Here is a 72,089-nt window from a genome sequence, read left to right as displayed (position 1 = left end):
TGCATGTGTTTCTGATTAATAAACAATGACATGCTGGTGGGTGGTGACATTCAAATAAAACCCAGGCTTAAAAAGAAACGTAGTCTGAAAAGTATTTGCACGTCATCTCATAGGGGAAACACATAGCATTGACACAGATATCCACAAAGTTCCCACTTTGGATTCCCACTTCAAGCCCAAATACTTCATACTTTGACTAAAACAATGACCTATCAACTTAAATTGTTGCCCAACATCAAGCTCTGGGTATGGTCTTTCATCTGGAACTTTGCTGTTGTGGTACTTTAAAAGCTGTTCGGACACTCAACAGTGGTGGGTGTTTGTTTACATCTAAAGGGAACACTGTCTGTTTACAGTTAGACAATAATGTAGGGGCAAGGGCTGATTTATGTAGACATCAGTGCTGTTAGGGTATGCATAATGCATTTCATTTCGAGGGAGAACAATAGGGGTGTCACGTTCTGCCCTTAGTTCCTTTTTTATGTCTTTATTTTAGTTGGTCAGGGCGTGAGTTGGGGTGGGCATTCTATGTTGTTTTTCTATGTTTTGTTCTGTTGTTATATTTCTATGTGTTTGGCCTAGTATGGTTCTCAATTAGAGGCAGGTGTCAGTCGTTGTCTCTGATTGGGAGCCATATTTAGGTACCCTGTTTTCTATTGTGTTTTGTGGGTGGTTGTTTCCTGTGTTAGTACCATACGGGACTGTTTCGGTTGTTTGTTTGTACTTTTGTTATTTTGTTCAGTGTTCTGTGGATTTATTAAATATCTCATTATGGACACTTACCACGCTGCACATTGGTCCGATCCTTGCTACTCCTCCTCAGACGAAGAGGAAATCCGTTACAAGGGGAGAGTGGGGTAAGTTGACCCACCCCTTGTTTCTAGGAAACCATACACAAAATGTATAATGTGACCAAATATTTAGGAAGATGTCATAATTTCATGGAGTCTGTGGAGGAAGAAACCAAATGGAAAAAGTTGTAAGTTAGGTAAAAAAAAAAAAAAAAGTAGGTTATCAGGATAAGGTAAGACCCAAGTGCAGACTGTGTGAAGTAACAATGTTTATTGTAACACCAGGGGCAGACAAACGACAGGTCAAGGCAGGCAGGGGTCGATTATCCAGAGTAGGAGCAAAGGTACAGGATGATAGGCAGGCACAGGCAGAGTTCAGTAATCCAGGGGTGGAGCAAAGGTACAGGACGGCAGTCAGGATCAGGGTCAGGCAAGGCAAGAATCAAAACCAGGAGGGTGAGAAAAGAGAAACTGGAAAAATAAGGAGCTGAGACACAAACCGCTGGTAGGCTTGAACAAACAAGATGAACTGGCACGGACAGACAGAAAACACAGGTATAAATACCCAGAGGATAAGTGGGGAAGATGGGCGCCACCTGGAGGGGGGTGGAGACAAGCACAAGGACAGGTGAAACAGATCAGGGTGTGACAAGGTAGATTTAAGATTGTTTAATACATCATTTGGGGTCTCTGTAATCTACAATATGAGGTCCTAAACCGAGCATTAAAGTGCATCTTTGTAGCTGTGTTGACTAATATAGTCAAAATGTTTGCCATGGGGTAAGTTGAGCCAATGGCCACACTTTATGATTACATTTGGTCAGTTTTATGCATAATATGCATAGTAGTTTTGCAATGTCTCATGCATATGAACTCAAGATAGTGCATTTTTATTGTTACAAAGTAGACTTAATCATGCCCAGTGTATACAAACGTAAAAGAAGCAGAGGTCAAGCCCCCCTTAATGTTCTTGAGAGAGCAGCCAAGGAAGTTAGAGAAATGAAGAAGTCCATTCGAGCAGCAGGAAGGGATGAAAAAATAGACAGAATGACACTGAAGAGGTACATTGACAAAAAGGAAAATGAACATGTACCTGTGTGAAAGAGAGGCTATAATAGAGTAGCAAGGCACATAAGGTCTTATATGATGACATGGAGTCTGAGCTTGCTAAATATACAGTTGAAGTCGGACGTTTACATACACTTGGAGTCATTAAAACTCGTTTTTCAACCACTCCACAAATTTCTTGTTAACAAACTATAGTGTTGACAAGTCAGTTAGGACATCTACTTTGTGCATGACACAAGTCATTTTTCCAAAAATTGTTTACAGACAGATTATTTCACTTATAATTCACTGTATCACAATTCCAGTGGGTCAGAAGTTTACATACACTAAGTTGACTGTGCCTTTAAACAGCTTGGAAAATTCCAGAACATGATGTCATGGCTTTAGAAGCCTCTGGTAGGCTAATTGACATCATTTGAGTCAATTGGAGGTGTACCTGTGGATGTATTTCAGGCCTACCTTCAAACTCAGTGCCTCTTCGCTTGACATCATGGGAAAATCCAAAGAAATCAGCCAAGACCTCTGAAAAACAATTGTAGACCTCAACAAGTCTGGTTCATCCTTGGGAGCAATTTCCAAACACCTGAAGGTATCATGTTCATCTGTGCAAACAATAGTATGCAAGTATAAATACCATGGGACCACGCAGCCGTCATACCGCTCAGGAAGGAGACGCGTTCTGTCTCCGATGAACGTACTTTCATGCGAAAAGTGCAAATCAATCCCAGAACAACAGCAAAGGACCTTGTGAAGATGCTGGAGGAAACGGGTACAAAAGTATCTATATCCATAGTATAACGAGTCCTATATCGACATAACCTGAAAGGCCACTCAGCAAGGACGAAGCCACTGCTCCAAAACCTCCATAAAAAAGCCAGACTACGGTTTGCAACTGCACATGGGGACAAAGATTCTATGTCAGGAATTGTGAAAAACTGAGTTTAAATGTATTTGGCTAAGGTGTATGTAAACATCTGACTTCAACTGTATCAAGATTTTTGCAGACTAGTTTCATGGGCTTAGTAGCCTCAAATGCAGAGAATTTGCTTATAAATTGGCACATTGAAACAGCATCCCTGGCTCAGACAACTGGTCAGGAAATGGAAGGATAAGTGATATTTAACAGAGATATCTATATCTGAATGTAGACATACATTTAAGATATACAATATACCACACCCCTATTCTATGAATTAAACTTTAACCAACCAGCACTATCACCCACTTACCTCAAGGCGTCTCAACTTACGCTGTACGCATATGTGGGAACTCCTTCAAGACTGTTGGAAAAGCATTCCAGGTGACTTCCTCATGAAGCTGGTTGAGAGAATGCCAAGAATGTGCAAAGCTGTCATCAAGCCAAAGGGTGGCTACTTTTGAAGAATCTCAAATCTATGTTTTTTTAAATTGTTTAACACTATTTTGGTTACTACATGAGTCCATACCATATGTGTTATTTCTGTCACGTTCCTGACCTTATTTCCTTTGTTCAGTCTTTGTTTAGTTGGTCAGGACGTGAGCTGGGTGGGCATTCTATGTTATGTGTTTCTATGTTTGGTTTAGGGTTGTCTAACTAGCCTGATATGGTTCTCAATCAGAGGCAGGTGTTTTACGTTGTCTCTGATTGGGAACCATATTTAGGTAGGCTGTGTTCACTGTTTGTTTGTGGGTGATTGTTCCTGTTCGTTGCGTTCTTTGTAGATTCACATGTTCAGGACTGTAGCGTTGTTGGTTTCGTTTTGTTTATTGTTTTGTTCGTCTAGAAAAGTATTCTAATAAATATGGATACATACCACGCTGCATATTGGTCTGATCCTTGCTCCTCCTCAGACGAGGAGGATTACGACGATTGTTACAATTTCATAGTTTGATGTCTTCACTATTATTCTACAATGTAGAAAATAGTAAAAATAAAGAAAAACCCTTGAATGAGTCGGTGTGTCCAAAACTTTGACTGGTACTGTAAGTGTGGAGACGGTGCATTACATTTCTGATGAAGCTTTAGTGTTCTTATAGATTCAAAGGACAGACAATGTATTCCATTGAGCCTTGTCTGATTAATCAAGTTGTAATACACAATGAATTGATATATACTGTCCAGCCTGAGACATTTGTGTGCAAAATTATGTAAATGTTCCTTACAAGCCAGAATGTTGAATAAAATTACATTTAAACTTGCTCTACCGTTTGTCTGTGTGATTTGTCCTTCTGCTGCTCGAAAACTTAGACCAAATTTCCACAGAGTAGTGTTATTAACCCGACTTTCACTATGCTGGTGTAACGATCGTCGTTGGTAGAAAGAGAGGAGGACCAAGGTGCAGCGTGGTAAGTATTCATTATGCCTTTTAATGAAAATGAATACTCGAACAAAACTAACGATAAACGAGAATGACACGAAACGAAACAGTCCTGTCTGGTGAATTACACAAAGACAGAAAATAAACACCCACGAAACACAGGTGGAAAAAGGCTACCTAAGTATGATTCTCAATCAGAGACAACTAACGACACCTGCCTCTGATTGAGAACCATACCAGGCCAAACGCAAAACACAACATAGAAAACGGAACATAGACAACCCACCCAACTCACGCCCTGACCATACTAAAACAAAGAAATAACAAAATAACTAGGGTCAGAACGTGACAGCTGGTCTGTATATCGTACTTCCGGTTTTTATTTTCAATGCTGATGCAATTTGCATGTGACATACACTTGCACAATATGGCCTAACCAAACCACAGACCAAAAGGCAAACACATCCAGCTGATTGCAAGGAAGCTTGTTTTGGTGGACTACGTTCGGTTACATTCGGCTGTTTTTTACATATTGTGCATCACATGCAATGAGTCAAGAAGAGATTTAAAAAATACATGCGACAGAAACTACAAGCGCCACAAAAAGTTGGGTAAACAACACTTTCCTGTGGATACCCTATCTCCACCTCCTAAAGCCAAAAGGACCAACATCATGTACAACCGGTAATGTAAGTAATGTCAAATATAATTGTATTGAACATTCTGGCTTATAGATACTATTGCGATACTTTTGTCATTACCAACATTTCCGTGGTTGGAACGTTAACTTGAAAAAACGACAAGCGAGCAAGAGTTTGAGAGTTGCAGGTGTAAAATGAAAGCAATCAATCCAGCGAGATTTAAGTGACAAGTAGATTTTTTTTACCCCTCAAGCACAGGAAATAGATGTCTGAAAAAGACAGATCCTCAGGTGGGCGGGGTATGCGCGTTGCTAATTGAAATGACGTGGAAACAACATTGATTCAACCAGGGTGTGCCCTGTGGGTCGAGCTGCATTCAGATTCTGAAATATCTTCAAGATATGTTTTGAGTTTCTGTGTTAGATATCATGTCTCTCTAAATTGTTGTTTGCATGCTTTTGTTCGGGTTTTTGTTGACCTGAGTTCTCATTGGATGTATCAGGCAATTCAATATCATCACTCAAATGCAATCAGAAAATGTCTATTGACCCCGTTAACAATCCGCAAGACATACACACTGTAAGGACCGACGCTGGAGAAGAGAAGCAGGTACGTGGAGTTGAACATTTAATGTAGAACAGACATCAAACAGGACAGGAACAGCGTCAGCACCGGGAAACATAACGGCATACGAACATTAATCCTGAAGCAGGGAACAGAGCTTGGGAATAGACAGATATAGGAGAGGTAATGACACAGGTGATTGAGTCCAGGTGAGTCCAATAATTGCTGATGCGCATGACGGGCGACGGAACCTGTGCGTAATGATGGTGGCAGGAGTGCGTAATGCTGGGGAGACTGGCTCCTTCGAGCGCCAGGGAGGGGGACCAGGAGCAGGCGTGACACACACAACAATAATCACTGATATCGATGCATTTCCTGAATGAAACCGACATGAAATGGATCCAATTACAATTTGAGGGGTTTTGCATGGAATGACTTAATGAAAGCCAGCTGCCATTTGGATGGGGGAAATACACAGCTTATGCCAATATTTCTGGACACATCAATCAATACACAACTGCTGACAGTGCAAATAAGCTTGGCACTGCTCCACTTGTGATACAATTGGTATTGATCATGAACTCAGGAGGGAAGACAAATTGCATTGCATTAAAGCCACCCTACTTTTCCTTCAATGAGCTTTGAGGTAATGGGAGCAGATGCACCCATCCACTTAGAGCGCCAAAGAACAGTTAAGCCAATCACTGTGCACATTCTGATGAAGAGGATTCTCCAGAGAAGGGACTTCGCCCAAAAAACACTTGGGCTTCACTGACCAAACGGGGTCTATCTGACTGAATTGCTAGTCGTGAGGCACACGACTAGCAATTAGGGGACACAACAGGCTAGGGTGAAGGGAGGCAGAGGAAGAGCGAATGACAGAGACAGCAGACAGCCCACAGAGCCTTAAAATAGTTCTGGGCCCAGCATGGCCCAGGGAAGGCTGTCAGGCTTTCCCTGTGTGAGGTTTCATTAGGTTTCATTATGCTGTCTCGGGGTTGCTGGCAGTGCCCATGCTCACAGGATTAAATTAAGTTTCCTGCCATAGTCATGAAAACACTAAGAATGTCCCCAGGCTTTTTGGTCACATTGTTTACTTGGAGAGTGCACAGATAGGCACACCAGTGTTGGATGTAGGATCTCTGGATGCAGGGCAGTATACAGAGAGGAGAGAGGTTATGTAGGGAGGGTAAAGGTTAAGGCACACACACACAAGACATGCACAGACACGTGCACATAAACGCACACAAACACCCACATACCATCCTCAAGGTTATGTGGAAGGCATGGAGAGAAAGTGCATGGACATATTACCAAGCTCAGCTAATACCGGTCTAACTGTCCCGATATTGAGGACGACAGAGATAGCAATAAGGCCTGGACTGTGTACATCACTGTGTGTCAATCCATATGGAGATGTTTTTCCTTAAATGTTCAGAATTTTATCAATCAGTGTTCTAAGGCACTGCATCTCAGTGCTGGAGAAATCACCACAGACCCTGGTTCGATCCCAGGCTGTATCACAACCGGATGTGATTGGGAGTCCCACAGGGCGGCGCACAATTGGCCCAGCGTCGTCCGGGTTAGGGTTTGGCTGGGGTAGGCCATCATTGTAAATAAGAATTTGTTCTTAACTGACTTGCCTAGTTAAATAAAGGTTAAATAAAAATGTTATTAAAATCATTTAGGTACAACAACAAAAAAGCATTTAAATGTGATGTTAAATTATCAATGAAATAAATATTTGCATGTAGCAGTAACTAATCTACCCCTTGACCTTTAAACATCAGCATTACATTAGATCTAGAATGAACATTGATTATTACCATATAAGTAAAACCAAAGCGATTAAGCCAACAAATTAAACTCTCATTATGATGAGAAAAACAACAACAAACCATTAAGATCCATTCCACGATCGATGATCGAGCTAGGTAATTTCATTGCTATAGACCAAATGTCCCCACCATATTTGCAGTGGAGATACATTTCCATGATAAACTAATCTAAATGAATGAATTAAAGGAAGATAACATTAGTGGTTCATTTTGGTTAATCAAAGACAAGTATTTATCTGTGAGAAAAGCCAAGAGCATTCCCCTAATGATGTCACTGATTAAACTCTCTTCTGTCAATAACTACATACGTAGGATCTTAATTTGATCAGCCTGTTGCAGGATACATTTTCTGAAATGCAGGAAATCGAAAACGTGTGGTGTATTTGAGGTTTGAAAAGCCTTCTGAAGTTTGTAATTTCCACATGAAATTTCAGACTTGATTTTCGCATATGAAAAATGTATCAGCCCCTACAAAAATGTCCATTGAATATAATCCATGTAATAATTCACATTTCCTGTTGCTGCATGATCATTTTCCTGCTGTGGCAAACTGGCTAAAATTCAAATAAAATAAAATTGTATTTGTCACATGCTTAGTAAACAATGGGTGTAGACTAACAGTGAAACGCTTAGTTGCGGGCCCTTCCCAACAATGCAGAGAGAAAAAATAAATAAAATAAATACACAATGAGTAATGATAACTTGGCTATAGACACTATATAACTATTTATGGCTTGGGGGTAGAAGCTGTTCAGGGTTCTGTTGGTTCCAGACTTGGTGCATCGGTACCGCTTGCTGTGCGGTAGCAGAGAGAACAGTCTATGACTGATCCTACTTCTGTATGAGGTTTGAAAGACATTCAAGTCACACTTATAATGACATTTCATGTGCCAGAAATAGGGTCTGAAGTGCTGAACTGGTCTCACCAAATCTCATTCTCTTATCGCTCCTGATTTATTGTGGGAAGCCTTATATCCTTATATCCTATATTCTTTCCCATCATTCCATGTGTAGTTTATCTTGTAACAGTTTCAAAATGGACACCGACAGAAATTCAGAAAGATGTTAGTTCAGATAAATTCAGCTAGATGTTGAGGCCTTAACTTTACTGTTCTTTAAACTCACCAGAGAGAGAGAGAGAGAGAGAGAGACTCGGTTAGCCTACCATTTGCAGTATTTTATTAGGCCTATGTGGTCTAAAAAGGAAGGAAAATACAATCATGAGGGTCCACTTTTATATACAGTATACCAACGCACAGACAGTAGATTGCGCAAACAAATCAACCCTTGCAACATCAACTGGAATTACATGGGTCTATTATGGAACATTTTGTTGAAAACAAATATTTGAATGAGAAGAGACTGTCACTGGCAAACATGGTTACAGACACAACAACATTATATAGTATCTCTTCCTCGTCAAGAAAAGAACATGAGCTAATTATAATACACAAAGTAAGAAAAACAATGAAATAATTCCAACATTGCCTAAAATTATGAAAAAGATACTAATGAGATTATCCTATAGAAGCAATAGGCCTATAACAATTGAGATGTACAAACTATGACAAAGGGAACGATGAGCAGATAAGAGGCAATCTGTCATTTAGATTAAGACATTAATGAGCGAACTAAAATGGATGTAGTCAATATAGCTATTGGTCCATCACTTTTGAAATGTACAGTGACATAATTCAGAACATGGGCCGTTCTTACAGTAGTCTCCCTGTACACTAAGCCAGAACCGTAGGATAAATAAAGGGGGCATATAAGCAGACAAAGTAAGCCCTTACAATATTTGATGATGACATTTTTCTAAAACAGACTATAGGCTATATGTGCACCACCAAGTCAGAACAGTAGGCTAATTTCAGAGGGGGATCAGAACCAAATTAATATGGTGAGGCACTTGGGCTAGTAACAGCTTACAACACAACATACACTTAGTATTACTTTCTTAGCTACAGTATACATATCTCACTGGCATATTACATAATTTATGCAGCAGCATACAAGACCTTTTTGGACTCACCGTTGTTGTGCTGTGCTCACATGAACAGGAAGGTGGCGTGGCGGATCAAACTAGTGTCATCAAAGTCTGGAATTTTCTGGATTTATGGTGCTTTCAAGACAACTGGGAACTCGGAAAAAAACAAGGTCGAATCATTATGTCAGTGATCTTCAGGTCGGAGTTCTAGAAAGAGGCCCGAGTTCCGGACTTCGAATTCTGAGTTGGATGAGTTGGAACTCATTTTCCCAGTCAGAGCTTGTTTTTCCGAGTTCCCAGTTGTCTTGAACTCACTGAAGTCTGAGATTTCCTAGTTCCGAGTTTCCAGTTGTTTTGAACGTGGCAGAACGTCATGCTGGATTGACAGCATGGCCAATGTATTCAACCTTTTCTGGCCCATGGTGTTGCATATAAATGTTTATTCATTTAACCTTGGAAAATAGACCCTTTCAGACAGATGTTTTAAATCCTTAAAACCAGACTTGGACCACACATCCTCTCCACCGAATAGCAGGTAAGGGAAGCAAAATAGTGATTGCTTTGCAACTCTTCCAGTTAGCCGCTGACTCCTTCCAAACCACTCAATGTTGAATTTGCGATTTCCAACTTGTTGTGTAATATTTATGTCTATCGGCCGATGAGCACCGATACGTTTTATCTATAATTTCTCTTCATATGACAAGGATTGAAAAGGATTTGCCAGTAGATTGTCGACGTGATTCATTATGATGGGTCCGTAATGTGTCCGCTGTCAAACGACCACCCCTCATCACTGTCAAACGCTCCCTAAAACACTTCAGCGAGCAGGCCTTTCTAATCGACCTGGCCCGGGTATCCTGGAAGGATATTGACCTCATCCCGTCAGTAGAGGATGCCTGGTTATTCTTTAAAAGTGCTTTCCTCACCATCTTAAATAAGCATGCACCATTTAATAAATGTAGAACTAAGAACAGATATAGCCCATGGTTCACTCCAAACTTGACTGCCCTTGACCAGCACAGAAACATCCTGTGGCGTACTGCATTAGCATCGAATAGCCCCCGTGATATGCAACTTTTCAGGGAAGTTAGGAACCAATATACACAGTCAGTTAGGAAAGCAAAGGCTAGCTTCTTCAAACAGAAATTTGCATCTTGTAGCACGAATTCCGAAAAGTTCTGGGACACTGTAAAGTCCATGGAGAAAAAGAGCACCTCCTCCCAGCTGCCCACTGCACTGAGACTAGGAAACACTGTCACCACTGATAAATCTACAACAATCGAGAATTTCAATAAGCATTTCTCTACAGCTGACCATGCTTTCCACCTGGCTACCCCTACCCCGGTCAACAGACCTGCACCCCCCGCAGCAACTTGCTCAAGCCCCACCCGCTTCTCCTTCACCCAAATCCAGATAGCTGATGTTCTGATAGAGCTGCAAAATCTGGACCCCTACAAATCAGCTGGGCTAGACAATCTGGACCCTCTCTTTCTAAAATTAACCCGCCGCAATTGTTGCAACCCCTATTACTAACCTTTTCAACCTCTCTTTCATGTCGTCTGAGATCCCTAAAGATTGGAAAGCTGCCACGGTCATCCCCCTCTTCAAAGGGGGAGAAACTCTAGACCCAAACTGTTACAGACCTATATCCATCCTGCCCTGCCTTGCTAAAGTCTTCGAAAGCCAAGTTAACAAACAGATCACCGACCATTTCGAAACCCACCGTACCTTCTCCGGTATGCAATCCGGTTTCCGAGCTGGTCACGGGTGCACCTCAGCCACGCTCAAGGTCCTAAACAATATCATAACTGCCATCGATAAAAGACAGTACTGTGCAGCCGTCTTCATCGACCTGGTCAAGGCTTCCGCTATGCAATCTGGTTTCCGAGCTGGTCATGGGTGCACCTCAGCCATGCTCAAGGTCCTAAACGATATCATAACTGCCATCGATAGAAGACAGTACTGTGCAGCCATCTTCATCGACCTGGCCTTTCGACTCTGTCAATCACCGCATTCTTATCGGCAGACTCAACAGCCTTGGTTTCTCAAATGACTGCCTCGCCTGGTTCACCAACTACTTCTCAGATAGAGTTCAGTGTGTCAAATCGGAGTGGGTGTTGTCTGGACCTCTGGCAGTCTCTATGGGGGTGCCACAGGGTTCAATTCTCGGGCTGACTCTTTTCTCTCTATATATCAATGATGTCGCTCTTGCTGCTGGTGATTCTCTGATCCACCTCTACGCAGACGACACCATTCTGTATACTTCTGGCCCTTCTTTGGACACTGTGTTAACAAACCTCCAGATGAGCTTCAATGCCATACAACACTCCTTCCATGGTCTCCAACTGCTCTTAAATGCTAGTAAAACTAAATGCATGCTCTTCAACCGATTTCTGCACCTGCCCGCCCGACTAACATCACTACTCTGGACAGTTCTGACTTTGAATATGTGGACAACTACAAATACCTAGGTGTCTGGTTAGACTGTAAACTTTCCTTCCAGACTCACATTAAGCATCTCCAATCCAAAATTAAATCTAGAATCGGCTTCCTATTTCGCAACAAAGCCTCCTTCACTCATTCAAACATACCCTCGTAAAACTGACTATCCTACCGATCCTTGACTTGGGCGATGTCATTTACAAAATAGCCTCCAACACTCTACTCAGCAAATTGTGTGTAGTCTATCACAGTGCCATCCGTTTTGTCACCATAGCCCCATATACTACCCACCACTGCGACCTGTATGCTCTCGTTGGCTGGCCCTCGCTTGATATTCATCGCCAAACCCACTGGCTCCAGGTCATCTATAAGTCTTTGCTAGGTAAAGCCCCGCCTTATCTCAGCTCACTGGTCACCATAGCAACACCCACCTGTAGCACGCGCTCCAGCAGGTATATTTCACTGGTCATCCCCACAGCCCATCTGTAAATAGCCCACCCAACTACCTCATCCCCATATTGTTATTTATTTTTGCTCTTTGCACCCCAGTATCTCTACTTGCACATTATCATCTGCACATCTTTCACTCCAGTGTTAATGCAAAATTGTTATTATTTTGCCACTATGGCCTATTCATTGCCTTACCTCCCTAATCTTACTACATTTGCACACACTGTATATAGATTTTTCTATTGTGTTATTGACTGTACATTTGTTTATCCCATGTGTTTAATTTATTTAATTTTTTATTTCACCTTTATTTAACCAGGTAGGCAAGTTGAGAACAAGTTCTCATTTTCAACTGCGACCTGGCCAAGATAAAGCAAAGCAGTTCGACACATATAACAACACAGAGTTACACATGGAGTAAAACAAACATACAGTCAATAATACAGTAGAAAAATAAGTCTATATACAATGTGAGCAAATGAGGTGAGATAAGGGAGGTAAAGGTAATAAATAGGCCATGGTGGCGAAGTAAATACAATATAGCAATTAAAACACTGGAATGGGAGGGCCTCCCGGGTGGCGCAGTGGTCTAGGGCACTGCATCGCAGTGCTAACTGCGCCACCAGAGTCTCTGGGTTCGCGCCCAGGCTCTGTCGCAGCCGGCCGCGACCGGGAGGTCCGTGGGGCGACGAACAATTGGCATAGCGTCGTCCGGGTTAGGGAGGGTTTGGCCGGTAGGGATATCCTTGTCTCATCGCGCTCCAGCGACTCCTGTGGCGGGCCGGGCGCAGTGCGCGCTAACCAAGGGGGCCAGGTACACGGTGTTTCCTCCGACACATTGGTGCGGCTGGCTTCCGGGTTGGAGGCGCGCTGTGTTAAGAAGCAGTGCGGCTTGGTTGGGTTGTGCTTCGGAGGACGCATGGCTTTCGACCTTCGTCTCTCCCGAGCCCGTACGGGAGTTGTAGCGATGAGACAAGATAGTAATTACTAGCGATTGGATACCACGAAAAAATGGGGAGAAAATGGGATAAAAAAAAAAAAAAAAAAAAAAAAAAAAAAAAAAAAAAAAAAAAAACACTGGAATGGTAGATTTGACAGTAGATGAGTGTGCAAAGTAGAAATACTGGGGCGAAAAGGAGCAAAATAAATAAATAAATACAGTAGGGGAAGAGGTAGTTGTTTGGGCTATTTACAGATGGGCTATGTACAGGTGCAGTGATCTGTGAGCTGCTCTGACAGCTGGTGCTTAAAGCTAGTGAAGGAGATAAGTGTTTCCAGTTTCAGAGATTTTTGTAGTTCGTTCCAGTCATTGGCAGCAGAGAACTGGAAGGAGAGGCGGCCAAAGGAGGAATTGGCTTTGGGGGTGACTGTCACGTTCTGACCATAGTTCTTGTGTGTTGTGCTTGTTTTAGTGTTGGTCAGGACGTGAGCTGGGTGGGCATTCTATGTTGTGTGTCTAGTTTGTCCGTTTCTATGTTTGGCCTAATATGGTTCTCAATCAGAGGCAGATGTTTTGTGTTGTCTCTGATTGGGAATCATATATAGGTGGCTTGTTTTGTGTTGGGATTTTGTGGGTGGTTGTTTCCTGTCTCTGTGTTTTCTCTGCACCAGATAGGGCTGTTTCGGTTTGCCACGTTATTTTGTTTTGTAAGTGTTCACGTTTATTCGTCGTAATTAAACATGTTGAGCACTGGCTACGCTGCGTGTTGGTCCTATCCTTGCTACACCTTCTCTTCTCTTGAAGAGGAGGAAGGCTGCCGTTACAGTGACAAGTGAGATATACCTGCTGGAACGCGTGCTACGGGTAGGTGCAGCTATGGTGACCAGCGAGCAGAGGTAAGGCGGGACTTTACCTAGCAGGGTCTTGTAGATGACCTGGAGCCAGTGGGTTTGGCGACAAGTATGAAGCGAGGGCCAGCCAACGAGAGCGTACAGGTCGCAGTGGTGGGTAGTATATGGGGCTTTGGTGACAAAACGGATGGCACTGTGATAGACTGCATCCAATTTAACTCTGTTAAATAAATAATAATTAAATAACTCTGTTGTTTTTGTCTCACTGCTTTGCTTCATCTTGGCCAGGTCGCAGTTGGAAAGGAGAACTTGTTCTCAACTGGCCTACCTGGTTAAACAAAGGTGAATTATAATTTTTTTAACGATGACTGCTTGTCTAGCTTGCTAGCTAAGATTTTGAAAGTATGTTGACATGATCCGTCCAATCAAAGCTACGGTTGATATAACGTTATTTGACGTAATTTTATATGTGGCCAATGACCTTGGGCCTTCTTGGATGGGAACTTGTAATGTAAATCTATGGCAGCACTCAAGGGGGCTTGAACTGGCTAGCTCTTCCTGTAGATTTTGCGGTGACGTAGTATCCCCATGAGTGACAGAACACTGAGCCAATCACGGCACAACTAGAGAAGATGACCAATGCCTACGGTCTGTATTTTCTGCTGGCTGCCTCTCTACCATACAAAACACTGAGTTAGGCTGAAACACCTACATTTTGGAGCTGCCTTACTCACGAAAGGAAAAAAGAGACCATGTTTGTATGCGGCTTTATTCAGTCAATAAATGTGTTTTTACATTGTTCGCTAACTGATATGTGATACGAATTAATGCCAAATTAACTTGCAAAACAGAAGAAAAAAATTGAATTTAAAAAATATATATTTTTTAGCTAAAGTGCCCCACCTAGCCTGAATGACAGGTTGCCGCTGTATAGACAGGGGAGCTATGACCAATTACGATAGTAATAAAACAGCATATGGGTGTTGTTCATTCAACTGTTTTCTACAGTATTTAAACTGAGCTCATACTGTACATGCATGAGTCTGGTTAGACCAGGAGGTTGTATTATGCAATAACATCCCACACAGTCAACAAGGGCATGCAGTTACATTTCAGGCATATGTACCTTGCTCAAAGGAATATGGACAGAATTTATACTTAGTTGGCTCGGAGATTCGAACCAGCAATTCTTCAGTTACTGGCCCAACACGCTTAACCGCTAGGCTACCTGCTGCCTCTCTGTTAGCTCTTGTCTTTGTTCCTCTGTTCCTCCACTCTTCTGCAGCGTAAGGTGAGCTCTTTCTGCTGGAGATAAAAAGAGGAGCTGTCTATTTATGGTCTAATAGCTTCCTCGGGCTCGTGTATTAAAGAGGAGATTGATTCTGAGCCAGGAGCACCTGACTTGGGACCAATGCTTATCTTACCTGGGAATGAGAGGAGCAGTGCTCACACGCACGTACAACGCACACGCGCATACACGCACACACACATACGTACACACACACCTCTGAAATAGACACTCTATGCAACCCACTGAGGGATGAGCAATGCTCAGAACTAACGAAGCAAATACAATCAAATACAATGCTATCCCTTAAAAGACACTATGGAGGTCACACTTCATGTTTACAAACACGAAGGTGAGAAATGAAAGATAAGTATACAAAGTTATTAATGAAGAGCTAAGTCTCCTACATTATCATTATAAACTCATTGTGGGGTGCAAGACATTTAGTACCTTTAAGATCTGGGGTTTCTCATTGGCACATAGTGAATATGAATGTCCTTTGGCTTCTCTTTTCATGTATGATAATAAGGACGATATGCATATTTACAATGACAGCCTACACCGGCCAAACCCTAAAGACGCTGGGACAATTGTGTACCACCCTATGGGACTCCCAATCACAGCCAGTTGTGATACAGCCTGTAATCAAACCAGGGTCTGTAGTGACACCTCTAGCCCTGAGATGCAGTGCCTTAGACCGCTGCGCCATTCGGGAGCCCATATGGGTCTCACTGGATGGAAATGGATAGATATTTCCTCTAGATGAGGTGATGCCCTCATCAGAAGGACACAGACAAGAGGCCTAGGCTACATTTGTAATCATTCTCCCTTCCATCTGTCATCACTCTTCAGAGACTTCACTGGCACTCTGATGACAGTCCCGGTCTCAGGATGCTACAGTATCTATAGGAGGACAGACTCATTGTAATGGCTGGAATGGAATTAATGGAACTGAGTCAAACACACGGTTTCCATATGTTTGATGTGTTCGATACGGTTCCATTAATTCCATTCCAGCCATTACAATGAGCCCATACTCTTATAGCTCCTCCCACCAGCCTGCTCTGCTGTACACCCTTACAGTGAAAACCAACTACAAAGGCACTGAGAATATCGCTCATCCGCAATTCCTCCTTGTCCAATATTATTTCTGTTAAAGAAAAAGATACAAAGAGATGAATGTGAATGGGGAGCATGCTAAATGTGGGTGAAATCTTTCATTCCCTATTGAGTCAATGGAATTTGCCATTGCTTAATTTCTGTCCATTATGTTCAGAGATAAACATTTACAGCTTTGAAGCAAATTAAATGATTATAAAGGGGGGTGGGGGGGTGGAGTAATAGTGGATGTTTTCATGCCATAGGCCTATATGCAATGACATGCAATGGCGTTGAGGACTAGCCTACTAATAATCATAATAATATGACAAATAACATCTGAGTTTTTCAATCCCTTAGCAGAATTGTTTGGGGAAATGTCCTGATTGTCAAACAGTTGATATAGCTCGTCATAATATGAATTACCATATCCTTATAACACCAAGAAAACTGTCCTAAAGAAAGATCCCTTTAAACACAATTGTCACTCTGACTCAACCAATTTAATCTAAACCCTGTGACTGAGGATATGCCAAAGGAATTCTAATTGATTCTGAACAAAAAGGGCAAATACAGTTTTATGCCTGAGTTCACCTCAGAGATTCTGTAAAGCCATAAAACTCAAACACTCCCGCATGGTGAGATCATGCGGAACTTTGTACAATTTACTCTCATTAGCTCTCTGATGCAAGTGTTCAAACCTCTCAACACAACCTATAGCCTAGTCTTGAAATCAAAGTAAAAGTGTGAAAAGTACTAGCCTACATACAGTACCAGTCAAAAGTTTGGACACCTGCTCATGTACTCATGGCAGGGTTTTTCTTTATTTGGACTATTTTCTACATTGTAGAATAATAGTGAAGACATCAAAACTATGAAATAAGACATATTTAATCATGTAGTAACCCAAAAAGTGTTAAACAAATAAAAATATATTTGAGATTCTTCAAAGTAGCCACCCTTTGCCTTGATGACAGCTTTGCACACTCTTGAAATTCTCTCAACCAGCTTCATGAGGTAGTCACCTGGAATGTATTTCAATTAACAGGTGTGCCTTGTTAAAAGTGAATTTGTGGAATTTCTTTCCTTTTTAATGCGTTTGAGCCAATCAGTTGTGTTGTGACAAGGTAGGGTTGGTATACAGAAGATAGCCCTATTTGGTAAAAGACCAAGTCCATATTATGGAAAGAACAGCTCAAATAAGCAAAGAGAAACGACAGTCCATCATTACTTTAAGACATGGTCGAATTGCTGCAAAGAAACCACTACTAAAGGACACCAATAATAAGAAGAGACTTGCTTGGGCCAATAAACACATGCAATGGACATTAGACTGGTGGAAATCTGTCCTTTGGTCTGATGAGTCCAAAACACACCTCCAGGCTGTGTAAGGGCTATTTGACCAAAAAGGAACCCGGTGGAGTGCTGCATCAGATGACCTGGTCTCCACAATCACCCAACCTCAACCCAATTGAGATGGTTTGGGATGAGTTGGACTGCAGAGTGAAGGAAAAGTAGCCAACAAGTGCTCAGCATATGTGGGAACTCCTTCAAGACTGTTTGAAAAGCATTCCAGTTGACTACCTCATGAAGCTGGTTGAGAGAATGCCAAGAGTGATCAAAAGTGTCATCAAGGCAAAGGGTGGCTACTTTGAATATGTGTTATTTCATAGTGTTGATGTCTTCACTATTATTCTACAATTTAGAAAATAGTAAAATAAAGAAAAACCCTTGAATGAGTGTGTGTCCATACTTTTGACTGGTATTGTATGTGTCAAGATAGTCATATACATTGTCGTTCCTGCGCTCTGCATATGATGCGATGCGCAATGATGAAATAATGACTTCTATGTAAAAAAATAAAACATTCATAAAATGCCTCCCCCTGTTTTAATTCATGACCTAACGTTTATCAGAAAGAATCAGAAGACCTGTTTTTTTTATTATAATTTTAAAAAAGCTTTCACACTATGAATATTTCAAGAAGTTGGGTGGTGACTTGTGAGACAAATTTGCCGACGGCATTCCTATTGGTTTAGTGGGAACGTGATGACACTGAGGACTTCGGCATAATATTTTATAAAGCTTCTCTGTCCGTGGTGAGCCATTGCGAAAAAGACGACAGTTAACTCCTAATAGGTGAACTCAAGCGTTGGAAACCGAGAGCAACCTCGAGATTACTACTGTACATCATGAGTGAGGTAGGATCATTTTTTATTTTGAATGAACATTTTTAGAATGGAGAAGTATTTACACACGAGCACAGCTCTTGTGTGAATAGCCAGGTTATGAATAAATTTAAATACATAAGATAGGTATCTTTCAATATTCCTCATGCTCCATAACCGACAGATTGCTACAATACTACCAAATGATGTGGTTTATTTACCTTGAATCCACTGATGCTGCGAACAGACATGATTCACGTTTGCAGAATTGGATGCTGCACCATAAAAGTCTGTACTATTCTCAACTCACCTGCCGTTTACAAAGGTTTAAATGGGTTTACGAGTGGACTAAAAAACTTTAGCCTAATCTTCATTCATGGGCACTGAGTTGCAATATGACCACGAAACTCTTGTTTATGACTTTACAATAGATATGTCAGAAGCTTAATTGTTTTTCGATTAAATGTGACATAAGCAGGAACTGTACCAATTGGAACAGGTTTTAAGTAATTGTTGCATGGACAGGTGAATTCAGGGTGCCTAGAGTATAGTAATTAATTTCCAGTCTTAGGCTAATGAGTGTATTGAGAATATCACAGTTCAAAATGTCTTATGAAGAATAACTTTTATTAAGATACAATGTCAATGATTCCTCACCATGAATTGCAATGGCCAATATACTATAGCACCATGTAAACATGTCTTAACCATTTCCTTGAGGAACAAATAACTTGATGACTGCCATTAATATGTTTCTTATCATTCATTCAAGAACGAATTATCTTTTCCTCTCAATTCATATAAGCTACTGTACCACTGGCAGTCTATATGTTAGGTGATTATTGAGATGGTTACTGGCTACTCAATATACAGCACGGTCATAGGCAACAAGAGCACTTCCAACTTCACAGGGGTTTACAGCTTGGAATGGGAAACTGCTGTTAGGTTTTCCCACAGCTAACTGGCCTCTGATCCTTAGTCACAGATGTTCTGGCTTGATTCATTTCAAAGTGGTTGGAGGGGGATATTAATAGCCATTTTTGCTGTCAGAGCAAGAACATTTTATCAGGCAGAGTTTCAAAAGTTCGTTATTGAATATTCACACTGGTGGAGGTCACCAATCCCTTTTGCAGCTATGGTGTTAATAGCTTGCCTATATGTAACAATGTCATAAACTTTAGTGTTAATAGAGTGTCATAATGCCATAAACTTTGGCACTGTGCACATTACAGTGTTAAAGGTCCAATGCAGCTGTTTTTATCTCAATATCAAATTATTTCTGGGTAACATTTAAGTACCTTACTGTGATTGTTTTCAATAAAACATGTTTTAGCCTTTATTTAACTAGGCAAGTCAGTTAAGAACAAATTCTTATTTTCAATGACAGCCTAGGAACAGTGGGTTAACTGTCTTGTTCAGGGGCAGAACGACAGTGTTTTACACTGCCAGCTCGGGGATTCGATCTTGCAACCTTTCGGTTAATAGTTCAACGCACTAACCACTAAATGCTCAGTACTGTTGAGCGATTAGTGCTTTCTGAGGTCGTTTCGGTTGAATTATGCAAAAATAATTACGGTTTTTGATTTCGGTATAACATTTTATTTTTTTACATCAAAGGCATGAAATATAGCTTTTTTTTAGGTAGCATTCAATTGCCAAAACTTTGAAAATATTCCATTGTCTCTGTTAGGTCTACATTGGGTAGACATCAATAGGAAAATACTATAAAATAATACAATATTTCAGTTGTGTATTTTACTTAATTTTTATTTGATTACTTTATTATCCAAAAATTCCTTAAAGTCATCTCATCTCTGTTCAGGCAGTAGCAGTCTGCCAGCCAAACCTAACGTTATCTATGTGCTCCCCATGCTGCACTGTCTTTAGTCATCCTATTTAGCTAGCCTGCCTAATTAGCCTATGCTGCAGAGCTGTCAGATGTACTTTTTTGAATTAATTCTTCAAAGTAGAGAAGGGATACTTTCACGAACTGTCTCTGTCCCTCTCGTTGTTGTGTTGTGTACATTCATCTCTCATGCGGTCTGTGTGTTTCTAACCTAATATAGCAGGCATAAACGTGTATCCGTCCAGAGATCTGTATATAATGATGGGATGCTCATGTCTCCGCCCTAAAAATGGGAGTCGTTGTCCCAAAGACGGGAAGGCAGGCGACAAATGTAGTTCCAAAATAAGCCTATAGAAACGCATTGGGCTTATTTTGGACAGATTTGGGCGAGAATGAAAGCTCTCGTTTTGTCTCTTTCTCTCTGATCCATCTCCGTCCGAGACTGAAAAACTGGTTAATTAGTTAATTACCACGTTTCTGAGCTGAACTAGGTTGAATATTTGCTTAATGAAAACTCCCTTCAGTCCAGCGTCCCACATAGTTCTTGACTTGATTTCTGTCGTGAATGATTTGATTTCTCTCTAGAGCTCACAAAAAAAAAACAGAACTTAATGGAATTGAAGTAATTGAACAGATGTCGGTCAATTAGTTGTTTGATGACCCCCAAAAAACGAAATGTCGGTTAATCGCTCACCAGAAATGGTAAAAAATAAACCAAAATAGCTTCTTAGCAAGAGCAATTTCTCAATAAATAATTTTGCTAGGACTGTCTGGGAGTGGTCTGAATGGGCAGGGGAAACGGAATACTAGCAGAGAGGCTTGGAACTCTCTTTCCTATTGGTCTGTTAACTAATTTACTGCCTGGTGATGTCAAAACTCCATCCCACCAAAAAAGGCTGAAAACAGCCCTTACATTAAAAGGGCATTATCATAATTTTCACAATTTCACAGTATTATTCCAACCTCATAGTGTGTAAATATATATAAAACACAGATAAATCACGTTTTTGACTGCACTGGGCCTTTAAGTAATTTGACTGACAGCATGCAATACACATATTTGCTGACCTAATGTTGAATAACCGTGTTGTAATGGTGTTTTCCATGCTTTGTCCACCCATATACTCTTTACATACTGTAGTAAGCTATAGCCATATCCCATCCAAGTATCTGACATTTTGTTAGTTTGAATTGGGGCACAAGTATTATGAATTGTCTGTCAGCTTATTGTCTGTAAAGTCAGATGTTCAGCTCTCAATTCTGCTGTCACAATTGTGGAAAAATAAAGAGTGAAAGATTAAAGAAAGCTTTTCTACCACCCAGGGAATTAACAGGCTTTGTGCTCTTACTGTGACATTCTGTCTTCAGAACACGAGTGACAAGTTAGTATTTGAGTTTACTCACACATTTAGGCTGGTAGCACATAGACTCTGGGGTAGACTGAAGCGAGGATGACACTGTCACTTTACGGACATTTTGTGCTGAAAATACCATCTGAGTTGTGGAAGAAACCCGCTGGGCGTGTGTGCCCGTGCGTGTGTGTGCACGCCTGTATTTGTATTTGTGTCCGCCCGTGTGTGTGTGTGTGTCCGCCGGTGTGTCCACCCATGTGTGTGTGCATGTTTAGGTTGCCTGAGAGCACTGTAATCCCTGAAAATCTGCATCAGCAGCAGACTGTTAACCTCTCCAGACACTGTGGATCCTCTCTTAAGACTAGAGGTCACCCGATTATGATTTTTCAACACCGATACCGATTATTGGAGGACCAAAAACAGCCGATACCGATTAATCCAACGATTTTTATATATATATTTGTAATAATGACAATTACAACAATACTGAATGAACACTTATTTTAACTTAATATAATAGATCAATAAAATCAATTTAGTCTCAAATAAATAATGAATCATGTTCAATTTGGTTTAAATAATGCAAAAACAAAGTGTTGGAGAAGAAAGTAAAAGTGCCTCATGTGCCATGTAAAAAAGCTAACGTTTAAGTTCCTTGCTCAGAACATGAGAACATATGAAAGCTGGTTGTTCCTTTTAAGATGAGTCTTCAATATTCCCAGGTAAGAAGTTTTAGGTTGTAGTTATTATAGGACTATTTCTCTCTATACCATTTGTATTTCATATACCTTTTGACTATTGGATGTTCTAATAGGTACTTTAGTATTGCCAGCCTAATCTCGGGAGTTGATAGGCTTGAAGTCATAAACAGCGCAATGCTTGAAGCACAGCGAAAAGCTGCTGGCAAATGCACGAAAGTGCTGTTTGAATGAATGCTTATGAGCCTTATGAACCACCTCTGTCAGACTGCTCTATCAAACCATAGACTTAATTATAATATAATAACACACAGAAATACGAGCCTTAGGTCATTAATATGGTCAAATCCGGAAACTATCATTTCCTAAACAAAACGTTTATTCTTTCAGTGAAATACGGAACTGTTCCGTATTTAATCTAACGGGTGGCATCCATAAGTCTAAATATTGCTGTTACAATGCACAACCTTCAATGTTATGTCATAATTATGTAAAATTCTGGCAAATTAATTACGGTCTTTGTTAGGAAGAAATGGTCTTCAAACAGTTCGCAACAAGCCAGGCGGCCCAAACTGCTGCATATACCCTGACCCTGCTTGCACAGAACGCCAGAAAAGTGACACAATTTCCCTAGTTAAAATAAATTTGTTAGCAGGCAATATTAACTAAATATGCAGGTTTAAAATATATGTACTTGTGTATTGATTTAAGAAAGGCATTGATGTTTATGGTTAGGTACACATTGGTGCAACGACAGTGCTTTTTTCACAAATGCGCTTGTTAAATCACCCGTTTGGCGAAGTAGGCTGTGATTCAATGACAAATGAACAGGCACCGCATCGATTATATGAAACGCAGGACAAGCTAGATAAACTAGTAATATCATCAACCATGTGTAGTTAACTAGTGATTATGTTAAGATTGATTGTTTTTTATAAGATAAGTTTAATGCTAGCTAGCACCTTACCTTGGCAGCCTGCCACGCAGTCTCCTCGTGGAGTGCAATGTAATCGGCCATAATCGGTGTCCAAAAATGCCGATTACCGATTGTTATGAAAACTTGAAATCGGCCCTAATTAATCGGCCATTCCGATTAATCGGTCGACCTCTACTTAAGACACAGGCTAAGGGAGGCTTCCATTCTAACAATGCCCTGGGACAGGAAGCTGCTCCAAGTTGACACGAGAACAAGCAGAGGTTATTCAAGTGCATATTTATTTACAGTCTAGTGCTCTTCATTTCTAATTTCTTATTGTTAGTTTGGTTTCAAAATTTAGATTTGGAAAGGAAATTAAAGGAATTTGCCTCATTGTGCTTAGGCTATAGTTGTTTATTTATCTTTGTTCACCACAATGAAAATTACATTTTTATATTACACAACAGGAATTATAATGGGTTTTGAATTATTGGAAGCTTGCCAGCCCTGAACTACGGGAAATTAAACGTCCCTTGTAAGATATGCAAGGCAACCTGAGCCTCCCATCTCCCGCTGATTCAGAGAAGTGTAATTTCGGTGAGGATACGTTCAGTGCAGTTGGTGTACAGAATTCAAAGAGGTTTTTCTGCTTAGTTGATGTGTTTTGTCAGGCTCATGCAGAGCAGAGTTGTTCTCAATCAAAGTCAACTGCCTCTCCCCCACCAAGTTTGGCATGAAGCCAGTAGTTGAAGCAGAGCAGCCAGCACGTTCTGGATGGAATAGCCTAGCACTGGTCAGTAATGCAGCACTTTGCTCTCTCCCCCTCCTCCTCCCTTCCCATCGTCCACACGTACTTCCTCTCAGCACATTGTAAAAGTGCGCAACTCTGGGCTATTATTTTGACAGCGTGTGAAAGCCTGTCAAAAAATATATTTCTTAGCCAGGCTTTTAGTCTAGTGAATCTACTTTTCATTTATCAGGGATTAAACATTCAGCTGAATAACCTGAATGTCAAGAGCTTTAGACTTGTCAAAATAATGAAATTATGAAAAGACAAGCTGGTCTGAAAACTAGCATTCTCTGGGGTGATGGAGGACTATTATTGGGAAATGCTGATGTAGCTACTTTCCCGATACTCCCAGTCTTTCCATTACCTAGAGCAGGGCTCTCCAACCCTGTTCCTGGAGAGCTACCCTCCTGTAGGTTTTCAGTCCAACCCGAGTTGTAACTAGAATCAGGTGCGCTAGATTAGGGTTGGAGCAAAAACCTACAGGATGGTAGCTCTCCAGGAACAAGGTTGGAATCCTGACCTAGAGTGGAGACTATGTGTACTGTAAATTACTGACACAAAAAAGAAACTGTATGGCTGTGTCGGTTGATGTGCAACACACAGCCCCACTCAAGCAATTGGCCAATCAATCTCACCTGTACATCCTATACAACCTGTTGCTTGGCCTCAGAAATCATGTTCCTATCTTTTGTGGCCCCCGTTTTATGATGAAGATAGATACCATCGTCTCCTCGTTTGTGTGTAATGACAAAGCTCTTTTAGAAAAAATCCAACATTACTTCAGGGAGGATAAACTTCTTACTAGACTCATTTTCCGTCCATTTTGAATCGCATTAAGACATCAATGCACATTTGCATGTAATCCAATATCATTGCAACATACATGTACAGTAGCACCATGAATCGTAACATCTTACTGTTAAATCATTAGTGTCAGTGGTCATGGGTGTTATCCTCCTGCATACAGGGTTCCAACTAATTTCCTATTCGGAACAGAACGTTCAAATGAACTGCAGGATATTCTTGGATCTTATTCATCTTACCGCAGCACCCCCCCTCAACATCTTAGTATATGCTTATTAAGATCAAAGAGGTCTTGTATCACAGTGCTGTAACCTAATGCAGCAACACAGACGTGTTCGATGCTGAAGTCAGTGTACAGTATGTGCAGGAACTGGGTGTGTTCTTATGTGGGGGTTTTTCTCACCTCAAATTTTTACGACCTGCAACACTTTTGAACAAGTCAGCCCAGCTGTAGAATGGATAGGGAAGCTAATTACGTGACAGTAAATTAGCATACGCTCAGCCCAGATCCATCCTGCCAGGTCATTACCACATGTTCCAGCTCCTTGGAGTATTAGAGTTCTTAATATCTAAAGAAAGCTGCCAATTATTTTGAGGACTGCAGTAAGAGACCATATGCCGTGTTCCACCAATTTGCATTTGCCTCTCCTTATTTCCTATTTCAGAGTAAATCCAAGAATCCTTGATGTTCATTCATCGAAAAAGCTGTTTAAATCCACTTTAAGGGACAATAGGAATTTGACACTTGTCTTCAATAACCCCAAAACATTTAAACTTGGATGACAGAGGTGTCGTGCGATATTCACTACCCCTAAATCTACAGACAATGTGACCAGGCTAGGACTGAATTTAAGAGTCCTTAGCTGGAAGACGTGGCGGGTTTACTAGAATCGCTTGGCTTTGCTTGAAAAACAAGTGAATCACTTATATAGGTCTATCTATCAAAGCATCCTCCCTTTCTGCAGATACTATCAGTTTGCATGATGGCAGACATGCCAAATAGGATCTTTCAGCGAGGAGAAATAGTATTTCACTCAGTTCATGAACCCATCTAGATACCCACCTCCCTATCTATTCATGACCAAAATCACATTACTGCTCATACAGTGCCTTCAGAAAGTATTCATACCCCTTGACTTATTTATTCCACATTGTGTTGTGTTTTTTCTCACCCATCTACACACAATACCCCATAATGACAAAGTGAAAACATGTTTTTAAACTTATTGAAATTTATTGAAAATGAAATACAGAAATATCAAATTTACATAAGTATTCACACCCCTGAGTCAATACTTTGTAGAAGTACCTTTGGCAGTGATTACAGATGTGAGTCTTTCTGGGTATGTCTCTAAGAGCTTTCCACAGCTGAATTGTGCAATATTTTCTCATGATTATTCACAATATTCTTCAAGCTCTCAAATAGGTTTTTGATCCTTGCTAGACAACCATTTTCAGGTCTTGTCATAGATTTTCAAGTAGATTTAAGTCAAACTGTAACTCGGCCACTCATGAACATTCACTGTCTTCTTTGTAAGCAACTCCAGTGTAGATTTGGCCTTGTGTTTTAGGTTATTGATCTGCTGAAAGGTGAATTAATCTCCCAGTGTCTGGTGGAAAGCAGACTGAACCAGGTTTTCCTCTAGGATTTTGCCTGTGGTTAGCTCCATTCTGTTTCTTTTTTATCCTGAAAAATTCACCAGTCTTTAACGATTACAAGCATACCCATAACATGATGCAGCCACCACTATGCTTGCAAATATGGAGAGTGGTACTCAGTAATGTGTTGTATTGGATTTGCCCCAAACATAACACTTTGTCACCATTGGCCTCGTGTCACCATTGGCCTCGTGGTGAAATCCCTGAGGGGTTTCTTTCATCTCTGGCAACTGAGTTAGGAAGGACGTCTTTATCTTTGTAGTGACTGGGTGTATTGATACACCATCCAAAGTGTAATTTATAACTTCACCATGCTAAAAAGGATACCATTGCGAGGCATTGGAAAACCTCCCTGGTTTTTGTGGTTGAATCTGTGTTTGAAATTCACTGCACGACTAATGGACCTTACAGATAATTGTATGTGTGGGGTACAGAGATAAAAAAAATCATGTTAAACACTATTATTGCACACAGAGGCAATGCAGCTTATTGTGTGACTTGTTAAGCACATTTTACTCCTGAACTTATTTAGGCTTGCCATAACATAGGGGTCAAGTACTTTTTGACTCGAGACTTAATATGTTAAAAAACACAGTTCCACTTTGACATTATGGCGTATTGTGTGTAGGCCAGTGACAACAAATCTAAATGTAATCTATTTTAAATTCAGACTAGAACACAACAAAATGTGGAAAAATTCAAATGGTGTGAATAGTTTCTGTATGGATAGAATCACAGAGGACCCATAGAGTTTTAATCTGATTATGACAGCCCCCCAATAATTGGGGGGGCATCTTCACACATCATTGCACTCCCATTCCCCAGATTGGATTGCTTTATGCTACTCAAGAGGCCTTGCAGAGCAACCGAGCAGGCTAGCAGCAATCAGATTGGACACATCCTGCCATGAGCTACTGTAGATCAATTGTCTTGCCGTTTGCAATCTGTTACCTTCCTGCTACAGTTTGATGTATCATTTTTAATAACTGGGTTGGGGGGGAGGGGTCTGTACTGAATGGGTCTGTTTGGCTCAGTTAGTGTAGAGACGTTCAGCTGTGATCAGTAAAGCTATTATTTTGTGTGGAAAAGGAAATTTGAGAATAATAATTTGCATTCATCTACCTATATTACCATGAGTTGAGATAGGACAGAGTACAGGGATATCAGATTTGGTACAGAGATATCAGATTTGAAGGCACTTTTTCAGATTTTCTCTGAACACTTTTCATCCTAGTTCAAGGGTTTGCACTGTAATCGATTCAAGTAGGAGACTGCTGGTAGTCGAAGGCTTTACCAAGAGTTCAGAAGGCAGTTATTTCATCTTCAAAGCACAGGCTGTATTTTAGGGTACAAATCTGCATATATGGACCAGGCCACAGTTAAAGGATAAGCAGAACATCTCAATCTCTCCAGATTGATTGCCTTCAAGAGACTGGAGGGCTGCCGCTTCTCTCTACTCTACAATATTAAGCTGCTTTAGGGGATACTTTTGTTGCAGGCCTGGATTATGGGGACTTTTGTGGATTGTATAGAATAAATGCTCTGCTGTTGTATTGTGTGGCCTCCCACATTGCCGGACTGATACTCGGGACAGTGTGTACAACAGGCAGGCAGAGCAAGTTGAGGGATCTTCCTTCTCTAATGACACACAGGTTAAATAGGCTTAGCTTGTCCAAATGGCAACGTCCTGCTGCCGGGATAAAGTGCAACATCTCAAGAATACATTTTTACCCTGACCATGATTTTATGGGGAAGCTAAGCAGAACCCCCCTGGATTATTACTGTTGAAATATTGGGTGATGTAACTGACACAGATGGTTAGTATCCAGGAAACATTTAGCCTTATTCTAAACCTAGTGGCAAACAATATTTGTGTAGTTTTTCACTAATATCTGTTTTTTTTAGTATTTTTAGTAAATAGTTCATATACTATCTAGACCAGGTATTCCCAAACTGGGGTACGCCACGCAATGCCGTCTTGGGTACATCAAATAAAAATGTGATTCACCTAAAAAATAGACACTACAGTGAAAATGGTTAACTTTGTTAAAGCAAGGCCCCTGAACTCTCGTGTATTTTCTGCACTATGCAATGATAACAGGGATGCAAACTAGTCACCTTTCGGTGAAATTCGCATGTTTTGAATCCAAAATAGGTGACCTAGGTGATTCGTGTAGATCCGTTGAGAAAAGGGCCTTTGGATGACTACTGGCTGTAAGCGAACGAGTGGTGTGCCTTTGGAGCAATACTGGCTGTATCCAAGGTTCATCCAATCATTCACATAACATTAGAATGAAGCACGCGACTGAAGAGAGAAGAGACAACCAATGTGCCAGTTACAGCATCAGCGAGCGCTGAGAGAGCGGAGGGTGGAATGGCAGTTTACCAGCTACAGCAGCGCGTCCACTGAACAATAATTTAGAGCACATATGTCAGAGTCAAGGCCCGCGGGCCACATCCGGCCCGCGAGAAGGTTTTTTACGGCCCCTGGGATGATCTTGATTTATTATTAGAACCGGCCCGCAGACCGCAGCAAGCCGGCAGCCCGCAGATCTTTTACACGCACCAATACTACATTTCCCACAATGCAACGGTGACGCACCGAGCAGTAGGCTGCTTCATTTCAATATTTATTGGCACAGCAGTCGTCAGCATCACAGTAAAATTAACTTTCAGATACCCATCAAAAATGGCAAAACGGAAGGTGGACACTGAGAACCGGGGGTTTCAAACAAGGTGGGAGTCGGAGTATATGTTCACGGAGGTAGCTGGAAAACCTGTGTGTCTTCTGTGTGGAGAAAGTGTGGCGGTACTGAAAGAGTATAATCTGAGACGACATTATGAAACGAAACACGCGGACAAAAACAAGAATATGGACATGGAACAAAGGCTACAAAAGGCAGAGGAATTAAAACGAGGCCTCAAATCTCGACAGGCTCTGTTCAAAAAAGCCAAATCACAAGGCCAGGCTGCTGTCAAGGCCAGTTTTATTTTGGCAGAAGAGATCGCTAAATCAGCCCGGCCATTTACGGAGGGGGATTTCATCAAAAACTGCATGATTAAAGTTTGTGACGAAGTTTGCCCAGAAAAAAGGCAACTCTTTTTAAATGTGAGTCTGAGCAGAAACACCATTGCCGAGAGAGTAGACCAGTTGTCCATCAATCTAAAAGAGCAGCTTGTGAAAAAGGGAAAAGATTTCATTGCATATTCCTTGGCTGTGGATGAGAGCACCGACATTTCTGACATTGGCCCACTTTTGCTAAAATAGAAAATATAGGCTACTGATGGTGCCTTGAATACCGGTTTCTTTCATTTAATGTTCATGTTATGGGGATTTTTATATAAAGGAAATTTGTCTTTTGTGTCTGTTGAAAATTAAAGATTACTGACAGAGCCATAAGAAAATATTGCTTTATTTATCTGATCATATTGGAATATATTTGTTAGGTTTTCAGTAGGTTCAATTAGGTTCACTAGACTATATGCGTCATTTAAAAATTTTTCAATGAACATTCGAACAGTCCGGCCCTCGGCTTGTAGCTAAATTTTTTATTTGGCCCTCCGTCCATTTGACTTTGACACCCCTGATTTAGAGGTAGGTGAGAAGCCTGACTACGGAGACAGGGGTGAGAAGGTGATGAACCGTACTTCATGAGCTGTAACCGAAAAACAACTGGCATTTGGAAAGTTTGAGATGAGGGAGAAAGTGTGGTGGAACAAGTATTGTTAGCATTTTTAAGTATATTGCTACAGTAGCTGAATAGAATACTCCGTTAGCTATCCAGAGAAATGTTGAGCAACATTAGCCAACTTAACTGATCAAATAATTGATGGTGTGAAAATTAGCTGGCTAATAAGGTCAGACAGCTACATCAGATAAGCTAACGTTAATAACCTAACTATTTCGCTATAGTATTAACTGGTATTGCCGTTGTTGTGCCGAAAATCTCCCCCCTGCCAGAATTCTCCACCCCCTTTCGCTTGAACGCACACACACTCAATTCTTCATTGTTGCTACTTGCTTGCTAGTTGAGATTTCTGCTCTTCACGTGTCAGTTTAGCTACCAAAATGATTATGAAGTGTGCCAGGCCTTGCAGTCCCAAAATAGAAGGGTGAGGGGGAGAATTTCGGCAGGCAAGAAAATGGCCTTGCCGAAATCCCCCCCCTTCTAATTTCCTTAATTTTGTAACTATTTGATTTGATTGGATTTGAACAAGGAGTCAAATACTTTCTGTGGCACACATCAAAGTCAAAAACTTTCTATAGAATTAACTTCACGTCAGGATAGGCAACCAAAATTAATAATAATAATGAATGTATGTGTGTTATATTAAACATAGAGGAGGGAGTACAATGTAGGCAAGCAATAAACATTTCAGAACAACTACTAGTCGAATAAGACATGGGAGAGATGATGAATTTTGGCAAAGATATTTATTTATAGACTAATACGCTTGAAACAAATAGCCAAACCGAAAACTGCAGACATTACTAGTGCCTCCCCCGCGATTAAATCGGCATAAAAAAAATCAAATTAAACGCAGCCTAACGTGATCATTGACAGCTGCCTTTGCTTACTGGACCCTGGCAATCTGTGTGAAATGTTAACAAGTTAGCGAACTAACTAGAGTACTATCTGTGAACTAATGTTTTCCCTCTACAGTATGTGGTTCATTTTCAGAATTAGAGAATTAGGTGAAAATGAGGCATTACTTGTTAAACAAGTGGATTCAGGGATCAAGTGTAGCTGGAGCTGGGCCTGGCTTAAGCTGGATGCCACTATAGAGTTGAAAGGAACACAAAACACTTTCCCTCTTTCTCACTTTTTCAATACAGTGGAATTAAAGGGGTATGTCAGGTGTACTCTCGGCCTGAAAGAGATAAATTATGCCAACAAAGGGTATCATGCTCTGCTGGCACATTGTAGAACAGATGTCCAAAGCCAGAAAGTGTACACTGTAATAATGTGCAGTGTAGCCCAAAGATATTGCTTTTGTTGTGTTGAACTTGACAGTAACACGAGTGAGGGGTGATTATAACATTTTTTACTCGGTGAATGTTATTTATGCACACATGTAGCCTTGTGCACTTGATCGATGTCTACTATAGTGGCCACTATAATAGAGCAAAAATAGAATGCCTGTTTATTTCATTCTATTTCTACTTTAAGATATATTTAGATGTGTGTGGTCACAAGCGTTCTATTATAAAGGCTGTCATGGTAACAAGCGTTCTGTTATAAAGGCTGTCATGGTCACAAGCATTCTATTATAAAGGCTGTCATGGCTAACTGCAATATTAGTGTATTGTTTTTTCTCAAGACTTGAGTGTCATTTGCAGTAAAGTCTAGGCAACAAATAACATTGGATTGCTTTCTATACATTTTTTTAGCTGTGAGTTAGGTTCACATGAACCACTTTTTATTTTACACACAGAGACTGATCATGTAGATCATATTCTTTGTTGTTTAATTAGTTAAACCTACATTTCCCCCAAGCAGGGATTTTTTGCATGTTTCATTGCAACAACAAAAAAGAGTCACCCTTTTGGGCCATCAGCAGTTTGCAACCCTGTGATATAGGCAGCGACCATGTACCGCTTTAACAACATACAGAAGTGTGCTGGTTATCAAGGGGCAAAATATAGACCTTTTTTTTATTTTTTATTGAGAGACGAGCTTAAAGTTTTCTGACCATAATTTTCACTTGTCTGGCTGCTTGCATGATGACGAGTTTCTCGCATGACTGGCCTATATGGGTGATGGTTTTCCTCGCCTGAATGATCTGAATCTAGGATTACAGGGACTCTGCAACTATATTCAATGTGTGGGACAAAATTGAGGCTATGATTAAGAAGTTGAAGCTCTTCTCTGTCTGCATTAAAAAGGACATCACACAGGTCTTTCGCTCATTGTATGATTTTTTTTTTGTACAAATGAACTCAAGCTTACGGACAATGTCAAATGTGATATAGCGAAGCACCTGCGTGAGTTGGGTCCACAATTACGCAGGTACTTTCCCGAAACAAATGACACAAACAACTGGATTCGTTATCCCTTTCATGACCTTCCTCCAGTCCACTTACCGATATCTGAACAAGAGATTCTCATCGAAATTGCATCAAGCGGTTCTGTGAAAATTGAATTTAATCAGAATCCACTTCCAGATTTCTGGATAGGGCTGCGCTCAAAGTAACTTGCCTTGGCAAAACGCGCTGTTAAGACTAGAGGTCGACCGATTAATCGGAATGGCCGATTAATTAGGGCCGATTTCAAGTTTTCATAACAATCGGAAATCGGTAATTTTGGACGCCGATTATTATTATTATCTTTTTACACCTTTATTTAACTAGGCAAGTCAGTTAACACATTCTTATTTTCAATGACGGCCTAGGAACGGTGGGTTAACTGCATTGTTCAGGGGCAGAACGACAGATTTTTACCTTGTCAGCTCAGGGATTCAATCTTGCAACCTTAGTTACGCGAATGCAGTAAGAAGCCAAGGTAAGTTGCTAGCTAGCATTAAACTTATCTTATAAAAAACAATCAATCAATCATAATCACTAGTTATAACTACACATGGTTGATGATACTACTAGTTTATCTAGCATGTCCTGCGTTGCATATAATCGATGCAGTGCGCATTCGCGAAAAAGGACTGTCGTTGCTCCAACGTGTACCTAACCATAAACATCAATGCCTTTCTTAAAATCAATACACAGATGTATATCTTTTTAAACCTGCATATTTAGCTAAAATAAATCCAGGTTAGCAGGCAATATTAACCAGGTGAAATTGTGTCACTTCTCTTGCGTTCATTGCACGCAGAGTCAGAGTATATGCAACAGTTTGGGCCGCCTGGCTCATTGAGAACTAATTTGCCAGAATCTTACGTAATTATGACATAACATTGAAGGTTGTGCAATGTAACAGGAATATTTAGACTTATGGATGCCACTCTGCATCTGGCAGAGGCAATGCCTATTGATAAATTAAATCAATAAAACAAATTGACGTCTTTATTTATTAAGCCTGTTGCTTAGGAGAAAAGCATTGGTGGTCAACAACACCACTTTGTTTTCTTGAACACCACTGAGTCTCACCAATCAGATGATGGGTGAGACTCAGTCAGCTAGTAGAACATAACAAGTATGTAAATGTGTCTTTCATTGTAATGGGATTTCTATGGGGGTAAATGGTTAGCAGAACACTGAATGGGAATCGCTCACATTAGCATCCATGTGGGGGGACTTTGATACTCTTTGTATTGTAAATGCATGAATCAGGAAACAATGGGCGTGGCTGTTATTACAATGTTATGGTGTTCCAGTCTGGTGCTTTATGTGAGTGCTTTACAGTATGTGTGACATGAATTACTGTGAAACCTAAATCATGGTAGATGTGAGGACTAACAGGTTTGAAAGGGTTTGACAACAATGGATTGCTTGACTAGTGTGTATCCATCTGACAGTATGAAACACTGCAAAATGAAAACAGCTATCATGGAATTCCACAAAGTCATTTCTTCTCACCACATGCGTGTGAATCATATAGCCGTTTCAGCTGTGTCAGCAACACTGCATTGCCCTCCCTGTGTATGCTGGTCTCTCACCACACAAGATGAGTGGGTGGGTGGCGATGGGGGGGGGGGGCTGAATTAGCAGAGCGACAGTTCTTGCCATACACAACATCTTTTTCCTCCCGGAATTCATTACAGCAGTACACGCCACGGATTTGGGGCAGAAAACATCACATCGGGGATTGCAAGGGTCTCCGGACCTATGTAATGGAGACAAACAACATCCGGGAACATCATAATGTACAGTTCTGTAGAAGGTCTGGCCGGCATTTAAACTATACATTTAAAGAATAATTTTAAAAGACTCTTCTGTTTGGGTGTGATTGGGAATAGTAAATTATGAGTATACATATGTTCCTGTTAATTGGATGTGCATATACTGGTATCAGGAATTGTATTTTCATTCTTTGTTAAAACATCAAGCCCAGATCAAGATGTTCTCTTTGCTTCACATGCCGTGCATGATTTTTTTTTTATCAGATCTTCCAAACAGCAGTATAGGTTGCAAGGCAGAAAGAAAACTTGGCTAGCATCTTTTGCAATTCTGTAGTTCTCATTGCAATAACAATGCAAGGGAATTTAATGTAACCCACTTTTTCAATTTTCCCTAAATATGTTCAAGAGATTTGAAAATGTCCCAGTATCGCTTTGGTATTTTCAGGGAAAGGGATTGAAGCTAGCCTAATAGTTCTTATGGGAAACATGTAATTTTAAGTTTTGTTAATTGTCTTGTATCCATTTTACGGACGTTACTCAACACTGAATTCACAATGATGAATGATGTGCCTGAGAGGATTTGTGCATTTTAAATGGAGTTGCATATTGGAAAGTAAAGCTGTTTGCTTTTTATGGATGGGGAGTAATCTCCATTCAAACGAGCTAACTTAATCTGACAGCAGAGAGGTGGAACTTCATTGGGTTGTTTGTGTCTCAGTGGCCTAAAAAGCATCTTCTGAGTTATTTTAAAACTCAAGTGTAAAGTCAGAGAGATTATCTTAAATAGGGTTTTATTAATTATATTCTGATTGCGAGTTGACAACCAGCTTAATTTAAAGACACTGGTAAATGGTGTAACGGATGTTGTGGTAAATTATCTGAGCTCGACTGGTAATGACTCTGACGAGGGAGCACAGCTTGAGCTCCAGACCGACCTTCCCCTCAGAAGATTTAGAATCCTTCCCTAAATCTACTGGCAATTTTCCACCAATATCAGGGTAGCACAGAAATTAGGTATAGAGCTGGAAAATGCAGCACAGGCGAGGGTTAATGTTGGTGTCTACTACGGCTGTGGAATCGGTGATGCAATTGCGCTGTTTTTCTTGAGGGTCATTGGCCTCTCATCTCCCCTAAAACTACCAGTAGGCAAGGTTACTGAGGTGAAACAGAAAGTTGCGTGAGATGTCTCCAAACGGTCGCTGGTACATTCTCAGCCGGCCTGGTTGGGTGGCTAGAGTTAGTATTATTGATGGCATTTTCAACTCCCATTACTGGTAAATGGAGCAACACTGGTGTGCTCATTTCTAAACTCATTAAAGTGGAAGAGAAATCTGCTGCCAAGACTGAAATGATCTGGATGAATTAGCGATAGACGAAGATTGAGTAGACACAGGCTACGATGTGGTTGGAGATTTGAAGCGTTTCCTGTGGTGTTGTTCCAGGGGACTGCCTGACAGGCGGCCATAAATCATCTCTTCTGCTGACAGTCAACATCTGTCAATCAAACTCTCTCAACTCTTAATTCATTTGGGAGTTACCTGTCTCTTGGATGCGCACAGAAGAGATCCCTGTTGTGATTTTGATCGCATCAGACTTGTTACGTTCTCTAACTTTTATTTTACCTTTATTTAACCAGGTAGGCCAGTTGAGAACAAGTTCTCATTGACAACTGCGACCTGGCCAAGATAAAGCAAAGCAAAAACAACAACACAGAGTTACACATGGGATAAACAAACGTACAGTCAATAAGACAATAGAAAAATCTGTATGCAGTGTGTGCAAATGAAGTATGGAGGTAAGGCAATAAATAGGCCATAGTGGCAAAGTAATTACAATTTAGCAATTAACACTGGAGTGATGGATGTGCAAGTGGAAATACTGGTGTGCAAAAGAGCAGAAAAACAAATATGGGGATGAGATAGGTAGTTGGTTGGATGGGCTGTTTACAGATGGGCTGTGTACAGCTGCAGCAATTGTAAGCTGCTCTGACAGCTGATGCTTAAAGTTAGTGAGTCTCCAACTTCAGTGATTTTTGCAATTCATTCTAGTCATTGTCAGCAGAGAACTGGAAAGAAAGGCGACCAAATAGGTTTGGGGATGGCCAGTGAAATATACCTGCTGGAGCGCGTGTTGCACTGGTGACCAGTGAGCTGAGATAAGGCGGAGCTTTACCTAGCAAAGACTTATAGATGACCTGGAGCCAGTGGGTTTGGCGACGAATATGTAGCGAGGACAAGCCAACGAGAGCATAGAGGTCGCAGTGGTGGGTAGTATATGCGGCTTTGGTGACAAAACAGATTGCAATGTGATAAACTGCCTCCAATTTGCTGAGTAGAGTGTATTTATAGTTGTCCACATATCCTAAGTCAGAACCGTCCAGAGTAGTGATGCTTGTCGGGCGGGCGGGTCGGGCAGAGATTGGTTGAAGAGCATGCATTTCGTTTTACTAGAATTTAAGAGCAGTTGGAGTCCACGGAAGGAGTGTTGTATGGCATTGAAGCTCGTTTGGAGGTTTGTTATCACAGTGTACAAAGAAGGGCCAGATGTATACAGAATGGTGTCGTCTACGTAGAGGTGGATCAAAGAATCACCCGCAGCAAGAGCGACATCATTGATATATACAGAGAAAAGAGTCGGCCGAGGATTGAACCCTGTGGCACCCCCATAGAGACTGCCAGAGGTCCGGACAACAGGCCCTCCGATTTGACACACTGAACTCTATCTGAGAAGTAGTTAGTGAACCAGGCGAGGCAGTCACTAGAGAAACCAAGGCTGATGAGTCTGCCGATAAGAATGCGGTGATTGACAGAGTTGAAAGCCTTGACCAGGTCGATGAAGACGGCTGCACAGTACTGTCTTTTATCGATGGTAGTTATGATATTGTTTAGGACCTTGAGCGTGGCTGAGGTGCACCCGTGACCAGCTCGGAAACCGGATTGCTTACCGGAGAAGGTACGGTGGATTTCGAAATGGTTGGTGATCTGTTTGTTCACTTGGCTTTCGAAGACTTTAGAAAGGCAGGGCAGGATGGATATAGGTCTGTAATAGTTTGGGTCTAGAGTGTCTCCCCCTTTGAAGAGGGGGATGACCGCGGCCGCTTTCCAATCTTTAGGAATCTCAGACGATATGAAAGAAAGGTTAAACAGACTGGTAATAGGGGTTGCAACAAATGCGCGGATCAATTTAGGAAGATAGGGTCCAGATTGTCTTGCCCAGCTGATTTGTAGGAATCCAGATTTTGCAGCTCTATCAGAACATCAGCTATCTGTATTTGGGTGAAGGAGAAGTGTGGGGGGGGGCTTGGGCCAGTTTCTGCGGGGTGTGCAGAGCTGTTGTTGGCCGGGGTTGGTGTAGCCAGGTGGAAAGCATGGCCAGCCGTAGAGAAATGCTTATTGAAATTCTAGATTATCGTGGATTTATCGGTGGTGACAGTGTTTCCTAGCCTCAGTGCAGTGGGCAGCTGGGAGGAGGTGATCTTTTTCTCCATGGACTTTACAGTGTCCCAGAACTTTTGGGAATTTGTGCTGCAGTATGCAATTTTCTGTTTGAAGAAGCTAGCCTTTGCTTTCCTAACTGACTGTATATATTGGTTCCCGACTTCCCTGAAAAGTTGCATATGGGAGCGTAATGCTCACCATATGGAGACAAGTGAATTCTTCCAAGAAGTAGAATAACTCACTCCACTGTTTGGATTAACAGAAGTGAAATTAGAGTCTCAGAAGTGATGATGTGATTTGCGTCAGGGAAATCCAAGGACCTTAGATCCTTAGAACAGCTTTGTCTCTTGTCTTCGGAAAGGTCCATTCTAACCTTTCTTGCAATCCCGCTCTGACATCGGCATTTCTCAAAGTGACTATGTCAGGATCCCCCCTGGGATTAATAGACCATCTGAGCCAGGAGCCTGATAACGTCCTCTCTGGATGTCACAGAAATGATACAAACTTTTGAGGCATTATTTTGTAGGTGGCTACATAGTCCTATGAGAGTTGGAGTGAATACTAATGCAAGCTGTATACCTTGGGAACACTACATATTTATCATTAATCAAAGGAAGTGATGGGAGTGAGACATTTCTAGTTTTCTCAGTGCAGCTCAACACAATTTAATGATTGACAAACTGTCACTTCCCCTTGTGCATTATAAAGCCCCTCAGTAATTGTGATCTGTCAGAACGCTATACATACAAAGTAGATTGTCAAACATCAAAAAGTCATTACCTGTCTAGATTTATAACCAGTCATTGTATGGAAAGTTGATGATTTGTTTTTGTTATAGTGGCCCAAACAATCTTTATGGTTTACAAGGTTTCCCCTCATGGCTTGTTTCAAGAGCCCTGCTGAACTGAACTTCTTATTCCACGGTAGTTGCCACTCTGAGTTTGTACAGTAGGCGTCAATGGGAATTTAATTGAGCTCTCTACCCATCCAGCTCAGGATGTGGAGTTGACTGTCTCTCTCGGTGTGACCCACAGCTAGACTCACATGAGGTAAGTGAACTGGCATTGTGGTGCCAGGACAACAACTTCTCCCTCAACATCAGCAAAACAAGGGAGTTGATTGTTGATTTCAGGAAGCAGAGGGAACATGCCCCAATCCACATCAACGGGACTGCAGTAGGAAGAGTCAGCAGTTTTAAGTTACTCGGCATCCACATCACCGAGGACTTGATATGGGCCAACAACACCACCACTCTTGTCGATAGGGCGCAACAGCGCTTCTACTTTCTTATGCATAAATAATAGTCCACAGACACTGAGACGGTATAGTCCGGCTTCCCATTATGACATAGCTATGCGGCTGAGACCACCATCCGCGGGGAACGCACCTCCCCACAATTCCCAACCAACTTGTCTCTGGTACACATTGTCTGTTCATTTGAATGTGTTGACAGTTGGAGAAATTGCATGAGCTGCGCTGAGAATCTGAAAAGTATGAATGCCAAAGGTTGAATATTCCAGAACACTGCTGTGCATACACGTACACGTTTGGTACTCTGATAGAACCTTAAGGCGGCTGAAGAAATGCGGCATCCCACCCTGGGTCCTCTCCAAATACTACCACTGAACCATCGAGAGCGTCCTGACCGGTTGCTTCATGGCCTGGTACGGGAATTGCTCCGTCCACGACCGCAAGGCCCAGTACATCAATTGCTCTCACCCATCCAGGACATCTACTTGAAATGGTGCCTGAGGAAGGCCCGCAGCATCATCAAGGACTCCACACACCCCAGCCACGATCTGTTCACTCCCTTACTGTCGGGCAGATGGTATCTGAGCATGAGCCTGATACCAACAGTCTCTCAGAGACAGTTTCTATCTACAAGCCATCAGACTGAACAAGAGGGAGAGGAAGCAATCGAGCCTTGTGTTTTTTCTTCTTTAATTTTCTGTGGCCTAGTTCTGAATCTCCTCTTTAAATTCTTAATGGACATTGAGTGTTGCATGGAACTCTTTCAGACCACTCAAGCTGCCAAAAGCCTTAAAATAGCACTACAAACGGCTGTGTGGGATTATTTATTTATTTGAGTAATTCCACCCTTGCCACTAGATTTGCTGTGCATTTGGATAGAAGATGTGCCATTTTCTGCCCATCCACTGAGGTTTGGAATTTGCTAGCATTATACACTAGGTATTATTAGTATAACCACAATAGTATGACAAATAGTTATCTTGTTACTATTTGTCGTGTCTGGGAACAACAACAAAACGACATCTTTCAAGGATTGCAAGAGTTTGAGAAGGATGTAAACATTTTGCTGTAGATTCATGAGATCATCTTCTTCCTCTAGCATTCTCAGTTCAGGGAGAGGGCTATCTTCTCCCCTGGGGACACTATGTGGGATGCTTCCGGTCCAGCCATCTTCAAGGGGCAGCACATGTTGGAGGACGGATTCATAATTTCACATAATTAGGGGCCTAAATTTAACACCTTGCTCTTTTTGGCTAATTTGCAAGCTATTCTCCTGCTGCGTGGCCCACAAAGACAGGCAGAGCGCTATCTGGGTCGTCCGGTTACGGTGAGGGATGAGGGAAGAGTCACATGAGTTTGGTGGCGATGACGTGTGACAGAATGTCTGTCGGTTCGACTCTAAATGAGTGCTTCTCTGGGACTGAAAGCGACTCAAAGTGGTGGGTGTTAGCTGATCCAGTAACATTGGACAAACATCCATAAAATATCCATCTCTTCATAATGCCAACTGTGTTTATGCATCAGGCATTACAGATTAGCAAACTAAAAGGGGTCTGGCAGGGGAAAAAGGCTATTGATTTTCACATCCAGTAAGCCCAGGAGGCTTCCAGATCGTCTGTGTTGTCATACTGTAGTGGTAAACATGGTGATGGACTGTGGGAATGTCCTCATTGTCTCGGTCTGAACAGCATCTCTAAAGGACAGGATAGTTTACCAGGAACGGTTTTCATTGAAGAAGTCGAATCAAGCATTGCAGGCGTAGTAGTAGGTCTTGAAAATAGTAATCTGACCCTGAGTCACCTGAGTGGCACCTCCAAAGTGACACCTTCATCTTTTTTGCCAGGACTTCAATGCAACATGTAGCTCCTGAAGTAAATCAGATGGCTAATGGCACCCTCAACTGCACTGTGATCAGGGGGAATCCCTCACCTATTTCTCAGACCAGTGGTTACTTACTCTCTGTAGCACTGCAGTGCTATGCTCCCTCACGTGATCTGCAGCTGCACGCACGCAACATACTGTATACAGTCATCATCGTCCAGGGGGAAACCAATCCCACTGAAACTGGAGACGCTCGCTATTGAAATAAACGTACAAAAAAGTAATCTCACCAATTTCAAGGCTCATTAAGCTGTGTAATAAACACAAGTTCGAAGAAATCATTTGAAGAAGAGCGTTAACCTGATTTTTCTCTCCCTGCACATGGTAATTGGCGTGAATCAAAGCATTCTTACTGTAGCAGTTGTGTGTAAGAAGGAAAACAAATGTTTTTTTGAAGGGATAGCTACCTTTGTATGGCTTTCCTGACCATGTACGTGTGACGAGTACTCACCAATTATGTTTCTTTAGAAATTGTGCATCACAATTCACAAACAGATTAAATCAGTATGAAATAGTAAAGGTATGACGTCTGAGTCTGCGTGTGTGTGTTTGTTTATGTCTTTTTCCCTTATGAGCTCTGTGGGTGCGTAATACACATAATTTCTGCACAAACATTCTGCAACCCCCTTCAGTTTAAAGTAGGAAGGGACATTTTTTAAACTGTTATATGCAAGTCTATGCTCTTTGTTTGAAAGTGTGTGTCACGCCCTGGCCTTAGTTATCTTTGTTTTCTTTATTATTTTAGTTAGGTCAGGGTGTGACATGGGGGATATATGTGTTTTGAATTGTCTAGGGGTTTTGTATGTTTATGGGGCAGTGTCTAGTCTAGGTGTATGTATGTCTATGGTTGCCTAGATTGGTTCTCAATTAGAGACAGCTGTCTATCGTTGTCTCTGATTGGGAACCATATTTAGGCAGCCATATTCATTAGGTAGTTCGTGGGTGATTGTCTATGTCTAAGTTGCCTGTGTCTGCACTTATTGTTTATATAGCTTCACGGTCGTCGGTTTATTGTTTTGTTTAGTTTGTAAAGTGTTCTTTGTCTTCTGTCTTTGTGTTCATTGCACCAGATAGGACTGTTCCGGATTTGTTATTTTGTATTGTGTTCATGTTCAGTTGTTTTATTATTAAAATATGGACACTAACTACGCTGCGTATTGGTCCGATCCCTGCTACACCTCCTCTTCAGACGAAGAGGAGGAAGGCTGCCGTTACAGTGTGTGCATCACTTGTTGTTCGGGCTTCACCCGAAGCCAGCCAAAGAGGTTGTCTGTGTGTACAGATGCCGTATGTTAATTTGATCATCCTTTTGTTGCAGGAATTTTCATGCACAGCAGGAAATGCACATTTGTAGTGTATTAGAGGTTTTAAAAGACTCCAAAAGTTTGTAATTTCCACTTTAATTTCAGACATGATTTTCCCAAACAAAATATGTATCAACCCCTTCAAAAAATTTCCATTAATTTTAATCCACATAGCAATTGACATTTCCTGTTGCTGCGGGATTATTTTCTTGCTGTGTGAAACTGGCTCAAATTTAGATATGGCATGTGTATATGTGTGGGTGGATGTAAGAGAGAGAAGTGGGGGGGTTACTCTTGACGTGAACTGACAGAACAGTTCACTTCAGAATGCGGCAGGAGTCTTTACTACCATGAAATAGAAGAACCCAGGGAACACAGCTGAGCAGCGCGCCACCCGGGATGCCTGCAGACTGCGCCTTGGCTGAGCCTTCGCCAATCAATGTCAAACAGCTGATATTTATGACACCCAAATCTGCCACTCTCCCTTCAACTTAAGCGAGACGCTGTCTTACTGTCCCGCTCTACCTCTCCCCAAAGGGTACCTAATTACAAGAACCTCCAGCCTGCCTTGTTGATATTAGGAGATATGATACAGCCTTCCATTCACCACCTCCCAAGAGGCCTCTCTAGCATGAAATGAATGAACACTGATTACATTTCGTGGTAATCATTTGTTCAGCTCAAGCCCCAGTAAGAGCAGAGAGTTCTACCTTTCTGGTTACATGCATGAATACAAAATAGAGAACCAAAAACCATTATGAAGACCTATTACTGACATGATGATGTTCCACCTCATGCCTGAAAGGCATGATGACAGCATGGTTTATGTAACAGCCTCTCTCACAAAGAGAGATGAACAAATCAGGAACCTCCCCGTGTGAAGCCCTCTCGTTTCACAGCCAACACGGGGAGTAGCATACTATGATGATTGCTGAAATGTTAGGTAGGAGGATAAGGTGTCTGGAGGATTAAACTGGCTTTCCACAGCTACATTTTGTATGTCTTTTTTGAAACTGTATCTCAACCAGCATACTGGCATTCTCATAACTGTCCACTTCTGTCAGTAGTCTCAACTTCCCAACCACTGTGTCTGTGTTGGTCAAGTGAGGCTACTGTCCAGCGGATGTTAGCCAGGTGGAGAGGCATCGTGGAGAAGGGACTGAGGCAAGAGTATAATTAATGGTGATGAAGGAGTGTAACCAGTCTAGACAACATTCCTCACCGGCTATTATGGACCCAGTCAGAGCCATCCTCCTCTTCCACTACACCACCAGGTAACAGCAGAGTGACAGAATGAATAGGTTCTATGGGATTCCCAGACCTAGTCCAGCTGAGAAAAGGTAGAGGACCTTTAAGAATCTGCAACACGTGCACTACTGCAGAGGACGACTAAATAGGAAGCTCTCAGCAGAAAGGAGGTTGAAATCATGTAAAAAGATTCTCTGTGTAAATCTCTATTCTGACTGCCCTTTCGAAGACCACAGCCCAGTCGGAGGAAACATATTTACATTTTTCTGATCATGTGTACATTAATTCCTGCACCTGCCTTTTGCCTGTCAAGGGAATTGTTTCTTTCTGTGTGTGTGTGCGTTTATTTCCTTGAAGTAATTGACAGCCCAGAGGTGTGAATGCTGCTGCAGCCACCATGGAATTTGCAGTGAGTGTGCACGTTCATTTGTGTATGTGTTTGTGTATGGATGTGTGTCTGTGTGCAGACACGTGTAACAGCCTAATGTTTGTGTGAGTATGTAACTCTAAACGCCTAATGAAAGGCCCACTGTGTATCCCTCTCTTCCCTGTCATTGCAATGTAATTAGTGTCTCTTTGCACTTGATGGGTTTCTACCCAGCTTGCTCTCCCCCATATCTCTAACTGTAGTATAGCTTTGTGTGTGTGTGTGACATCGTACGGAGGATATCCCTGCCCCTGTGCATGTGTGTATGTGTATTAAAATGTGTGTGTGTGCATACTTTTGTAAATCTGCAGACTGAGGATAGCCCTTTCCCCATCAGTAATCACACTCACCGAGCTGCTGTTATTGCAATTGGCTCAGCCTCAGCCCTAATGGTATTTCCTCTCCCCTGTCTTTCAGTGCATTAGTCTCTCATCACCTCTGGAGTGATCTGAAGCCCTGTGCTGTGTTGTCCGAGGATGTATAACTCCATTATTTATCCCTATGTTTAAAGGAGGTGCGCTGTGCTGCTCCACAGTCTTGGTTAAGAAACCACAATGGCTACAATGTTGCTGAAATGTCATACAGGGTCTGCATAGATTACCCCAAAGTTCTTGCAATGATTCTGCAATGTTGCTGCAACCTCACTGCTCCAATAACACAGATACTCTGTTGTGGTCGAGCTGAAGGGCTGCCTCCTGCCTCCAGCTTCAGTGCCTTTTGATCTGTTTTTTGTGTGTTTTTTGTTGTTGTTGTGTGGGCGCCTTTGCTGTGCTCTCTTCTCCTAATCAGAGTGCTGCTGATTCTAGTGATGGGAGCCACGTTAGCGTAGCCCAGGCATACAGACAGGGCAGTCAGGCAGGCATCAGTTCATTTCATGGGCATTACAGGGCCCTGATGCAGAGACACGGCTCTTCCCTTTGAACTGGGATTAGCAGCCATCGAGAACAAAACAGCCTCCCTATCTACTGGGGATTGTTTGGAGCTGCAGGGAGGAAGGCAGGAGGGAGCCTTTCAACTCTGACTTCATAAGAAACATCAGCCTATCCGTCTATTATGATAACTGTTTTGAGACAGGAGTTGCAGCTCCTTGTATTGTGACAAGGTAATGAGAGATTGTGTCCCGGGTGAGAGCTGGGAAGTGTTTTTACAGGTAAACAACAACAGTGATTTCACATTTGCATATTTCACAGCCAGTAGAATAATAATGTCTTATAAAATCCAAAATTGCATAAGAGACTTTTCTTGAATTAGACTGCTTCCCCATAAGGCTGGGTTGTTAGGCTTGTAAGGACGTTTCAATCCACCCTTCCCCTTCTTCCCACCCACCCACCCCCTCCACTCCAACTACCCCCTCCCTTCAGCATCAAAGCACTGCACACACTGTTGGAAATTGATTGAAAGCATTCCATTACTGATGCAGGAAGAGATGTGCAGAAGGAGAACATGTAGCACTGTGCCTCCTCACCTCCTCGGCTATTAAAGCATGGAAGCCTCTCTGACATGACCAAATGGGGAACCTGTGGGCGAAAGGGAATGGGTTATAGGGGTGAAAGTACTGGTGAGAATAGCTCTATGGGTGAATCCCTAGAGTCCAGAATACAAGATAGCGACATAAACAATTTCCTCCTGTGTTTGTGTTGCAGTGTAAACTCCCCATCCAATAGCATTTCCTCTGATTTGTTTGGAATTGGGAAGAAAAATCCTCATGAAATGTTTCATAGATACACACATGGATGTTTCATGGATACACACATGGAGGTTGTCACGATCGTCTTCGGGTGAAAGAGAGGACCAAGGCGCAGCGTGATATAAATACATATTTTTAATAGAAGATGAAACGAACACTAATACAAAACAACCGTGACGCTATCAAACGAAAGTGCCGACACAAGCAACTAACGTCAAGACATAGACAATTACCCACAACCTACCTAATGCCTATGGCTGCCTAAATATGGCTCTCAATCAGAGACAACGATAGACAGCTGTCTAATTGAGAACCAATCCAGGCAACCATAGACTTACATAAACACCTACACTGAACACAACCCCATGAACTCTACAAAACCCCCTAGACAATATAAACACCCTAGATTAGACAAAAACACACAAACATCCCCCATGTCACACCCTGACCTAACTAAAATAATAAAGAAAACAAAGATAACTAAGGCCAGGGCGTGACAGAGGTTTCATGGATGTTTCATGGATACACACATGGATGTTTCATGAGACACAAAGAATCATACAATATATATTGATCCATCCAGATTTGACTGTTTTTTCAGTACCAAGCTTTAAAACATGCCCAGCACAAATATCAGTCAGTGGCTAACTTAAGACACTGTCATTATGGCTCAGATTCTGGATAATCAGTTGAAAACCCTGCAGAGAGAGGAGGAAAGCATAGATGCTGCAGTCCCACCCAATTGAGCACATCTTCTCCTTGCCAATGTTTGTCTGTGCTAGTCTTGGAACTGCAGGAGGTATCGATCCCCCTCTCCTTCCCCCTCTACTTATGTTCATGAGGAGAAATTCCCTTCATCAGACAGCCCTGATTAGCCATAGGGAAACATGAGCTGACAACCCCTCCATCCGGAGGGGAGACAAACTGGGATACTGGGATATATGGTGATGAGGAAGGTGACTTTGCAAGATCTGAAATACCTTTATGACGCCATTGGGTAGCTAATGCATGAGAGAAACCATTTCAAATAGATAATGTTGTAGTAATGCAAGGACTCATATAATACACGATAGGCATAGCCCTTTTAATATTTCAGGTGGAATAATTCAATTGTGGTTGACCGTGAGCAGTGGAGTTGTTGTAGTCCTTATGAAAGTTTATATAGAGGGAAGTTTCTCCAGGGTGGTTGCTTGTAAATGATGTACGTATTGAATGAATGGTGTGGTAATGTTTGCGGCAGTGACCGAGTATTGGAATTTGGTTCCTTCGTGCTCCTCTCCATTGAATCCCTCTAGCTATTATTTGTTGTGACTCTAAAGATAAATGAAGACACCAACACAGTCCTGAGCACAGGCGCAGGGACATCAATTACAGGAGAGATGCTTAGTGTTGAATTAGCATGGTTAGATATGGTGGAGTAGAAAACGACAAGATCATCTGATGTAATCACCTTTTCTTGTTGCATTTAACATCCTTCATTGTGGTAAATGAGCCTTGGTATTACAGCATGATCTTTTTCAGTGGACTATACTGTAAACATATATATATATTTACAGTCCGTTGATGCTTAACCTTTCATTGCAATAAATTAAGAAAATGTCCCAAACTGTGTAATCATCCCTTAGTCAGACCAAATGCTAAATGGGGTTGGTTAGATGCATAGCTACTGTATAATCTTGCTCGCTTGAGAGACACCCATCATTCACACTTTGGAAAACATTCACACTTTGGAGAACATCTTGTGACACATCATTCATAGAAACATTTGCCACTTTTAATTACACTATTTATTTACATTGAAATTATTTGAAACGTCTCAGCAGAACATGCCTGCTGCTGTTAACAACCCTAATGCCTTACAGTTTGTAAGAGTCTCCTCCTTTGTCATTCCCTGTGATATCCCTTCTCTCACTTGCACCGCTGCGGCATATTAAAAGGATGAGTATAATATGATTCTAAGAATAGCATCCCTAATCTCTCCATTGTGAAAGCGAGTGTCACTCCTGTACTCCTCTCTAATGTAATATCTGCTTTTACCGTGCCTGGGTCTTTTAGTGTACAGATGTAGGATCTTACTTTGATCAACCTGAGCTCCTGCAATGCAGGAAATGTAAAACATGTAGTGTATTTGAGGTTTAGAAAAAGGCTTCTTACGTTTGTAATTTTGACTTGATTTTCCTTATGAAAAAATGTCCATTAGTTATAATCCACATAATAATTTAGATTTCCTGTTGCTGCAGGATTACTTTTCCTACTGTAGCAAATGGGCTCAAATTAAGATCCTACATCTGTAGGATCTGGACAGTACCTGCACTCAGAAGCTCAAACAGCACATTGTGTCTGAACCCGGTTCACCTCGTAGTGGAGCCTCGCTACCCAGAACGCTCTTGCTACCCAAATCAGAGCAGATGAAGATACCTTTTACACACCGCTTCTGTATTTCCCCAGAGCATGGAGCTGATTTGCAAGTTAATGTGACGAAAGGTAGAGCTTTTGGAATAGAAAGTGATTAAAATCAGCATCATCCATCAGAATGTAGACAAGATGAGCTGTGATTTCACACTGTAGGTGACTTATAATGTTATTTTGCATCAGATATGGAAAGACATTAATTATAGTGTACCCATGATATTTAAGAGGACTGTGATGGTAGTGTCTGTAAACCCAGAGGATCATGGGAATTGTCACATTTTCCTGATGGAGTCTAGAGGGGGTTTTCCTTGAACAACGCTTCTAAAAAAATATTTTAATACAGATTGGAAGTCCTAAACCTAATATTTTTTGTGTACATTGTGTGTTTTACAGAGACAAGGATCTGGTACAGCGGGCGGAAACAGCAAAACATCTGGAGGACAAGGTAACCGAAACATAATTTTAAAGTACCAGTAATTATAAATCTTTAAAAGTCTTGCAATATGGAACGGAGGACTTACTACAGTTGAAGTCGGAAGTTTACATACACTTTAGCCAAGTACATTTAAACTCAGTTTTTCACAATTCCTTACATTTAATCCTAGTAAAAATTCCCTGTCTTAGGTCAGTTAGGATCACCACTTTATTAATAAATAAAAAAATGTCAGAATAATAGTAGAGAGAATGATTTATTTCAGCTTTTATTTCTTTCATCACATTCCCAGTGGGTCAGAGGTTTACATACACTAAATTAGTATTTGTATTTGTAGTATTGCCTTTAAATTGTTTAACTTGGGTCAAACGTTTCGGGTAGCCTTCCACAAGCTTCCCACAATAAGTTGGGTGGATTTTGGCCCATTCCTCCTGACAGAGCTGGTGTAACTGAGTCAGGTTTGTATAGGCCTCCTTGCTCGCACACGCTTTTTCAGTTCTGCCTACAAATTTTCTATAGGATTGAGGTCAGGGCTTTGTGATGGCCACTCCAATACCTTGACTTTGTTGTCCTTTTAAGCCATTTTGCCACAACTTTGGAAGTATGCGTGGGGTCATTGTCCATTTGGAAGACCCATTTGCGACCAAGCTTTAACTTCATGACTGATGTCTTGAGATATTGCTTCAATATATCCACATAATTTTCCTACCTCATGATGCCATCTATTTTGTGAAGTGCACTAGTCCCTCCTGCAGCAAAGCACCCCCACAACATGATTCTTCAGCTTGCAAGCCTCCCCCTTTTTCCTCCAAACATAACAATGGTCATTATGGCTGAACAGTTCTATTTTTGTTTCATCAGACCAGAGGACATTTCTCCAAAAAGTACAATCTTTGTCCCCATGTTCAGTTACAAACCATAATCTGGCTTTTTTTATGGCGGTTTTGGAGCAGTGGCTTCTTCCTTTCTGAGCGGCCTTTCAGGTTATGTCGATATAGGACTCGTTTTAATGTGGATATAGATACTTTTGTACCTGTTTCCTCCAGCATCTTCACAAGGTCCACAAGTAGATGTCCTTACCGGCTTGCCAAAACTATAGTTTGTTAACAAGAAATTTGTGGAGTGGTTGAAAAACGAGTTTTAATGACCCCAACCTAAGTGTATGTAAACTTCCGACTTCAACTGTATATGTCCTTGTAAGGCCTTTAACCTGTCAGTGTTATGTATTTTCTTTTTGTTTTTACAAATTTGGCAACAACAGCATGTAAGTTTTGATATTTCAGGAGTCTTCTACTAGGGTTAGATATGCTCCATCTGGCCATTAGCATGGAGAACAAAAGTTATAGGAAGTCACATTGAGTTTCCTTACCAGTAACTTACTGAGGCACCACACCACCAACAACACTAGCAGCAGAGCAAAAGTGCTGCTTGTTCAGTCACTCAATGTTTCCCCACGGGACTAAGTTCCCAATGAAACACTGCGGATCTGCGTTATGGCCACTAAATGAAGCCAGAGCCTGGTAAGCATTTTAAAACATGGACTTTTGTGCCCTTCTGCAAAAAAAAGAGAACAGTTGGCCACAGGGTTGCAGCCAGAACTGCATGCTGACGTGGACAGAGAGGGAGAGAGGTGGATAGAGCATAACTGACACGCTGGCCCAATGCACCTTAAACAAGCTTTAAAAGGCCCACTTTCTGCCCCTCTCTCTCTTCCTGGTGATGTCATATAGTTGACGGTGATGAGGGCTGAAGGACGCACGTAGACAGGAACAGAAGCGGCCAAAGGGCTGTCAGTCAAACCCTGTTATGACCGTCACAGAGGGAGTTCAAAGTCCAATGTCAAAGCTGACTTGACATGTAGAACATTCTCTTCAATGCCTTCAGAAAGTATTCATACCCCTTGACTAATTACACATTTTGTTGTTATAGCTTGAATTCAATATTGATTAAATAAAACATATCCATCTCATCCATCTACGCACAATACCCTATAATGACAAAGTGAAAACATGTTTTTAGAAATGTTTATTGAAAATTAAATATCTCATTAACATAAGTATTCACACCCCTGAGTTAATACTTTGTAGAAGGCAGCTCCATTCCATTTATTTTTTATCCTGAAAAACTCCCCAATCCTTAACGATTACAAGCATACCCATAACATGATGCAGCCACCACTATGCTTGAAAATATGGAGAATGGTACTCAGTAATGTGTTGGATTTGGATTTGAGAAAAAAAAGTTTATTGCTTTGCCACATGTTTTGCGGTATTGCTTTAGTGCCTTGTTGCAAACAGGATGTATGTTTTGGAATATTTTATTTTGTACAGTCATTTAGGTTAGTGTTGTGGAGTAACTACTGAGCAAAAATATAAACGCAACATGCAACAATTTCAACGATTTTACTCAGTTACAGTTCCTATAAGGAAATCAGTCAATTGAAATAAATGTATTAGGCAAAGGGGATAGCTAGTCAGTTGTCCAACTGAATGTATTCAACTGAAATGTGTCTTCCTCATTCAACCCAACCCCTCTGAATCAGAGCCCTAATCTATGGATTTCACATGACTGGGCAGGGGTACAGCCATGTGTGGGCCTGGGAGGGTATAAGCCCACCCACATAGGAGCCATGCCCACCCACTGGGGAGCTAGGCCCAGCCAATCAGAATGAGTTTTTCACCAAAAAAGGGCTTTATTACAGACAGAAATTACTCATCAGTTTCATCAGCTGTCTCAGACCAGCTGTCCGGGTGGCATGGTTACACGTGGTCTGCAGTTGTGAGGCCGGTTGGACATGAGGCCGGTTGGACGTACTGCCAAATTCTCTAGAACGACGTTGGAGGCGGCTTATGGTAGAGAAATTAACATTCAACTCTCTGGCAAACAACTCTGTTGGAAATTATTGCAGTCAGCATGCCAATTGCATGCTCCCTCAACTTGAGACATCTGTGGCATTGTGTTGTGTGTCAAAACAGCACATTTTAGAGTGGTATTTTATTGTCCCCAGCACAAGGTGCACCTCTGTAATGATCATGCTATTTAATCAGCTTCTTGATATGCCACACCTGTCAGGTGGATGGATTATCTTGGCAAATGAGAAATGCTCAATAACAGGGATGTAATCAAATTTGTGCACAACATTTTAGATAAAGTAAGCTTTTTGTGCGTGTAGACAATTTCTGGGATCTTTTATTTCAGCTCATAAAACATGGGACCAACACTTTACATGTTGCGTTTATATTTTTCAGTGTACAATGTTGTTGATGCATCCTCAGTTTTCTCCTATCACAGCCATTAAACTCTAACTGTTTTAAAGCCACCATTGGCCTCATGGTAAAATCCCTGAGCGGTTTCTATCCTCTCCGGCAACTGAGTTAGGAAGGATGCCTGTATCTTTGTAGTGACTGGGTGTATTGATACAGCATCCAAAGTGTAACTAATAACTTCCCCATGCTCAAAGGCATATTCAATATATATATATATATATATTTCTTTACTCATCTACCAATAGGTGCCCTTCTTTAATAGGCATTGGAAAACCTCCCTGGTCTTTGTGGTTGAATCTGTGTTTAAAATTCACTCTCGACTGAGGGACCTTACAAATAATTGTATGTGTGGGGTACAGAGATGAGTCATTCAAAAATGTTAAATACTATTATTGCACACAGAGTGAGTCCATGCAACTTTTTATGTTCAGTGCATTGGGAAAGTATTCATACCCCTTGACTTTTTCCACATTTTGTTACATTTCAGTCTTCTTCTAAAATGTATTAAATTGTTTTTTCCCTCATCAATCTACACACAATACCCCATTATCACAAAGCAAAAACTGTTTTTTAGACATTTTTGCAAATGTATAAAAATAATAATATCACATGTACATAAGTATTCCGACCCTTTACTCAGTACTTTGTTGAAGCAGCTTTGACAACGATTACAGCCTCAAGTCTTCTTGGGTGTGACACTATAAACTTGGCACAACTGTATTTGGAGAGTTTCTCTCAGTCTTCTCTGCAGATCCTCTCAAGTTCTGTCAGGTTGGATGGGGAGCGTCACTGCACAGCTATTTTCAGGTCTCTCCAGCGATGTTCGATCGGGTTTAAGTCCGGGCTCTGGCTGGACCACTCAAGAACATTCAGAGACTTGTCCCGAAGCCACTCCTGCGTTGTCTTGTATGCTTAGGGTCGTTGTCCTGTTGGAAGGTGAACCTTTGCCCCATTCTGAGGTCCTAAGTGCTCTGGAGCAGGTTTTCATCAAGGATCTATCTGTACTTGTAAGGGGTGCGTGTTGGTGGCAGGGAAGTCAGGCGCAGGAGAACGAACTTGGTATAAACGGAGTTGTTTAATAAATGCTGTCAGAACTCCAAAACAACCAAAATGTACAAAATAACAACGTGGGTACAAAACCCGTCGCACACCAACACTAAATAGCACATCACATACAATCAAAACAATCTCCGACAAGGACATGAGGGACGAACACCGCCCGAACAAGGAGAGGGATGGACTTCGGCGGAAGTCGTGACAGTACTTTGCTCTGTTCATCCTTCTCTTGATCCTGACTAGTCTCCCAGTCCCTGCCCCTGAAAAACATCCCCACAGCATGATGCTGCCACCACCATGCTTCACCTTAGGGATGGTGCCAGGTTTCCTCCAGATGTGACACTTGGCATTCAGGCCAAAGAGTTCAATCTTGGTTTTACCAGACAAGAGAATCTTGTTTCTCATGGTCTGAGAGTCTTTAGGTGTCTTTTGGCAAACTCCAAGTGGGCTGTCATGTGCCTTTTACTGAGGAGTGACTTCCGTCTGGCCACTCTACCATAAGGGCCTGATTGGTAGAGTATTGTAGAGATGGTTGTCCTTCTGGAAGGTTCTCCCATCTCCACAGAGGAACTCTGGAGCTCTTTCAGAGTGACCATTGGGTTCTTGGTCACCTCCCTGACCAAGGCCCTTCTCCCCCAATTGCTCAGTTTGGCCGGGCAGCCAGCTCTAGAAAGAGCCTTGGTGGTTTCAAACTTCTTCCATTTAAGAATGATAGAGGCCACTGAGTTCTTGGGGACCTTCAATGCTGCAGAATTTTTTGGGTACCTTTCCCCTGATCTGTGCGTCAACACAATGCTGTCTCGGAGCTCTATGGACAATCCTTCGACCTCATTGCTTGGTTTTTGCTGTGACATGCACTGTCAACTATTGGACCTGATATAGACAGTTGTTTGCCTTTCAAAATCATGTCCAATCAATTGAATTGACCACAGGTGGACTCCAATCAAGTTGTAGAAACATCTCAAGGATGATCAATGGAAACAGGATGCACCTGAGCTCAATTTCGAGTCACATTGCAAAGTGTCTGAATACTTATGTAAATAAGTATACTTATGTATATACTTATGTAAATAAGTATACAGTTCTTTTAAATCAATAAAAACTTGCACAAATTTCTAAAAACCTCTTTTCACTTTGTCATTATGGGGTATTGTGTTTAGATTTATGAGGATTTTTTTGTTATTTAATCCATTTTAGAATAAGGCTGTAACGTAACAAAATGTGGAAAAAGTCATGGGGTCTGAATACTTTCCGAATGCACCGTAACTTGTTAAGCTAATTTTTTTCTCCTGAACTTATTTAGGCTTGCCATAACAAAGGGGTTGAATACTTATTGACTCAAGACATTTCAGCTTTACATTTGATATAAATTTGTAAAAATGTTGAAAAACATAATTCCACTTTGACATTACGGGGTATTGTGTGTCGGCCAGTGACACAATTCAGGCTGTAACACAACAAAATGTTGAAAAGGTCAAGGGGTGTGAATACTTTCTGAATACTTTCTGAAGGCACTGTACACTGTGTATTTCAACAACAATTCAATATTCCTAATCTATCTTTAACAAAACACAGGATTTCTGCGACACTATTCAACTTTAATGTCCTGACTCCATTTGATTAAAGAAGAAACCTTTAGACAATGGATAACCCTTAGAATTATTTTAAACTTAAAGCTCTGAGGACTGTCTGTTTGAACCAGAGATATATAAATGTATGGTCTGTTTCAGTCCAATCCTGGGGGAAATAACGGCTTTAGCAGGGAAAACTAATTTCTCCCGCTGCCCGTCATCCAAGGGATTTGATGGGAACCCTGAAACGTGCCTTTCTGAATTCTCATAGTTTCATAAGCTCCCTATCACACGTGGAGGACATGTCCAGCTGACAAGACATTAGATCCAGGATTCAGGATGATATCATAGGGAATAAGCTGTCCCTATTTCATCAGATAAGCATGGGATGTGCTTAATTCAGATGGCTTAACAGATGACCACAGATATTATTAGTGTTCGCTAAGTTCACTGGTGAAGTAAGTACAGAAACTTGGGAAATGGAAGTGAAAATGAGTGGTCTTCAAACTGAAGCCAAATATGTTGATATGTGTTGATACTGGAATTATGACTGATCTATCAGTAGAATGCAGATCTATTACATGATTACTTGATTTAAACTTTATTTCTACAAGGAAGTCCCATTGAGAACAATGTCTCTTTTGCAAGGTAGCCCTGCTTTACAAAAGTGCAGCAAGAAATACAACGTCCATAATAAGGAATTAGTGACACAATTATAACAAGCAAAGGTGAGAGCATGAAAAATACACTTACAGGTCATGATTGGTGAAGTGACAGTGTAGAGATCAACAGTGGGAGTTGGAAAGACATAAGACCTCTCATAAGAGGTGACATGAACTTATCAATTCAACCTTTTTCTGTGGTCCAACAATGTATGGTGGAATGTAAAGAGAAACCCTGCTATAAAATGCTGTCATACATTATTCAACACTAGCAATTACTGAAATCCAAATCACCTCCAGCTCTTGATTGAGAAGAAAAAGCGACTTGGTACAGTATACAGGCAAACAATGTTATTGTGCTTTACGATTCAGGCCCGCTGTCTTTGTTCACTTAATTAAAGAAAGTGATGGAAAACACACAAACAAACACACACAAACAGACAGACACACACACACACACACACACACACACACACACACACACACACACACACACACGGACACAACAACACAAAAGACTGAAATGCCTTTGTTGTCTGACCTTGACCATTCAAAAATGCTTCCCCAGCATCCTGGATCCCCACTCAATACATAGGCAAAGCTCTTAGGCTGCAGAGGAGATAGTCCAACGGTGCTATTGACTCTGTCCCCCACTCGACATACCTAGCCAATAGAGGAAGGCCTTTCAGAAACCAAGGACACCAACAGAGCGAGAGATATGTATTCATATTAACTGGTACACCCTATTCATTCTGTATTCTCCATTTCTGAAGAACATTGTTGTCGAAGCCAAGGCTCTTTGCATGATAACTGTCTCTACGGAGAGATGGAATGGAATTTCTCATTCACTTAACCACAATATTAATATATCTACCTAAAACATTTACAGTTAATCTGTAATATGAGTTTGGACAGAGTGGTTGATTGAATCCCAGCTGTCATACACTGAGACCATATGTTCCCTGGCTGTATGAAGTCCTACTCATCACATAGACTGTCCCTCTCATAGAAACAGCTGGGGGTGAGAGATGGCATGGTTAGATCATGTATAAAAGACATATCATGTACAAATTACATAGTTCACAGAGTTTATAGTTCACATATTTTATAACAGTTCATAAAAATGTGTGAGGTATCCCCAAGTGGAGAACTATGCAGATACATTTGTATTCAAATGAGGCACAGCATAATCCAACTCCCTCACCTTTGAGATCAAAGTCATCATGTACTATAATTAGCTATGGACTAGCTTTCATTGTGAGGCCTGATGACCCATTTTATTATGCTCTCATAATTAGCACTACTGCACTCAATTATACCCAGAATAAATTCACCTTGTTCTGTTAAATATACATACAAATACAAAACAATAAAAGCCACAAATAATGGTTGTTTAAAAACAAAAAGAGTAATAAACGTACATATTGAACACAGGGGGTTGTTGGCACCTTAATTGGGGAGGACGGGCTCATGGTAATGGCTGAAGCAGTATCAGTGGAGTGGTATCAAATATATCAAACACATGGTTTCCATGTGTTGATGCCATTCCATTAGTTCTGTTCCAGCCATTATTATGAGCTGTCCTCCCCTCAGCAGCCTCCATTGATATTGAAGTTCACTTTACCTGTCTCTATGACATGTCTCTGTATGTATACATACATACTAAAACACAAAAGGCAAGCAATCAATAAGGCCCCAACCTATTGATTTTGCGGGGACCTCAGGTGGCTGGGGAGACGCAGAGGTGGAGCTAGCGTTAGTTGTATTTACCTGACCTTCACACACACAGCCACGTAAAGCCCCATGTGGGACTCACACACACACACACACACACACACACACACACACACACACACACACACACACACACACACACACACACACACACACACACACACACACACACACACACACACACACACACACACACACACACACACACACACACACACTTCCTCTGATTAAAGAGAAGAGAGAAGGCCCCCTGGTTTGCTTTGATAGGCTGTCTTTTCCTTTCCAAGTTATGGTCCTATGGGAATGAGAATAGGAAGTCCACAGACACACCTGTCAATTTGTTATTATATTATATTAGGAGCGAGGCTTTTGTGATGGTAACATGTGTAGGTAATAATGAAATGTACATTTTATTGCCTGTGCATTGAGCACATATTGTTCAGGTAATGGGACCTGGGTTCATTGCTTGAGGTCTACAATCGTGTTTTTGTCCTTCCTCTTTTATGAAGAACCATTTCAGATTTTGGAAAATACTATTTGTTATATGGCAAAAAATCCATCTAGCTCCATTTTGTCACAGTACAGTATGTTGAAGTCGGCCAAGGAACCCATGCGTTGAGACAGGGTGAATCAATTCACTGTGGCATAATGTCATAGTCTTTGATAACAGTTGTTACCACCATCCAGCTGCCATAAACATATACTGTAAAAAAAAACATCCTGCGGCAAAAGTATTCTAAAGACTATTCAGAGTGTCACCCTGACACCAGGCATTACATTCACATAAAAGCAAGGACATGGCCGTTGAAAGTGGTGCCACGAGTAATAATTTAGATCATTTGTCCTGTATGGTGAAAAGATTACTCCTAAAGTTACCCCAGGGAACATGATCCATCATTGTCATTCGGGCCAGAAATATTTATTTTTCAGCTTGATGAAGAATCCCCCAAAAACTACCATGCAAGAACCTCAACTCTTATTTAAACATTTTGAATATAGACATTTCTAGTTTAGATAATGAGATTGTAATAAGATATCAAACTTAGCCCATCAGCCTTGAGTCCTGAAATGAAGGCGTTGTGGTTGGTAACACCTCTCTGTCCTTCACAGCACAAAGCTTATCAATATATCTCGTTGTCGAAACCGGGGAGGGCGCCGTTCAATAACTAATGCTGGGAGATGAATACAGCCCATATTAGAGCTTAGGAAAATTCAATACCAGTTAATGCAGGGGTTGAAGCCAGTGACGATGATAGGCCTCTGTGTTTTTGGTCCAGCCCCAAACCTTTTGATGATTTATTTTATAAATGTTTTTATTTCAAGCTGTATGTCTGACATGAGTTTCCATAACCCCACATCACTTGCACTATGCAGTATTTTTGTATTTCTTTTTTATTGACACATTTTGATGAAAAAATAAACAATACAATATACTGCGCTAGGCAATAGCAAGAAGCACCTGGAGTGATGCGCCGGTGCCTGCTGTGATTGGTCGAGATTTCACAACGCAGTGGACCGCTCACATCCCTTGACCCCTCCCCCACCCCTACAGTGCCGGTTAGATGTCAAGTCATCACAGAGTTTCTAAAACCAGAGTTGCAACATTGCGTGACTTCCGGGAACGCTTGCAAAACAGACCAAGCAGACCACTCGGGGGTTTGAGAAGTCAATGATTGAAGTGCTTCCTTAGTTGTTCATTTTCTCAAAATCTAAATGCACAACCTAGATTCGAGCCAGTGACTTAAGTAGTTGAACATTTTATTACTCCAACCTCGTAAAAGTGACAAACTGACAGGTTTTAATTTTTGTCAAAAACAACTTCATATCGAAGTGCCTTTGATTTGACAGCCTGTACAAGCTCAGACTGCTTGAGCCGAACGTTAGACTTCTGACGTGTTTCTGCGCATGATCTTGACATCGCCTACAAGTGTGATCTTGGATTTCTATTGGAGAAGCAGTTTCTGTCTATCTTCCTACTGTACTGTCTTTGAAGTCATCACTCAGCAAAACGAGCCTGCAGCATTTCAGAGCCTGCAGCATTTCAAAGAGCAAATATGGATATTCAGAACTTCTTCTGAAAGAGAGGTAAAAAAAAGTGAGCAGATTGAACACAAGCAGGCAACAGTGAATGAGGTGGAGAGGGCAGAACAGCCAGAAAGTCAATGTGCAGCAGCAGCACGAGTTAGTCTCAGGTTTGTGCAGGGTTGATGGTAGCTAACTAGCTAGCTATCTAGTGTCTTCAGCATAAGGGTTGGCTAATGCTAATAAGATAGTGTTAGCGCTCAGCATCCACAAGCTATTGATTGTCCGCCAGAGTTATTTAACAGTATATTTAGTGAATGGGCAAGCTAAGGATGTTGATATAAGTCATGATATTAGGAAAAGTGTATATTTCCAGCTTGGCTGGCTAGCTACCTCAGTAGCTACTAGTAGCTGGCTAGCTAGCTGAGACCGAAGAGATGAGAGAATGTTTTTCTAACTTAAGCACACATCTTCTGACAGTGACACAGTGCACCCCTGTGGACTGAAGCTGAACTTTAGTACAACTAGATATTTAACCCTGTTTAAAATTGGCAATGTTGAGGTGTTAGAAGTGACGAAATGAAATTAATCATAGAGGTCTTATAACCTATTCCATTCTACAGGTAAACACGATTGGCTTATGTCTGTTATTTCCATATAGGTTATGTAACTTTGTAAAAATAACTGCCCATTATTAAATCTGTGAATATATTTAATTGACCTTTTGTTTTTATTACTCTTTTTTTTCACTTAGCTACTTACTTTTTCTATTGTTGTTGCATTGTCAAGAGGTGAACCTGCAAGTAAGCATTTCATAGCACTGTGCACTCCTCTTGAACTTAGAAGGAAAGGGGGAGGGCAGACAGAAAGAGAGTGGAATAGATGGCCAGCTTTGTGGTTAGATTGTAGTTGAACCAAACATGGATAATACATAGGCCCTTAAAGGGCAACTCCGTCACTTTTAACATTTGGGTTGTTGTTATGAAGTATTTAGTGATATAACTTTTCAGATCATATTGGAACTCCCTGCTAAATGTTGCTCTGGTTGTCTTTGTCTAATACATCTGTAAATATTTTAAATAGACGCTCAAAAACCTATAGATTTATATTTATAGTTTTTCAAGGCTTAAACTGCCATGATTCCATTCGCCAAAACCACTCCCACAATCACTGTCGAATTTACAGCTCCGGCAGCTATTGCACCCTTTCCAAATAGCCATTTTTAAAAACGTATTAGTTCCAATAGGCCTACAGTGTTTTTGAATGGTTGCTTGGACAGTTGCTAAGGCTGTATTTGGCTGTTATTCTTTGCTAATGTTAGCACCAAAGATAGAGCAGGCTTCAATCATGAGAGACGAGGATTCCGTAGTGATTTGCCTGTAAATTTCCTAATAAATTTTGGATTCTAATATACTAGTAGATAAAAAAAAACATGAGCTGACACACCCAGAATAATAGTTTGTGTGGAGGTGCTGACTAATGGCGAATAAACTAAAAACTATTAAAATAAAGACAAAACTTTCATCAGAAGGTAGCCAGCTAATTAGCTAAGTTACTAGCCATTTAGTCATTGTTAGCCACTGCTAGCGGCCTTTACCCTCTGCTCAGGCACCAGCCGTTTTTTTTGCCTGGATTATACCTGCCAGCCTCGGACTGTTTTTCTCCACTACAACGCCAGATTCCTGCCGACCATTGATCATCACAGCTAGCTATCTTCAACTGAGTGACCCAGCCCCGAAGCTAGCCCTGAGCCAGGCGCATCTCCCGGCTAGCAAATGAAACTCCCACAACTACAATACCTCTTTCGCCATCTGGCCCGGTCCCTTCGTCGACACGGCGCCCTGCCGTACCACCACGACTGGTCCGCAGACGTAATTCCATCAGCTGTGCCTTCAACCGGCCTTTGCCGGACTACGGAGCAGACGCTTCTACTTACCCCGGACTGCTAACTTTAAACGTTGTGTCTCCCGCGTGCTAGCGTAGTAACGACTACCTAGCTGCTTCCCTGTTTCATCTATTGCTGTACACTAGACCCTATGATCACTTGGCTACATGGCTGATGCCTGCTGGACTGTTCATATATCACGGTACTCCACTTTGTTTACCTTTGTTTATCTGTCGGCCCTAGCCCCGAACTCAGGCCCTGTGTGTAGTTAACCAACCCTCTCTGCCCATTCATCGCCATTTTACCTGTTGTTGACTTAGCTGATTAGCTGTTGTTGTCTTACCCGTTGTTGACTTAGCTAGCTCTCCCAATCAACACTTTGATTGCTTTATGCCTCGCTTTATGTCTCTCTCAAATGTCAATAGGCCTTGTATACTGTTGTTTAGGATAATTATCATTGTTTTAGTTTACTGCGGAGCCCCTAGTCCCACTGTACATGCCTTAGATACCTCCTTTGTCCCACCTCCCACACATGCGGTGACCTCACGCAGTATAACCAGCATGTCCAGAGATGCAACCTCTCTTATCATTACTCAGTGCCTGGGCTTACCTCCACTGTACCCGCACTCCACCATACCCCTGTCTGCACATTATGCCCTGAATCTATTCTACCACGCCCAGAAATCTGCTCCTTTTATTATCTGTCCCCAACGCACCAGATGACCAGTTTTGCTAGCCTTTAGCCGTACCCTCATCCTACTCCTCCTCTGTTCCTCGGGTGATGTGGAGGCTAACCGAGGCCCTGCGTGTCCCCAGGCACTCTCATTTGTTGACTTCTGTAATCGAAGTAGCCTTGGTTTCATGCATGTTAACATCAGAAGCCTCCTGCCTAAGGTTGTTTTACTCACTGCTTTAGCACACTCCGCCAACCCCAATGTCCTTGCCATGTCTGAATCCTGGCTTAGGAAGGCCACCAAAAATTCTGAGATTTCCATACCCAACTACAACATTTTCCGTCAAGATAGAACTGCCAAAAAGGGAGGAGTTGCAATCTACTGCAGAGATAGCTTGCAAAGTTCTGTCATACTTTCCAGGTCTATGCCCAAACAGTTCGAGCTTCTAATTTTAAAAATGGATCTCTCCAGAAATAAGTCTCTCACTGTTGCCGCCTGTTATCGACCCCCCTCAGCTCCCAGCTGTGCTCTGGACACCATATGTGAATTGATCGCCCCCCATCTATCTTCAGAGTTCGTTCTGTTAGGTGACCTAAACTGGGATATGCTTAACACCCCAGCAGTCCTACAATCTAAGATAGATGCCCTCAATCTCACACAAATTTTCAAGGAAACCACCAGGTACAACCCTAAATCCGTAAACATGGGCACCCTCATAGATATTATCCTGACCAACTTGCCCTCCAAATACACCTCTGCTGTTTTCAATCAGGATCTCAGCGATCACTGCCTCATTGCCTGCATCCGCTATGGGTCCGCGGTCAAACGACCACCCCTCATCACTGTCAAACGCTCCCTAAAACACTTCTGTGAGCAGACCTTTCTAATCGACCTGGCCCAGGTATCCTGGAAGGATATTGACCTCATCCCGTCAGTCGAGGATGCCTGGTCGTTCTTTAAAAGTAATTTCCTTACCATCTTAAAAAGGCATGCCCCTTTAAAAAAATGTAGAACTAAGAACAGATATAGCCCTTAGTTCACTCCAGACCTGACTGCCCTTGATCAGCACAAAAACATCCTGTGGCGGACTGCATTAGCATTGAATAGTCCCCGCGATATGCAACTGTTCAGGGAAGTCAGGAACCAATACACACAGTCAGTCAGGAAAGCAAAGGCTAGCTTTTTCAAACAGAAATTTGCATCCTGTAGCTCTAACTCCAAAAAGTTTTGGGACACTCTAAAGTCCATGGAGAACAAGAGCACCTCCTCCCAGCTGCCCACTGCACTGAGGCTAGGCGACACGGTCACCACCGATAAATCCATGATAATCGAAAATGTCAATAAGCATTTCTCTACGGCTGGCCATCCTTTCCTCCTGGCTACCCCAACCCCGGCCAACAGCTCCGCACCCCTCGCAGCTACGTGCCCGAGCCTCCCCAGCTTGTCCTTCACCCAAATCCAGATGTTCTGAAAGAGCTGCAAAACCTGGACCCGTACAAATCAGCTGGGCTAGACAATCTGAACCCTCTCTTTCTAAAATTATCCGCCGCCATTGTTGCAACCCCTATTACCAGTCTGTTCAACCTCTCTTTCATTTGTCCGAGATCCCTAAAGATTGGAAAGCTGCCACGGTCATCCCCCTCTTCAAAGGGGGTGACACTCTAGACCCAAACTGTTACAGACCTATATCCATCCTGCCCTGCCTTTCTAATGTCTTTGAAAGCCAAGTTAATAAACAGATCACTGACCATTTCGAATCCCACCGTACCTTCTCCGCTGTGCAAACCGGTTTCCGAGCTGGTCACGGGTACACCTCAGCCACGCTCAAGGTATTAAACGATATCATAACCGCCATCGATAAAAGACAGTACTGTGCAACTGTCTTCATCGACCTGGCCAAGGCTTTCAACTCTGTCAATCACCGTACTCTTATTGGCAGACTCAATAGCCTTGGTTTCTCAAATGACTGCCTCGCCTGGTTCACCAACTACTTCGCAGATAGAGTTCAGTGTGTCAAATCGGAGGGCCTGTTTTCCGGATCTCTGGCGGTCTCAATGGGGGTACCACAGGGTTCAATTCTCATGCCGACTCTTTTCTCTGTATATATCAACGATGTCGCTCTTGCTGCGGGTGATTCCCTGATCCACCTCTACGCAGACGACACCATTCTGTATACATCTGGCCCTTTTTTGGACACTGTGTTAACTAATCTCCAAATGAGCTTCAATGCCATACAACACTCCTTCCGCGGCCTCCAACTGTTCTTAAACTCTAGCAAAACCAAATGCATGCTTTTCAACCGTTTGCTGCCCCCACCCGCCCGCCCGACTAGCATCACTACTCTGGACGGTTCTGACCTAGAATAAGTGGACAACTACAAATACCTAGGTGTCTGGCTAGACTGTAAACTTTCCTTCCAGACTCATATCAAACATCTCCAATCCAAAATCAAATCTAGAATTGGCTTTCTATTTCGCAACAAAGCCTCCTTCACTCACGCCGCGAAACTTACCCTAGTAAAACTGACTATCCTACTGATCCTCGACTTCGGCGATGTCATCTACAAAATAGCTTCCTATACTCTACTCAGCAAATTGGATGCAGTCTATCACAGTGCCATCCGTTTTGTTACCAAAGCGCCTTATACCACCCACCACTGCGACCTGTATGCTCTAGTCGGCTGGCCCTCGCTACGTATTTGTCGCCAGACCCACTGGCTTCAGGTCATCTACAAGTCTATGCTAGGTAAAGCTCCGCCTTATCTCAGCTCACTGGTCACGATAACAACACCCACCCGTAGCACGCGCTCCAGCAGGTATATCTCACTGGTCATCCCCAAAGCCAACACCTACTTTGGTCATCCCCAAAGCCAACACCTACTTTGGCCGCCTTTCCTTCCAGTTCTCTGCTGCCAGTGACTGGAACGAATTGCAAAAATCGCTGAAGCTGGAGACTTACATTTCCCTCACTAACTTTAAACATCAGCTATCTGAGCAGCTAACCGATCGCTTCAGCTGTACATAGTCTACCTGTAAATAGCCCACCCAATCTACCTACCTCATCCCCATATTGTTTTTATTTACTTTGCTGCTCTTTTGCACACCAGTATCACTACTTACACACCATCATCTGCTCATCATCATCTGCTCATCTATCACTCCAGTGTTAATCTGCTAAATTGTAATTACTTTGCTACTATGGCCTATTTATTGCCATACCTCCTCATGCCATTTGCACACACTGTATATAGACTTTCTTTTTTTCTATTGTGTTGACTGTACGCTTGTTTATTCCATGTAACTCTGTGTTGTTGTTTCTGTCACACTGCTTTGCTTTATCTTGGCCAGGTCGCAGTTGTAAATGAGAACTTGTTCTGAACTAGCTTACCTGGTTAAATAAAGGTGAAATAAAAATAAAAAACAGTGATGCCGAAACGTTGGTAAATACCCATTAAATTGCTGGGAGATTACACATGGAGTGTGAGATTTTCTTTATTTTGATAGTTTATGGTATTCTAATATACTAACAGCATAATAACAGTTTAAAGTGGTGGAATTGTCCTTTACGTTATGTGTCCTCAAATGTTATGTAATCTAAAAGTCTCACATCTTTCATGTTTGGAGTTGTGTCGCTCTGTTATGCACACTTGCATTTTTCATTACAGTTGAGTTACCCTGGTCGTGTCAATATACAGTAACTTTAAAACGAACTAATTACATGTTGCACCTCGACCTTGCTGCCTTACAGATGAGCCAAATAGGAGGACAGATGAAAACAGCAGGCCAGTGGAGCACTTAGAACAGCAGCAGCCAGTGGCAACTGGTAGGGAAGAAGATGATTTAGGTGACCCACACCCTCTTCCATGGCTGTTATCTATGAATGCATTTAGAGACTGTTTTTAATTTACAATGATTACATCAAGATAGCTAACTTCTTATTAGCTAGGTATCTGATGACATTTACCTCACTTAGCCAAACAGTGTGTAAAGTTAGTTAGCTAGCTAGCATCTCAGATGAGTTAGCCTGCAAAGTATGTTTTTTACATGAATAGGTTCTCCCGCTGCCTACATTTTTTGGGTCCTTTCAAAAACAAAATAATGGGCAATCTTCACGATATTTTTGGTGGAAGCAAAGTGCAGCCAATAGCCATGTGGGCGAATGGAGACCAGCAAAAAGTTTGTCACCAGAGCGGTTTAGATCGTGTTGTGACATTTGACTTCGGCCGTGGGCCGATTTTTGTTGGATTGGATGGTTGGGAGGCCGGAACATAATTATAATCGTTTGTACACTGCAAATTGAACACAACTAAGCCCAAAAAGAGATTGCATATGGAAATAACAATAATACCTTAATACCTTCATACCTTAAGTACATTGAGAAACGATGATACTGTATGTCTCTTTTTTATTCATGGGAATCCTTGCGACAAGATTTCCTAAATGTATGACTTTGGGAGGCCCAAAGAAGTCACTCTGTTGCCGATCCCTGCACTAAAGGAACGTTTCCTGGAGCTAAAAAAGCTGAACGGCTTTGATGCAGAGTCTGAAGCAATAGAGCAAATGCTGTTGTCAAATGGCCTTGAGAATCTGCAGTGTGTGGCTCAGGCCTATGATGGTGCGTCTGTCATGAGCAGGGCAGTTGTTGGTGTACAGGCCCATTTCCATGCCAATCGCCCAGAAGTGATATACCGTATATCCACTGTAATGCGCATGAGCTTAACCTGGTGTTATGCTACACCTGCAAGGCAGTCCCAGAAGCCGGCGACTTCTTTGACGCATTAGAGAGTGTGTAATCTTTTTCCTGAGTAGAGACCCACAGTAGCTACTGTAATTGAGTACTAGCAGTGTCTGCTGTGGCAGATGGGAAGGTGCAAGTTACCTGAATGTATTGTATTATTATAAAATTAGTAGAAAAATATATATGGAAACATATGAACAGAAATTATGATAACGGAATATATGATTTGATATTAGTCTGAATATTATACCTATACCTGTGTAATGGCCATTGAAAAAATGACAAACTAAATAAAAAGTTGTTCACCAAAGAAAATCTTAATCAATCCATATTGTAGTACCCACAAAACACCAGTCTCAACGTCAACAGTGAAGAGGCAACTCCGGGATACTGGCCTTCTAGGCGGAGTTGCAAAGAAAAAACATATCTCAGACTGGCCAATAAAAAGAAAAGATTAAGATGGGCAGAAGAACACAGCCACTGGACAGAGGAACTCAGCCTAGAAGGCCAGCATCCTGGAGTCGCCTCTTCACTGTTGACGTTGAGCCTGGTGTTTTGCGGGTACTATTTAATGAAGATGCCAGTTGAGGACTTGTGAGGCGTCTGTTTCTCAAACGAGACACTCTAATGTACTTGTCCTCTTGCTCAGTTGTGCACCGGGGCATCCCACTCCTCTTTCTATTCTGGTTAGAGCCAATTTGTGCTGTTTTGTGAAGGGAGTAGTACACAGCGTTGTACGAGATCTTCAGTTTCTTGGCAATTTCTCGCATGGAATAGCCTTCATTTCTCAGAACAAGAATAGACTGATGAGTTTCAGAAGAAAGTTATTTGTTTCTGGTTATTTTGAGCCTGTAATCGAACCCACAAATGCTGATGCTCCAGATACTCAACTGGTCTAAAGAAGGCCAGTTTTATTGCTTCTTTAATCAGAACTACAGTTTTCAGCTGTGCTAACATAATTTCAAAAGGGTTTTCTAATGATCAATTAGCCTTTTAAAATGATAAACTTGGATTAGCTAACACAATGTGCCATTAGAACACAGGAGTGATGGTTGCTGATAATGGGCATCTGTACGCCTATGTAGATATTCCTTTTAAAATCTGCCATTTCCAGCTACAATAGTAATTTACAACATTAACTATGTCTACTGTATTTCTGATCAATTTGATGTTATTTTAATGGACATTTGTAAGTGACCTCAAACTTTTGAACGGTAGTGTATATTTAAACTTTTAATTCATAAACTGCTCAATACTTTGGCACAGAAAGTCACTACTTATCCATTTTAACATTTCCTGTTGTGAGATGATTGGCTCACACCACTAGTTAGAAGTGTGAGCTGAGTCTGTCTATAGAGAGAACTGGGGATTAGCTACAGCAGATCAATGTGTTCCTTCTCCTCAGGCATGGAAAACCACTGTTTGTTCACCCCCTGGAATTGCATGGCCATCCCTTCCATAATGAAGGCCTGAGAGCTACAGGGGAATTATAATCTTCTGGACCATGTTGTTTTCAATGAAAACAATTGTGGTACCCTTTCTTTTGGTATGCATTATTGTGCTTTAGATCAGGGTTTCCCAAACTCGGTCTTGGGACCCCCCTGGGTGCACGTTTAGTTTTTTGCCCTAGCACTACACAGCTGATTCAAATAAAAATGAAAAGCTCGATGATGAGTTGATTTTTTTCATCAGCTGTGTAGTACTAGGGCAAAAAAACTAAACGTAGGATTCTACTGTACGTGTGTATCTTGTATTGTGTATTCAGAGGGTCTCCCAGTTGCAGGAACCCAGAGTACTAGTGGAGCACCACTCTGTGGAGCCCAGTGAGTCACAAGCCTCATTTCCTCTTCCTCCAGATGCATCCAAGAAGTCCCAGGAAGTCCCAGCAGAGGACTTTGACATCGACATGGACGCCCCGGAGACTGAGAAGGCGGCCGTCGCCATCCAATCACAGTTCCGGAAGTTTCAGACTAAGAAGAAGACTGACGACAAGTCATAGTGACCGCAGGGTTTCCCTGTAGCTGTGGAGACCTGGCAGGGGTGGCTTGGCGTGGTGTCATTTGCATGTATACATATTCATACCATACGAACTCAAGGGGTGGGGTCGGGGGGGAAAAAGAAAGGCAGAAGCCTGTCGATCACTGACATGTCTCTGAAACTGCATACGTAACCTATTATTTGATTGATGTACCAATAAATTGCAAAGTTCTGAAGATCGGTTTTCTGTCCCGCCATTTTGTCCATCCATGGTGTGTAGCTTGTGTAATGTGTTAGGGAATGTATTAATGTATTTATTCTGCTTTTTACCTCCACCGTCCCTTCTGTATTTATCAGGGTTTCTCCATGTAGAATAGAAGATGATTTCACCACATAATATAAATGCATTTTTCTTATCTGCATGGCACCCTCAGGCTATGATCTACTGTGTAACAATGTACATTGAATTTAAATAAACATTCTGTGCGGACAAGTGCATATGTCAAAATATTAGAAAGCGGGTAAATTACCTGCAGGTATGTATCAAGCATGGCATGTTGTTATTGTAAGCCACTAGACTATCTTTGATGGATGGCATTAGCATAGCCCTGCTCTGCAGGGTAGCATGGGGACTCGGTCATATCCCTCTGGAACTCAAAAAAATTGCATATTCTTCAGAATGAGGTGCACCACTCCTATGTTGCCTTCCCTCCCCTCTACAGTGTTACCATCCCAATGAGCAATAATCCTAATTGATTAATTATCCTTATTCAATTCCGTCCTCCTCCTTCTTACTCATGGTTGTTAGAGCTCTCCTTACTTGCAAACAATTTGCTTAATCCGTAACTAACTGGGAGTTTTTCCCTGAACACTGTGATGAATATTTGATTGGCTATTGAATGTTTTAGAAGGGTCATCGCTACGCTGCCTTCCAAATCCCAATAATTTAGCCAGTTGGAAACAGTGAATCAGGTCCAGAATTATTGGATCCCTTGATAAAGATGAGCAAAAAAGACTATAAAATAAATAATACAAATACTGAGATACAGTGCCTTGCAAAAGTATTCTTCCCCCTTGGTGTTTTTCTAATTTAAATGGATTTTTATTTGGATTTCATGTAATGGACATACACAAAATAATCCAAATTGGTGAAGTGAAATGAAAAAGACTTGTTTCAAATTATTTTATTTTTTAAATAAATACGGAAAAGTGGTGCGCACATATGTATTCACCCCCTTTGCTATGAAGCCCCTAAATAAGATCTGGTGCAACCAATTACCTTCAGAAGTCACATAATTAGTTAAATAAAGTCCACCTGTGTGCAATCTAAGTGTCACATGATCTGTCACATGATCTCAGTATATATACACCTGTTCTGAAAGGCCCCAGAGTCTGCAACACCACCAGGCAAGCGGCACTACACACAAGGAGCGCTCCAAACAGGTCAAGGACAAAGTTGTGGAGAATTACAGATCAGGGTTGGATTACAAAAAAAATATCAGAAACTTTGAACATCCCACGGAGCACCATTAAATCCATTATTAAAAAATGGAAAGATAATGGCACCACAACAAACCTGCCGAGAGAGCCGCCCACCAAAACTCACAGACCAGGCAAGGAGGGCATTAATCAGAGAGGCAACAAAGAGACCAAAGATAACGCTGAAGGAGCTGCAAAGCTCCACAGCGGAGATTGGAGTATCTGTCCATAGGACCACTTTAAGCCGTACACTCCAGAGAGCTGGGTTTTACGGAAGAGTGGCCATAAAAAAATAAGCAAACACATTTGGTGCTCACCAAAAGGCATGTGGGAGACTCCCCAAACATATGGAAGAAGGTACTCTGGTCAGAGAAGACTAAAATTGAGCTTTTTGAGCATCAAGGAAAACGCTATGTCTGGCGCAAACCTAACACCTCTCATCACCCCGAGAATACATCCCCACAATGAAGCATGGTGGTGGCAGCATCAAGCTGTGGGGATGTATTTCATCAGCAGGGACTGGGAAACTGGTCAGAATTTAAGAAATTATGCTAAATACAGGGGAATTCTTGAGGGAAACCTGTTTCAGTCTTACAGAGATTTGAGACTGGGACGGAGGTTCACCTTCCAGCAGGGCAATGACCCTAAGCATACTGCTAAAGCAACACTCGAGTGGTTTAAGGGGAAACACAATGGAACCCATCCAAATTGAAGGAGCTGCAGCAGTTTTGCCTTGAAGAATGGGCAAAAATCCCAGTGGCTAGATGTGCCAAGCTTATAGGTGAATAGTTATGCATGCTCAAGTTTTCCGTTTTTTTGTCTTATTTCTTGTTTGTATCACAATAAAAAATATTTTGCATCTTCAAAGTGGTAGGCATGTTGTGTAAATCAAATTATGCAAACCCCCCAAAAATCTATTTTAATTCCAGGTTGTAAGGCAACAAAATAGGAAAAATGCCAAAGGGGGTGAATACTTTCGCAAGCTACTGTATATTGTATGCTGAAACAAATTGGGAACTTATATAATGTTGTACTAATGCAAAAGCTCAGAGAAAGAGATTTTGTTTAACATAGTAAAACAAATCTCAAAAACATAAGGGTCAAAATGACTCAGTTTTCAATGCCTCATCTTGCGAGGTTAATGACACTGAGCCTTTTTCTAAAATGTTTGATGAGATTCGAGAACACATTGGGAGGGATCTTAGACTATTCCTCCATACAGAATGTTTCCAGATCCTTGATATCCTTCGTCTGAGCTTATGAACTGCCCTCTTCAATTCAAACCACAGGACTTCAATTGGGTTCACTTCCGGAGACTGAGATGGCCAATGCAAAATTGGGATTTTGTGGTCAATTAACCATTTCTTTGTGGATTTTGATGTATCCTTGGAATTATTGTCTTGCTGGAAGATCCACTTGCAGCCAAGTTTCAGCCTCCTGGCAGAGGTAAGCAGCTTTTTGGCAAACACTTCCTGGTACTGGGTAGAGTTCATGATGCCGTTGACTTTAACAAAGGCCCCAGGACCAGTGGAAGCAAAATAGCCCCATAACATCAAAGATCCACCCCCAAAATAGGTATGGGGTTCTTTTCTGCTTATGCATCTTTATTTCGATGCCAAACCCACCACTGTTGGGCGTGGCCAAAAAGCTATATTGTCATTTCATACAACAAATGTAAACACCTAGAGTTTGCTAAACTGCATTGGCACTTATATTGGAACCAGTGCTTTGGTCAGATGACATGAACATACATGTAGAAATCTTTGGCCACGCACACCAGTGATGGGTTTGGAGTTGAAATAAGGAAGAATGAGTAGGGTTGTTAGGGTGACCATATTGCCACAACGGCAGTCACTAGTCATGACCGCAGTCAAATTCCACTTGACTGTTTTTTCACGGTAAATGGGCTTCTCCAAGCTCTGATGCTGCTGATGGTCATTAGTAGCCTACCAAACTAACTGCCTGGTTCTCAGCACTCTATTGTCCCTCTAATCACTCTTACATCAATGCAAGTGTAATAAAACAAATGATAATAAACACTTCATGAGAGCCGATGACCTCATGTTGCACAACATTTCTATAGGCTATGCAATAGAGTGGGAAAACAGAGTTTGATGGCCTCTATTAAAGAGAGGAGGATACCATCAGCTTTCTACAGTATAGGCTAGGCCTACTATATTTATTTCTCAACTTTCCTAATATTAAGCTCATTGCTTTGCTTTACAACAGGAGTATAGGCTACCTGGCTGGCATGAAAATGAACCAGGGAAAAGCATCCTCCATTCACTATTTAAATACATAGATTACATGTATTTTTATCCCCTGCCACTGTTCCGTGACAGGTGCATGATAATGGTCCATCGTAAATCAAAACTAATTTCACATATATTATTTAGTATAGCCTATGTAAAGACAAGATTAAATCAAGAATAGTCTGATGGGTGAGAATATTAGCCTATTATCACAAGGGAATGATGCCCAGCTTGTGTGCAGTAAGGCAAGAAACATCACATTTTTCATATCATAGTCGCACACCTCATGTAGCCTGGCCCATAGGCCTATATGTTTTGATAATGTTTGTATCACAACTAAAGTCGTGAAATAACTTCTTAAAATGAATCCCATTAATCTTCTTTACTACATGTGTAGAGCCTAACTGGCATA

At 41.6% G+C, this 72,089-nt stretch overlaps 1 protein-coding gene across 2 annotated transcripts; it reads left to right on the top strand.

Moving 5' to 3' along the window:
* The first annotated feature begins 18,355 nt into the window (after positions 1–18,355).
* Positions 18,356–68,392, top strand: LOC120029098 (calmodulin regulator protein PCP4-like). Of its 2 annotated transcripts, XM_038974399.1 has the most exons (3): positions 18,356–18,456; positions 48,323–48,374; positions 67,826–68,392. In XM_038974399.1, exons 1-3 carry the CDS (start codon positions 18,448–18,450, stop codon positions 67,966–67,968), a joined length of 204 nt encoding a protein of 67 aa, XP_038830327.1. In that variant the 5' UTR covers positions 18,356–18,447; the 3' UTR covers positions 67,969–68,392. The 2 variants fall into 2 exon arrangements, 1 of the variants encoding a protein (XP_038830327.1); XR_005473563.1 differs by lacking the exons at positions 18,356–18,456; positions 48,323–48,374 and adding an exon at positions 58,524–58,736 and having other exon boundaries at positions 67,826–67,938.
* The last annotated feature ends 3,697 nt before the right edge of the window (positions 68,393–72,089 follow it).

This window comes from Salvelinus namaycush, chromosome 34, assembly GCF_016432855.1.
Source record: "Salvelinus namaycush isolate Seneca chromosome 34, SaNama_1.0, whole genome shotgun sequence".
Classification (NCBI taxonomy): domain Eukaryota; kingdom Metazoa; phylum Chordata; class Actinopteri; order Salmoniformes; family Salmonidae; genus Salvelinus; species Salvelinus namaycush.
The sequence above is the reverse complement of the archived record's forward strand: the minus strand, read 5'-3'. Positions and strand labels throughout refer to the sequence as shown.

Excerpts from the sequence above, each read along its gene's own strand:
- LOC120029098 (XM_038974399.1), top strand. Across the intron at positions 48,375-67,825 it reads CAAAACATCTGGAGGACAAG|ATGCATCCAAGAAGTCCCAG; the intron begins GTAACCGAAACA and ends CTCTTCCTCCAG.